Source organism: Alternaria dauci, chromosome 5 (genome assembly GCF_042100115.1).
Source record: "Alternaria dauci strain A2016 chromosome 5, whole genome shotgun sequence".
Lineage (NCBI taxonomy): Eukaryota > Fungi > Ascomycota > Dothideomycetes > Pleosporales > Pleosporaceae > Alternaria > Alternaria dauci.
The window spans coordinates 2,521,094-2,574,866 of record NC_091276.1 but is presented as its reverse complement, the minus strand read 5'-3'; the positions used below and the strand labels follow the sequence as shown (position 1 = coordinate 2,574,866).

General features: G+C 52.2%; 16 protein-coding genes across 16 annotated transcripts; 9 read left to right on the top strand and 7 right to left on the bottom strand.

Moving 5' to 3' along the window:
* Positions 1-2,448: 2,448 nt before the first annotated feature.
* Positions 2,449-3,931, top strand: ACET3X_006286 (uncharacterized protein; the record flags this gene model as incomplete). Its single annotated transcript, XM_069452481.1, has 2 exons — positions 2,449-2,678; positions 2,818-3,931. 2 exons carry the CDS (start codon positions 2,449-2,451, stop codon positions 3,929-3,931), a joined length of 1,344 nt encoding a protein of 447 aa, XP_069306646.1.
* Positions 3,932-4,971: 1,040 nt separating this feature from the next.
* ACET3X_006285 (uncharacterized protein) lies at positions 4,972-9,058 on the bottom strand. The gene is made up of 3 exons (XM_069452480.1): positions 8,924-9,058; positions 5,252-8,860; positions 4,972-5,192 (listed from the first exon to the last, which is right to left on the bottom strand). The coding sequence occupies exons 1-2, from the start codon at positions 9,027-9,029 to the stop codon at positions 7,164-7,166; spliced, it is 1,803 nt and encodes a 600-aa protein (XP_069306645.1). The 5' UTR covers positions 9,030-9,058; the 3' UTR covers positions 4,972-5,192; positions 5,252-7,163.
* Positions 9,059-12,262: 3,204 nt separating this feature from the next.
* ACET3X_006284 (uncharacterized protein) lies at positions 12,263-13,562 on the bottom strand (the record flags this gene model as incomplete). The annotated part of the gene is made up of 3 exons (XM_069452479.1): positions 12,263-12,291; positions 12,337-13,155; positions 13,319-13,562. 3 exons carry the CDS (start codon positions 13,560-13,562, stop codon positions 12,263-12,265), a joined length of 1,092 nt encoding a protein of 363 aa, XP_069306644.1.
* An 806-nt stretch (positions 13,563-14,368) lies between these two features.
* Positions 14,369-15,065, bottom strand: ACET3X_006283 (uncharacterized protein). The gene is made up of 2 exons (XM_069452477.1): positions 14,602-15,065; positions 14,369-14,530 (listed from the first exon to the last, which is right to left on the bottom strand). Exons 1-2 carry the CDS (start codon positions 14,982-14,984, stop codon positions 14,425-14,427), a joined length of 489 nt encoding a protein of 162 aa, XP_069306643.1. The 5' UTR covers positions 14,985-15,065; the 3' UTR covers positions 14,369-14,424.
* A 2,238-nt stretch (positions 15,066-17,303) lies between these two features.
* ACET3X_006282 (uncharacterized protein) lies at positions 17,304-17,919 on the top strand (the record flags this gene model as incomplete). Its single annotated transcript, XM_069452476.1, has 2 exons — positions 17,304-17,489; positions 17,539-17,919. 2 exons carry the CDS (start codon positions 17,304-17,306, stop codon positions 17,917-17,919), a joined length of 567 nt encoding a protein of 188 aa, XP_069306642.1.
* A 3,692-nt stretch (positions 17,920-21,611) lies between these two features.
* Positions 21,612-22,248, top strand: ACET3X_006281 (uncharacterized protein; the record flags this gene model as incomplete). The annotated part of the gene is made up of 2 exons (XM_069452475.1): positions 21,612-21,787; positions 21,840-22,248. The coding sequence occupies 2 exons, from the start codon at positions 21,612-21,614 to the stop codon at positions 22,246-22,248; spliced, it is 585 nt and encodes a 194-aa protein (XP_069306641.1).
* Positions 22,249-22,541: 293 nt separating this feature from the next.
* On the bottom strand, positions 22,542-25,536 carry ACET3X_006280 (uncharacterized protein; the record flags this gene model as incomplete). The annotated part of the gene is made up of 2 exons (XM_069452474.1): positions 22,542-24,437; positions 24,808-25,536. 2 exons carry the CDS (start codon positions 25,534-25,536, stop codon positions 22,542-22,544), a joined length of 2,625 nt encoding a protein of 874 aa, XP_069306640.1.
* A 1,604-nt stretch (positions 25,537-27,140) lies between these two features.
* ACET3X_006279 (uncharacterized protein) lies at positions 27,141-28,335 on the top strand (the record flags this gene model as incomplete). Its single annotated transcript, XM_069452473.1, has 2 exons — positions 27,141-27,881; positions 27,934-28,335. 2 exons carry the CDS (start codon positions 27,141-27,143, stop codon positions 28,333-28,335), a joined length of 1,143 nt encoding a protein of 380 aa, XP_069306639.1.
* Positions 28,336-30,060: 1,725 nt separating this feature from the next.
* Positions 30,061-30,642, top strand: ACET3X_006278 (uncharacterized protein; the record flags this gene model as incomplete). Its single annotated transcript, XM_069452472.1, has 2 exons — positions 30,061-30,189; positions 30,241-30,642. 2 exons carry the CDS (start codon positions 30,061-30,063, stop codon positions 30,640-30,642), a joined length of 531 nt encoding a protein of 176 aa, XP_069306638.1.
* A 356-nt stretch (positions 30,643-30,998) lies between these two features.
* ACET3X_006277 (uncharacterized protein) lies at positions 30,999-32,527 on the bottom strand (the record flags this gene model as incomplete). Its single annotated transcript, XM_069452471.1, has 2 exons — positions 30,999-32,313; positions 32,361-32,527. 2 exons carry the CDS (start codon positions 32,525-32,527, stop codon positions 30,999-31,001), a joined length of 1,482 nt encoding a protein of 493 aa, XP_069306637.1.
* A 1,298-nt stretch (positions 32,528-33,825) lies between these two features.
* ACET3X_006276 (uncharacterized protein) lies at positions 33,826-35,169 on the top strand (the record flags this gene model as incomplete). The annotated part of the gene is made up of 2 exons (XM_069452470.1): positions 33,826-33,845; positions 33,900-35,169. The coding sequence occupies 2 exons, from the start codon at positions 33,826-33,828 to the stop codon at positions 35,167-35,169; spliced, it is 1,290 nt and encodes a 429-aa protein (XP_069306636.1).
* Positions 35,170-35,552: 383 nt separating this feature from the next.
* ACET3X_006275 (uncharacterized protein) lies at positions 35,553-36,710 on the top strand (the record flags this gene model as incomplete). Its single annotated transcript, XM_069452469.1, has 4 exons — positions 35,553-35,695; positions 35,745-35,917; positions 35,981-36,541; positions 36,592-36,710. The coding sequence occupies 4 exons, from the start codon at positions 35,553-35,555 to the stop codon at positions 36,708-36,710; spliced, it is 996 nt and encodes a 331-aa protein (XP_069306635.1).
* A 657-nt stretch (positions 36,711-37,367) lies between these two features.
* ACET3X_006274 (uncharacterized protein) lies at positions 37,368-38,169 on the top strand (the record flags this gene model as incomplete). Its single annotated transcript, XM_069452467.1, has 3 exons — positions 37,368-37,407; positions 37,539-38,091; positions 38,151-38,169. The coding sequence occupies 3 exons, from the start codon at positions 37,368-37,370 to the stop codon at positions 38,167-38,169; spliced, it is 612 nt and encodes a 203-aa protein (XP_069306634.1).
* Positions 38,170-38,849: 680 nt separating this feature from the next.
* ACET3X_006273 (uncharacterized protein) lies at positions 38,850-39,569 on the bottom strand (the record flags this gene model as incomplete). The annotated part of the gene is made up of 1 exon (XM_069452466.1): positions 38,850-39,569. One exon carries the CDS (start codon positions 39,567-39,569, stop codon positions 38,850-38,852), a length of 720 nt encoding a protein of 239 aa, XP_069306633.1.
* A 521-nt stretch (positions 39,570-40,090) lies between these two features.
* Positions 40,091-45,253, bottom strand: ACET3X_006272 (uncharacterized protein; the record flags this gene model as incomplete). The annotated part of the gene is made up of 1 exon (XM_069452465.1): positions 40,091-45,253. The coding sequence occupies one exon, from the start codon at positions 45,251-45,253 to the stop codon at positions 40,091-40,093; it is 5,163 nt and encodes a 1,720-aa protein (XP_069306632.1).
* A 513-nt stretch (positions 45,254-45,766) lies between these two features.
* ACET3X_006271 (uncharacterized protein) lies at positions 45,767-50,521 on the top strand. Its single transcript, XM_069452464.1, has 3 exons — positions 45,767-46,036; positions 46,095-47,176; positions 47,230-50,521. The coding sequence occupies exons 1-3, from the start codon at positions 45,871-45,873 to the stop codon at positions 50,500-50,502; spliced, it is 4,521 nt and encodes a 1,506-aa protein (XP_069306631.1). The 5' UTR covers positions 45,767-45,870; the 3' UTR covers positions 50,503-50,521.
* Positions 50,522-53,773: the final 3,252 nt, after the last annotated feature.

The following is a 53,773-nucleotide window of genomic DNA, read 5'->3' as shown; positions in this document are numbered from 1 at the left end:
GTCCCAGTGGAGAAGGTTGCACACTTGTGACCGTTGTACAGCGCTGCCTCTGGAGAACAGATGTAGTCGGAGGTGTAAGCTCAGCAATGTGTAGGAAGGGCGAATAGATGTGCTGCGGTTAGGTTCCATGCCGCATGTTGCAGCTGTACACGTTGCGTGCGGGCCGCGAATGAGGACGCCCAACGGTATCCTTGCGCATGTCATTCGCCAAACGTATTGCCATGAACTCTGGCCTCATCTCCTCACCACGTTGCCAGTCTACGCAAAGGTTCAGAACGTCGGACTCATCCCCGCGCTCGATACAGTGACATTCAATAGCGCGCCAAGAAAGCATCTACTTGAGACTTATCCCAACAGATGGAAGTAATTGCTCATTCCCAACCGCAGGGTGATAGCACGCGTGCTAGCGTGCTGCCACGGCTAGAGGTAATACGATCACTTCCCGAAATAGACTCGGGCGATCCTTTTCTTGATTGGACGGTGGAAGGAAAACCGCGGTATCCCGGTCGCTCGGTTGGATGCAAGAGCGTGTTAAGCCCCACCGGTTCCGTATTGGAGAAGCGATGGTGTGATTACCGCTTCTGGATGGACTGCCTGAGATTATCCTGGAGAGCGTGTCGAGTCGGTACCTGATCGTCTCTGTGTTGACTGGGATGTGGAAGAATTGAAAACGGCCGACGGCTGAGCGGAGACGGCAGAGACGGGCGAGACGGGCAGTAGCGAAGGTGATGAGAAGGAGTGGTGGAGTGTCAAGGCTGAAATGAGTGAGTGCAATGCGCTTGGTTGTAAGTGCAATACCCTGCCGTTAGCTTCAGGGTTTCCATGTGATTGAGATGACTCTAGAGTCTACCAAAACAAGTTGGTAGATGGCATTGATGCGGCTCAAGACAAAGAGATGATGGATGTGGTAGGAGATGGGGTAGTCGCCGAAGAAAAGCGACGGAGGGGTGCTAGCCGAAGCATAATGCTCGTGGTATGAGGCAGTCGCGCTGGCATTGGTGCAATCGCGGAACTATGGCTGCAGAATCGACCATGGTGTCAGGGTCTATTAGATACACGGCATTGAATGGATTCTGCGCAACGGTCGGAAAATATTTTGTAGGATGTGAGTCGGAGATGCCGGCTGCGGTGGTGGACAGGCAGGCGTGTGTGTTTCAAGAGGAGGTGGGCCGCGGCTCTTTGTTAGAGGTGAGTGAGTCACGCAGGAAGGGGCGGGCGAGACGACACGAGTGATGAGGAAGGCGCAGTGTGGCGAGGAAGGCGCCATGTGACAGGCAAGGGAGGAGCAGTATCCCAGGACCGGGCGAACGTTGCCGGCCACGTGTGAAAGATGCCGACAAAGGACCCTGGCTCAGCGTCGAATGACTAAGGCCGAGTCGACTAGGGCTGGGGGGGGAGCAAACATTGGCTAGCGGTATTGGAGCGTCGGCCTTGGTGAAACACGACGGCCATGAACGATGTTCCTGGCCAATTAATCCGCTTCCGCTCCGTGTCCATGGCCGTCTGCTTTGAGCGTCGTCAAACCGCTGATGCGCCGGCGTGAAACAAGTCGAGGGCTCGTCTAGGGCCGGCCGGGCAGGCATGTGCTGGCGGGCCTGTGATTGGACGGCGCCCGAGTATTGGCAATGGGCCTGCAACGCCTTGCCATGCACCACGACGGCCAGTCATGGTGAGGATGGTGCTGCTCACAGCTGGACCGACACACAGCTGGAATGGACGGCGGGGCTGAGGATGGCGAATGGTGGTGAGTGAGTGACTGCGAGCGTCTTGGAACAACGGCGGGGACATTAGACCGTGGCAGATTTTAATGTCATCCCCATCGCTCGCACCATGGATGCCCGCCCGCGGATGCGAAACAGTGGGTGGTCGAGTGGCGCCTGTGTGGTGCAGAGAGCTCCCGCAGAGGGCGCGCCCATCTGCTCGCCCTAGGCATCCCCAACTCAGACTGCGCATGGAGGGCCTGGCTCACATGCTCGCTATAGGGCCGCCCATGCCAACCGCAACCCCCCCGGCCTGTCCTGGCGCGTCTGGAGGCACGTCGTCTACTGCATGCCAGCCGCTGTATCGCTCGACCCAGTCCCTGCCCGCCCTGTGCAAACACAAGTCTGTGCGAGCCATTTTTATCCCCTCCACACCCGCGCCCCCAAAAAGACACGACGTGTGCTGTCTCTCTCTCCGCCGCCTGCCAGCGCTGCTTCTTGTCTGTCGCATTGCAAATTCCTTTCCCCCCCCTCCATCTCTCCGCCCGCGTGCATATCCTCACGCACAACTCGACGCCCAGACGTGCGCACCCCGGCTTAGTGTTGCACCAGCCTCTGACCCGCCCAGGCGAGCCCACTTCCCTCGACACTTCGTGTAGCGGAACTTCCTACAAGGCCCTGCCACACTTCACTCCTACAATCTATCTGCCCCTCCCACCGCGCACCACACGGACGCCCACACGCGACCATGACCACCGTTGTCGCCAATCCCCCGGCCCCTGCCCAGCATGCGGCACCAGCGCCCGCAGACGGCGTAGGCTCGTCGAGGACATATGCTCCCATTGCGCCCTCGACTCTCTCTCCCCACCAAGTGACGCCCAACTCTCGCTCCAAGCTGCCACCTCGAGAAGATGCTTCACCTACCTCCTCCAGTCCCGGTGCACAGCACAGAGCAGAGACAAAGCCCTCACCTCTTTCGTACGTCGTTTAGTCTTTCTTCCCGATCTTCTTCCTCGTCATGCCGTCCTCCTTCGGCCTCCTCTCCCACCTGCACCTCCATGTCTCCTCCGCACAGAGATATCATGTCCCTCATGTCTAACCGTCCCTCGTCTCGCAGGTCTCGCGGCCCGGTCCCCAAGGTCGTAGTCAAGAAGGAGCCCACGTCGCCAGACATGCCCACCACCACCAGGCATCGGCCACAGCGCCTCAACCTCGCCAACCACAACATTGTCCACTCCTCGGGCGCCCTCACTGCACGGCCCTCGGGCCAAGGCAGTGCCAACCTCCACGACGTTGGCCTCGCCTGTCTCTCGCCCGGCTTCCACACCCAGGACCCCGGCATGCGCGAGCAGCTGCAAAGAAGCTTGGATGTAAGGGAACGTCAAAGGCAAATCATCGAGGCGCGCCAGAAGGGCGGCAAGAGCGGACCACCCGAGGCCGAAGAGTCACGGGGCACAGAGATTGGTGCTTTTGGACGAACAATCAAGACACCGCAAACTTCTCGCCGGAAGGGCCCACCACCCGGTCTCTCCATTGCGCCTCCTTCACACTCGTCCTTTTCCAACGACCGTGTAATCCAGTCAGCGCCCATCAACCAGACTTTTACCGGTCTGCGCGGCAATGCACCACCCTCGCGGCAGCTGGCCAACGGCCCGTCAAACCTGTCGCAATCATCACACATCCACCATGTACCCGCACAGCAGACCAACAACCGGTTACCCCCCATCTCAGACGTCTTCCCAGAGCCTCTGGGAACTTCGCGGAATCCCTACCACCAGAATAGCCCAGGACACTCATCGCATTCCAACGTCCAGCCCCCAATGCCATCACCAAGCTTCCCGCCCCCACAATTCACACAGCCGCCCCCTACATCAAGGCCCCGAGAGTACAAGTCCGCTGAGGAGGCCGTCCAACAACTATCCGGGGGCCGCGAGGACCTCCTGCCCCGTCTGGTTCACTACGGTGGTCATCAACCCCCAACACCCCCGTCGCCAATGCCCAAGAACGGATCGTCAGCATACGCATCGAGGCCTGACCTGCACCGCAGTGGCAGTTCTCGGAGACGCGGCCGCGACGAATACGAACAAGACAACGGTACCCCGCCGCTAGGTCGTCAACAACCGCGCCTCGGTCCCTTTGGCGCCGGCCGTGACTCGCCAGAAACTCAACTGAAAAAGAAGGAAGAATTCATTGGACTGTGTGCAAGAGCTTGGGATCTGTTTCACTCATGATGATACCTGGCTTCGGCTTTGACTCGATAATTACTATTCAGCGACAACTTGATCTTTTCTCTCTTCTACGGCGCATCGTCACTATCGCTTCTATTATTTCGCTTCGATTTCTCAGCAGGTCGTTTGAACACTGCAACTTATTACCCCTTCGTATTCGCGCATTGTTCATTTTCGATACGTTTTTGTAAAATCGCCAGCAGAAGCAGCCTCGTACCGGGGGCATGCAGGGTTATACCCAGACATACGCACCCACCACATTTCCATATGTTGTTCTTTTTTACCACCATTCTGAAACTTTTTAGTTTCGAGTTTATTTTGGGAGAATCTCTCATCACGGTCATATGAGCACAAGGGACGAGGGCATTTATTCGACAGGCAATGTTTTGCTATACGTGGCTGAGGCCGTCTTGAAACAAACCATGTCTCATGATCATTCTCACTTTCTACTTCCTTTTTTCGCTCTCCTGTTCGACTGAATTGCCGACCTGTTTAGGCGGCGGATCTTTTACTGGGTGCGACATGCGATGTGGAGGAGATACCTTTTTCGACTTTGTTGGGGTGTTAATCTTGGTTCGAGCAAACGCAATGTCTAGTGGATCGGCAGAAGGGCAGGACAAGTTGAGAAGGTAGCGCTCACGCACAGTGACGCACTTTACCCTAGCTGCCGTAACAATAAAAATGTTCATTTTCAACCGATGATGGCTGTTGAGCCTGGACCCTGACGACGTGTTCGCCTGCATGCATGAACAGCACTTTGCTTGGTAGTGTTGCGTCACTAGACGCATTGCGCAAGTTGATTGGATGACAGGAGCTTGTATTTTCGCCTGCGTAGTCGGTCTGCTTCGGAGCTCAATTGACAACGCGCAACAAAAACAATGCATCGAGTATAGTTTACAGCACATCACAGCCTATTGGGAGAGTAGTCCGTACACGAACTCCAACAGACTCTGTCTGCAGTGCATGTCAATCCTGTCTTCTCCACGCAAGAGCACCAATAGCAGCAATGACGCACGCACGAGTAAGCACGCCCAAAACACCGACCGCGTCATTACCAACTACCGTGATTGCGATAATCATCGTTCGCATCCTCCTGTCCATCTCCATCTGCACCACCCTTTTTCCCATATCCGCCAATTCCAGTAAAAAATCATCCACAACAATGCTATACCTTCCTTCCACGGTAATCACCCCCGCCCACCAAAACGGCTGATCAAACGAGTTGATCCGTTTCCCATTTGCTCCTGACCATCTCCTTGGTTTACTGTGTTATCTATCAGGAACAACAACGACGGGAACAGAGTATCCGAGAGGCCAACCGACCGCCGATCAGCGTTCCGTGACGGTTTTCGCCAATCGCGAAATCTTGAACAAGATCGCGGACATGCAGCCCTATGTGACAGACTAATTGGATGCGAATTGACTAGCAAGTAAGACCGAGTAGACGGTGTATACTGTATGATGCGCGGGTCGCGTTCAGCCCTATTGTAACAGATTGAGCAAATGATCTTCGAATAAAGGGCGGGATCGAAGGTCACACGACCAAACTTGAATGGTTAACAATTACAGAGTACGGTGTGATGTGATGAGACAAGCCGGGACGACTTCGGGCGAGTAAGAGAGAGCAAAGAACAGCACATAGCACAGCAACCCGGCTGGGCTCAACTGACGATCCGGTCTTGGTGTGTTCGGTATATTGACGATCACAAGGCAAGTTAAAGTCGGCTATATGCACGACCACGACCAAGAACCTCCAATCTCGTATGCTAGCAACAAATGCCGATCTCCGTTCAAACTGAACAATTTCATCTCGCCAATATTCCTAAATCAATAGTCTGGTATCCATCAACCTTCTTATTCCAGACCATGATTTCCAACAACCTGGTCCAAATTGCAGAGCGACATCAAAGGGATCGCGTGCGCAGGATCGCGGGATTGAGAGATGCCCATGTGCAATTTTCCCACATGATCTCCACCAGGATGGTAGCTGGGGGTTGGGGGGGGTTATGGGCTCCGTCTCGAATTTATCCTAGCACACACACAAAGATGCACCTAGCCTACGCACGGTGCATCTTTTCCCACCATCACCAACTTTCTCTCGCTCGCTCGCTCGTTAGACCTAGTCAGTTGTGCCCATACCCTAGTCGGTTTCGAAACAAACGTCGTCGACTTGGCACGCTTCTTCTTAGCTGACGCAGGGACCGGAGATGCTGCGCTGGCAAGGGTGTCGCGAGAAAAAAAAATATGAAACAGCCGCTTCTTAGCCTCGGAGGCGCGAGAGCGAGAGCGAGAGGATATGAGATGAATTGAGGCGTTGGAAGGATGGAAGGAGGAGTAGGATCAAGGGAAGATGCGAGATGAGGGAGGATTCGCGTGGGCTACGGCGACGCCACGAACATGCCGCGTGTGTGCATGTGTGTGTGCCGTGACGAAGAGGCGTTGATGGAGATGCCGCGTGTATGCCGTCGTGGCTAGGAAGAAAGGTACGCGGCAGATGTGACGATGATGGTGATGGATGGCGTGGCGGCGCAGTCGTCGAACATCCATCTCGCTCCACATCGTGAAAATGCGCGAGATGCGCGCGCCGCGCGATAGAAACACGTTTATTCAGACATGGTACGCATGGTCACTTGGCAGGGTGTGGTGCAAAAGCACTCGAAGCTTTTTTAGGCAAAGGGATACGTCGTGTTGTCACCGCCGCATCGGGCCTCGTGACCACTGCACGTTGTTTTGAAAAAAATCTAACTGGGACAAGGTGAATTTCAAACTGGGTTTGGACAGGCATGTTCCCCACTTGCTGCCACATTCTAGCTCTTCTAGCTGACTGGGTTGACACGCGGTGCATTCCGCATCGGTTCCTTGCTCGGAGCACTGTCGGTGCTTCACCTGTCAGATCTGACGATGGAGATGCGCGCCCTGTGCGTGCATACTCATGCCACGGACCGCTCAGCACTGTGGGCTTTCAATAGTCTGCAAAGACGGAATTTTGCGTGCTGAACGTTGTTGTGATGCGCAATGCAAGGACTCCTTTGCGCAAAGCTTTCAATGTAATTGTTGAATCGTGCGTTGTTCGCTGAAAGTTCGGTGACCGATGTAGGTCCTTTATGTGTCGGAACTTCCCTGCGTACAGCGTATAGCACGTGCGTTTCGCTTGTCCGGTTGACAACCGTTGCGTGAGACGGCGCGAGAAACGCAGATCCAGCTTCGAATGACTAGTACGTGCTTCGACGTGACTTCAGTTGTCGTTGTTGTGTGCTTCCAGCAAGGCAATGACTTCTGATCTACTCGTGTCTGCATTACTGCTCATTCGAAGGCGTCTTCCCCCGTATGTACCATATGGAAATTGGAACTTGCGAGCGGGTCGTACGTTGACAAACTCAACCATACCCTTGTCGGGAAACAAAGCAGGAGATTCCAAGAGTTTTGCCCTGCGGATATTATGTTCCGTAACCACGGCGCCTAGTTCGAGCAGGAGCTTGACCATTGATACCAGCAACTCATCGATAGCTGCATTCAAGGCGCCGTCACTGACACAGGTTCCATGTTCAACCAGATATCGACACAGGCCCTCGTTCTCTGTCCGTACGGCATGCATCATCAGTGTACACCTCCAGTGCAGCTCACGACACGTCGACGGCCTCCACCCGACACGTGCACCGTACTCGACTAATATGTGGACTATGTCCAGACGCCCTTGCTTTGCGGCCTCTTCATAGCAGCAAGACGTCTGAAAAGCGCTAAGATTCGGTCCACGATCCAAGAGTAGACGAACAATTTTCTCGTTACCGCCTTTGACGGCTCGTTCGAGCGGAGGCCAAAACACGCTTTGGGTGCTTATCATGAATGTTTTCTCCCCATCTGCTGTCAGCGAGGCGGAAGCTCCGTGATTGAGAAGCCATTCTGCAACGTCGGCTCTCTGCGGGCTACCCAATGCGATGATGCGAAGCATGTGGTCATGCTCAAGATAATTCCTTCTGACACGACTAAGGTGCGTGTCCCGTTCGTTCTTGACGAGACCATTATCTTTTTTCAATCGGAATGCCAGCAGTTCGGAGAGCTGAGAGTAGAAGTTGACCGATCGGCTTTTCAATACTCCAGAGCGCACTGCATCCTCAGTCGATTGGTACCTAGTGCTGAAATCTGATGAGTGCCTACGTTTATCCATGATGAATCTTATGGCATCCAACCGCCCCTTTTCTACCGCAGCCTCAAAGACCTGTCGTCCAAGTTCGTTGTGCCTCTGCTGAAAAGTCGGATTTGAGAAGATCTTTCCAAGTAACACCAGGTTACCACACTCGGCGGCTGTCGTGATAATGTAGTGATGACATAAAGGCGCAGAACCACGCTCGATGTCATGCGACAACACGTCGTCTATAGCTGGGTCGTCGAGTGCAAGCTTGATCCCTTCTTCACAGTCGTTCACCAGGGCCATCTCTAGGAAGTGCAGTGGATCACTGAAGGGACACGTCTTGTATCGCCTGAATTTAAGACGTACGCTCTTCAACATGCGCTGCGGATGCCGACAAAAAGCATAGATATACTGCTTCAGAACCTTGTGCGATATCTCTTTGCTCTTTTCGCCAGGATGATTCACCTGGAAAAGACGCTCGGCTGCGCGGTATGTGCGTTCATAAAGATCAATCTCAAACAATTTCCCATTGCTCTTTCGCTCAGACTGGCTTATCTGGCGAAAGACACGCCGGCGAGCATCAGGAGGCATATCTGGCCTAAGGCTTTCGGTAGCACGGTATACGCGTCCATCTAAATCGGTATTGTCCCAGTTCCTCCGCATGATCTTGTAGGTAAGGTAGGACTGCCAAAACGCATCGAACTCGTGCTGCAAATCTGATTTGGTATACAACCATCTCTCCTGGTAATCCTCCAATACGTAGGATTGGTAGAGTGCATTCTTTACTTCTTGCGAGAATTCCTCTGTCAAGGTTTAGCATATTGCATTGCCGTAATCACAATTGCAGGACGCTTGGGCATGCGTACTGTTCACGAGCCTCAATCTTAGCCCGCGCCTGAGACCGCGGACGTTGACGGCGTGGATAAGAATTTCGCGCCGTGTCTCCGCTGGCAGATTGGAGAGATTCGTCATGCTAGAAAGAATGACGGTTGTGGGTGAGAATGACCAAGCAGAGGTGGTGGGCGAAACCTAGGGATGCGCCTTCCCAGTTGCATGGCGCTAGGCTGTTTCTGTTCCAGGCAACAGGCAACAGGCAAGGCCGCCTGCAGCCACAACATCGAAGACAGACACAAACTCTGCATTTGCGCGACAGTGGTATGAAGTGCGCTCTCTTGATTCCGAAGGCGTGATGCCTTCCGAGAGAATGACCTTCTGGGGTTTCGGGTCGATGTTATTTAGGCTTGGACATTACTGTTTAACGACGGATATGCAATTGCTATTTCGACATAGTGTTTATTGCTATGTTCATAGGCGCCTGGATCGTAGGCGCTCGCAACCTTCGACGTCACCCGTGGTGTGGGTGCTTTCAGGAGAAGGCGACAATAAGCGCCAGTGACGCAAGGCGGTTGGGCGGTTGTGTGTAATGTGGTGTCACGGTGAGAGCGGCGTTGTGATTTTACGGTCCCTGCAAGGAGGCGCAGAGCGACAGCATAACGTTGACTACTCTCACAGCGTCGCATCTCGCTGCATCGGTGTGCCTTCCTTAATCAGGTATGTGGATAGAAGGCAAAAAAGATATCGGATATGAGGCTGTCCGACTGAGGTTGGGTACTGGACCGAAATGGCAAAAAGGAAATCATGAAATCTCTCCAACTGGGAATTGAACCCAGGTCTCCCGCGAATTTGTCAAGAGCCAGAGGCTGGAATGACAAGCGGAAATACTGACCACTATACTATTGAAGATTGCTGATTTGATGAAGGAAGAAGCATTTATTTGTAATATAGACACGAAATGTCGTGAGCAGCAAGTCAAATCTCCATCGTGTGGAATCTATGCGCCACGGCCTTAGTGGGGCTATTATCCTCTTCCGCCAAATGCCTACGCAGATAAACAGCTATGTGAGTGATCATGCACCTTGTGCTGACTGCATGTAGCAGCATTTACGTGAGCATCTCAATGTAATGCAGTGCAGATCGCCATTCGGTGGTCTAGTGGATGGTCTTCCGGTTCATAAGGTTCGCCTCGCCACAACGTACGAGTGCTTTGGATCAACGACACAAGACGAGACGTGATTCACAACATGCGGGTAAGTATCCATGCATACCGTTCTTGGTATAGGCGTGGAAGTCACCCCTACTGTGTGCTCGCTCTTATTTGCGATGGCTGTGACAATGATGCGCGGGTGTTTGCCAGGAGAAAGGTGTTCGGATTGTGGGCGTTCCACGTTCTGCGATAGAGTCCTACGTCATCCATATAGTCCTCGCCGCATCTTACTCTATGAGGCATCGAGGGTTGAAGAAACTCCAAGCAATCGTCTGAAGAGTTCGTGTCCCATGTTTCACGAGTGCGGCAGCGGTCTTTCCGAAGGGATCTTACGTACTCGAATTGACCTAGTATCCTCGGGTAACTCGCACCCCAGCGGCGACATGTCTAGCGATCCACCTCCCATGGCTCATACGGCCATCGCGTGCTGCACGAAATTTCTGTTCACTGTCTTCCATGGCGTGCAAGAGCTCCGATGATCCCGCCAGGGTTCGTCACATTGCCTGCGGGCTGGCCGAGAAGATCGAGCATCCAGGCATTCATAGGTACGGGCGCGATGATCACGTCACCTATCTGACAACAGAGAAGAAGCCTGGCGGCGTTGTGGCTTCAAGGGAAGTGTGTGGAGGTACCTCGGTATATACTAATGGAGAGCTACCGTATCCGTGCACTCAATGCCCGCCGTCGGTCAATGCCCACGTTTTACTAGTAAAAGTAGAAACTTCTAAAGGCTATAACTTCTTTAATATTTAATATTTTTAGAAGATTTCTTAATATTTAGAATCTAGAAGCTTAGCTCTATAAATATATAATAAAAATATTATATAATATAGCTTACTTCTAGAGATAATAGATTACTATATAAAAGTTAGCTTTTAAAATAAGATATATTAAATTATAATTTTATTATATATTTATAGAGCTAAGCTTCTAGATTCTAAATATAAAATTATATTCTAAAAATATTAAGTATTAAAAAAGTTATTAGCTATAAAAGTATTTTTACGCTAAATTTTAGCGTGAAAAATAGATTTTCTAGTATAGCTCTTTATCTACTTTATATTTCTTAGTTACTATTTAAAGTTTAATATATAATATAGTATATAAAGGTTTTTATCTATTTAAATTTTTAAAATAGCTTTTAATTAAAAAGTTTATTTTATATAGTACTTTTATATCTAGCTAACTAAGCTACTTAGTACCTAAATAATATAGTAAAGCTATAGAGCTAGCTTTTTAGATTATAAATATTAAGAAATCTTCTAAAAATATTAAATATTAAAGAAGTTATAGCCTTTAGAAGTTTCTACTTTTACTAGTAAAACGCGGGCATTGACTGACGGCGGGCATTAAGTGCACGGATACGGTAAGTGGCCTCGCAGCAAACCACGAAAGCCTCGATCTGCACGCGGTCTGGCTGCCCCTTGATTGCGAACACCTCCTTTCGTCTCACAACCCGCGATACGTACGAAAGCGAGCGAAGACGCAAATGCATGCCTCGGGATAGTCACGTATGGATCTTTGGTTTCTGCCGCGCTACGCGAGTTGAAACAGCTCGGAGTTCATATCGGCTTCGGTGATCATACATACCAAAACAGTGCAAACATGATTAGAAAAGCTTAGAACTTCGCGATTCGTTTGTTGAAGGCGACGGAGTAAAATTAAGGGAGACGCCTTCTCTCAATATTTTGCTCGACTGCAAAGCTTGTCGTGGATCACCTACTGATGTTACAATGCAGCAGCTTCAGTTCTCGCACTCCAGACCACTGTACCTCGATTTGCCTATATATCCCTGCGAACAAGGCATTTTACTACGTAGAGTTCGCTTGCCTACAACCGCTCTCACTGTACGACTGTAGCAACGTCGGACCATTTCTGACAGCACTCGCAACACACATATCGCCGGGCCCCAATCTGACCGAAATCGATATATTCATAGAACACGCGTGAGGAGCTGGACAGGTACTAGAGAAGGCACCAAGCGGAATTGAGTTCTAACGGAGAAAGTTTCTTCTTACTTGTTGACAGTAATCAACCAAGGCTTATAACTTGAGGAATAATAACTCGATGCTTTTACAGCCTCTGCTACCTAGGTAGTATACAGCCTTCCACACTCACATACGTAATCTCAATTCCTTCTTGAAAGCCTCCCATGTCTTCCTTAGTACGCCACGCAGCCTAGGTACACAACTGCAGAATAGTTAGCATAGACTACGCGATGAGGCGTGAACTTACAGTGTGCGAACAGCGCATATGAATCTGCATTTTCCAGTGCCCGATCGGTCGAAAGCTGAACCGTCGTATCGAATCCGTATGTATGGTCCTCCGTGCCTGGGCTGAAAACGTTCTGAGCATGCTTCATTTCATCCAAAACCGTGGTTCCTTGATCGAGTCGTTTGCAGTCTCTTGAAGCAGCGGGAGATCCTGTAAGGAATAATTCACAGTACGTGATGTAGCTCGACCCCGCCCAATTGTAAGCGTACATAGATATGTTGCCCAGCGAGCAGATTTCATCTGTCCGGCCTCCATAAGATGACATCGTTCTCGATGACCAGGTATTGCATTCCTTTGCAACTGCCCTCATCCGAGTAGAGACCTGATCTCTGACCCTTTTCGATGATGATTTGAAGAACGTGATTAGCCTGCTGTCTCCGGCTTCGGCTGCTGTCGCGGCACCGGACGCCAGCTCTTTGCAATTCCGCAGGGCTATCCGAATTGCCTCGTGACATGTTGTATCGCATATACGCCGGGGAACATAAGAGCGTTTCACTGGTGACTCGTGGACTGCGGCTGCCCTTTTACCATCGACGGAGATGCTGAGTCTGTTCGAGTCGTATCTCAAGACGCCCACAAGCTCGGTGGAGTTCTCGTTGGCGTATGGTAACATGCCGTTGGCGAATACGTCGAAACTTCCACCACTGCTCAGGTTGTGTAATGCAGCAGCGTCGATAGCAAACTCTTTCCTGCTTCCGGATTCCAGGATGAAGAAATTATCGACAGATAAGACGCTTGTGTCAAGCTGAATTGCGATACCCTCAAATGGTACCCTCTTAGCTAAGTTTTCGTCAGCGACAACTCACTTCCAAGACTGGCTAGTATGATAATGTCGGTGTAGCCTGGTCTTGAAGGACCATGGCTTCCATAGAGGCGTCGGTGAGCCAAGTATTGCTTGTGATTGCTCTTGATCAGGGAGTTGGGAAATGACTTTGCCACTTACAACTACTGTTCGAGTACAACGTAATCCGCTTGACGGGCAGTGTTTCGTCGAGAAGAGTTCCGGTGCTGAGAAGGTTCAAAGTGGTGTCGCCGATGTTGGTAATGGTCATCTTAACCACGGTGTCCCCGGAAGCGGCCAGCTGAACGTTGAGAGGACCTTCTGTTTGCAACATATTGACAGAAGCGGCAATCGTGTATGAAAGGAAGGCCAAGACGGCGATTAGTTTGTTAGTAAACAACTTCATGGTAGGGGTAAATCGAGCAAGAGTCCTAGATGAACTGATACGGGGAGGTGCTTTAGAATCCTGCCCAGGTGTGTTGACGCAGCACGACAAGTTTTTAGTCGTTGAAAGATTTGGGAGTAGGAGCCGACGCAAGCCCACTGATCTTTTCCTTCTCCAAGGTTAGGCGACGTAGTTTCTCCTCTATGAGCCCCTACAGCGGTCGGCCCAGGGGCTTGCCTCCTCCAGTGACGAACACAACCGGAGAAAATGACAACGTTGCAAAAGGTCTGGGGAGAACAGATGCTTTAGTAATATTCTTCCACGACGCGGGATGTCTACTGCAACCTCGAAAATTTTGTGGTCGTTTGAACTTCTTAAAAACGCAATGGAATTGCATACTACTGTAAGAAAAAGACTCGATATTGGAGCCACACCTGGCGGATTCAGCACATACAGTGGATGTATGATCTTTGACTTGACGATAAAGGGGCCAGTTCATACGTACATTTGATGTTCCGTTCCCCGCCTACCAAATCGTTCAACCCAGATGTCGCAGTCTCTATCAATGCACTCCGGATTCACAAAGGTGGTTAGCTTCAGTGTCACACTCTTCATATACTTCTCGTACGCCTGTTTCGCGACTCTAGTCCTCTCAGAGTTATATATCAACATCAAGTCTACACGATGCTCATCGGGCAAGGGAAGAGATGAACAATCTGGCACGCAGCTTGTTTGCTCTTGCAGCAGGATGATGTTTCCCGCCTTCTACGAGCACCAGGAACCAGTATGAAACATGTATAAAATATAAGAAAGTTGGACGTATGGATCGAAATGGTAAATTTCAGGAAGATTAAACAATTAGACTAGATGGATAACGATTTCTTTACAAGACCACAGTCACCGTAGTGGGCGTGACGTCAAATTCCTGCGCTGGTGCGTTGAACTGATTGTAGATCGCCTTGTGAGAACCGGTGTAGTTGTATCCAGGCCTGCAAGTCCATTCGTTAGTCACATGTTCATGTTTCCTGGAGAATACTAGGAATATACAAGGGAGACTTACGCGTTCAAGGGTTCGTAGGGAAGCTTCTCAAAGCTCAACAAGATCTCTTCTGGGGAGCCACTGGTGTCGCTAGTCCTCTCACTGAACTTGGCAGAGATACCAGTGTTGACACCCTCCAAGATGCGGCATGGTGCGTACCAGTTGCCCTTGCGGTACCAGCCGTTCTCATAACCGGAGCAGTATGCCTTGGCACCGAGAGCGAAGCCCTCGATGGTGGGTACCGAGACGTTGAAGTCGTAGTAGCAGCCGCTGCGTGCGCAGCCGGCCGACCATCCCTCAACGTGCCATGTCCAGTTTGATGGGATCGCCGGTGGCTGAGTTGTGACAGGAGTGGCGTGGACAGCGCCAGCAGCGAACGCGAGCAGAGTTGTGAAGGAGACCATGTTGATGGTTCTGTGTTGTGAGTCGGCGGGCTGGGTGTATGGGAGATAAATTTGTTGTGGTAGGTTTTCGTTAGGTTGAAGTTTGCTTGTGTATCGAATGTATTACCGTGGGCCATCTGCCTTTTATATTGCGCATCTTGCGGCATTCGTTTCCATGAACGTTATATTCAAGATCCGAGCGTACCGACTCCTATTCTCCGTCGGATATTTCGCCGCGTGAGGTGTCACTGGTGTCTCCAAGCGCGCCGCCGAAAAGGCCCGCAGGCTGCCGATCTCAGTTGAGGATCACCACTTGGTGGCCAAGTTGCGCTGTTGAGCCCTACAAAACGTCATCCTATATACCAGTAGTGGCGCAAATACGAGGCTGGTGCCCGGCCAGGAGAGCTTGAAGTCGGGGTATTGTCTTGGTGTGCTATTTTTGGAGTTGGTGCCCATTTTACGAAGGAGCTAGTTCCCGGACCGTAGCCGGACCTTCTGCGCCCACGTCATCCGTCGTACATCGACATCATGGCGCTTGCTAGAACCATCTCCGTATCTTCTTACACCACATCGTTTTGTCCATTATTGAACCACGAGATACACTCTAAAGGGAATCGCGAGATGCCCTTTCCACCCTCAAAGATCGTTGTGCGATATTTCATGGTTGGGAAGGGTAGCACCTTATTTCGTCTACAACTGGAAGCGGCTCCGAAGATGAGTGCATTTGGACAACCCGTCCTTTAGATTCTATGATACTCCAGGAAATAGCATGCTGAAGTACGACACAGGTTCAAGCCTGTGGCTAGTAAAAGATTCATGTTGATGCAACCTTGAGTGAGTATGTGCAAGATGCCACTTATCATCCTAAGTAGGCTTTAGAGAGTCCTCGAACCGTCACTAGCACTGCTTCATTCGGCCATTCACTGCACATAATACTATGGTCATGAGCAGATTTGCAATAATTGTTGAGCTTTTATCAATTCCTCGAATTGCACCTGAAATGTGCAAGTGCAGCGCTCTGCTTCATCCCCGTGTTTCACGTTATTGGCATATCATCCAAAACACCACAATTACCTTTAGGGCACTATATCTGCCTTCACTGAAGGTGACTGACGAGAAAAGTGCGCTAACCAGCATACGCACGGCCCGCCCAGTCAAAAAGAGCAAACTGACCCTCCCAGAAGTGCCAACAATACACCACACTCTGCTCTCCAGACCACGTCAGGCGTTCTTCCGCATCTCCAACAACCAGCGCCACTATCCACTGCGATGGCTGAACCCAGTATCGCCCCGACGTTCTCCGCCCTCCCCACTGAGATGAAGGTGGCAGTCTTTCGTCATCTCCTCCAAAGCAACCACAGAAAATCGGCTTGCCTTGTGAGTCGCGTTTGGAGAGATCTAATGGCGCCTATCCTCTGGGAAAAACTTACACTGAGAATCGCAACCACCTTACCAGGAGAGCTGGCTTGTTTGCTGAAACCAGATAACGGAGTCCTTGCCCATGTGCGTATTGTCAACGTCTCCACCGAACTGGACAACAACATGGAGTTTGTTATGGCTTCCGAATTTGGGATTGCTTTCAAGCTCATCATTGGCGCTCTCCCTAGAAACTGTCTTTCAAAGATCAGATTCGACACTGCTATCAGTGTGCCGACGTTGCTGAGCATTCTACAATCCCAGCAAACACTCCAAACACTTCAGCTTCGGCATGTGGCTTTGAACACCAGCTCATATTTCAGCCCCAATCTCGCCATCCATGGCTCATGGGTCACGCCTATGTTACGAAACATTCGAAAGCTTCAAATTCCCATCATCTACAGGAACGATACCGTGTACGAGAACAACGCCTATCTTTTCAAGAATACACCAAAGCTCAAGGCCCTGAGTTTGAAGGGCTACTTTCACGAGTTCTCCTTCCGTGACTCGCATGGACATGATGCATTTGGAGCACCAGGAGCAGCCGGTCAGAATCTGCAGCTGAACTGCCTTCAGTTATTTCAGCTGAATCTCAAGACGCATCCTGCTTCGCTATTCACTGTCATTGATTTATCAACTCTACGCGAACTTTCTGTCGTTCAATGTCGCAGCGTTGGAGCCTTTCTTACTGCTCTCGCTCCAGGCGCTTCGCGAGTACCTGCCCTGAGAAAGCTAAAGATAATACTCGATCCCTGGGCGACTCCCTCGGACGCGGCCGTACAAGCGATCGAAACTCTGCTGAGATCCACTTCGTCACTAAAAAGGCTTTGGCTAGATACTGGTAAAGGGCGTTTGATCGACGTAGCATGCCTGGCTGGACACGGAAATTCATTGAAACGTCTTGCTCTAGCAGCTTCATCTGGGATGCAAGATCGGCACCACACCGGCTTTGAGCTTGATCAGCTCCTGGCACAGGCGCCAAACCTTGTCCACTTGGCAATCAACTTCTGCCCGATCAACCTTGGTCACGCTCGACATCTTGGTGCAAAGCTCAAGCTGTTCAAGCAATATGACGGTGACTATGTTCTGAATGAAGTGGAGTCTCTACTGGTACGTGAGAAACTCACACGCATAAGCCAGTCATTAATAAGCGGACCAGATTCCTATCGCGAAGCACCAAAATCTCGAGACACTACGGATTTTCACAGCACCCAGCATCGATTACGGGATGAATCCAAACCCGAATAGCCTGCAGTGGGTCAGCCTTCCAGAGAAGCACATATATACCTCACAAGCAATCATGCAGGCATTCGCTACAGAAGTCTTTCGTCTACTCGCTGGGCATGGGTCCAACATCAGAGCTCTAGCCATGGCGCCGGAACATGTGAACATTGCTGAACGACCTGTTTCCGATGAAAATGGGCATCAATGGCCTCGGTACTACTACAAGTATGGCGTGACCCGTACCATGAACGGTCAAGAAGACATCGTTGCTGTTCCGATACTTCCAGCTGAGTTTCCAATCCTTGTCCCGACTTGAGACACGCAGCTATGAAAGACCTCTCGGCTACTTGCGAGTGGTGAAGAAGTGGGCAGCACGGGTACGACGAGACTGCAAAGGGCGTCCAGGAAAGACAGGTGCGAAACAACGTAAGGAGTTGTGCAACATATTTAGATAGTATCATTATCTGAGCGCGGATTCTGGGATTCTAATAGCACCCCGGGCTCTTGTAAAGACATCGAACAAGTACAAGGACAATGGTTTCTTCCTAGAGTGCTGCGACATCAGGCCAAATTGAACTTATCAGCCCCCATCTAAGACTGCCTCCTGCCTCTCCTCGTCCATGTTACGTATACCATCTTTTTGCTTCACATTCCTTCCACATGATGAGTTTATTGTCTTTGTCTATTCCCTCCGCTTTCTGCTTCCCCACTATCACTTCTCCCTTCTCGCTCTGTCTGTCGTCGTTAAAGAGCTTTCCGTGCCTCCAACTTTAACTGCTTGAGTACCAACAACATCCACAGACTGACCGTCTCTTGTGCAATTACATGCTACAGCCAGCTACCCAAGAGCTCCCGTAATTCCTTTCCTCGTATCCCCGTCTCTAGCGTGGTGTTTGGTTTCAAACAGCAGAAAACTAACATCCTGATCGATCGAACACAGTACGCATCCCGCTAATGCAAGCTCTTTGTATCGCTGCGAACTGCAAGGCACACGTTAACGCTCTTCCACTCTGGCCAGACTTGGGGCCCTGTAGCAGAAGGGAGCTTCAACAGCAGCCAGTAGCTCTTGACAAGGAAAACAAAACCTCCCTGTACAAGCAGTACCGTAGCAGCCATAAAACTTCACCTCCCTCACATTCATTCACAACAGAACCAAGCCAAACCAAACAAAGATGTAGATCAAGTCTTCATAATCTTCATTCATCATCATAGCACGTATGCCTATTGCCTTTGACTTCAGTCAGGCCTTCCCTGTACCATCCTCCTAAATAATCTCCCACCCCAAGTGTTCCGGACTTTTACCTCCCCTCCAGATCTACAAATACAATGACGGCCACTAGACACGCCGCCAGAAAAAAAAGAACATTCAAAGTCGTAGCCACGCCCATGGAGCTGTGGATGGGGTGGGGTGGATGATGACAGAACAAGACACACAAAAGACACGCTCGCAGTGCTGAAACTGAAAACAAAACACAGAATGAGATCGCTGGAAGAGCAGCTGCGCGAAGCCATTCAAGGCAACGCCGCTTTGGAGGTTTGGATTCACTGGGCCCTCAACCGCCTATTAAGCGGCAGGCTGAGCACCAAACTCCGCGCCGCCACGACCCCGGGGCGCACCACCACGACCACGGTATCCGCCGCCAAAGCCGCGGCCGCGTCCACGGCCACGTCCACGTCCTCGACCTCCACGGAACCCGTCAACGCTGCCCTGACCAAAGGTCTCCATGTTCTTCTGGCGCTCCTGGCTCCTGAATTCCTGGCCACGCATGGCAGCCTCTTCCCTATCCTTGAGTTCGCTCGAGATGTTGTCGAAGAAAGAGCTCTTGTCGTACATGGATCCGCCAGGGATGACGACCTCCTCCTTTTGTGCGGATGCAGCCTCGACAGCTGGAACAGCTGGCGCATCGCCCATGGGAGAGCCAGAGGCAATGGCTTCCTTGATCAAGTCCTGCTTGTTGAACTTTGCATTTGCCGACTCAAAGTCGAAATCGGTTGTGGGCACCTCCATCTTGGGATGTTGAGGATGAGCGCCACCCCGTCCTCCCCTTCCGCCTCGACCGCGGAATTCGCCTGTTCCTCGCTGACGGGGTGGGTGCTGACGGCTCTGCTGGTCGCGCATGCCTTGCACCTGTTGTGCCAGATTGTTCATGGGATCCGAGACAGGAGGCTGACTTGGTGGTTGACCTTGCGCCTGACCCTTGTTCTGGAGGTTGAGCTTGGCCATGGCCTCGGCGACAGCTGCAGTTGCTAGCTGAGTAGCATTCTGCTGCTGAGCGGCGCTGGGCATCTGTACGGGAGCGGTAGAAGCAGCAGGCCCTTCTTGGGTATGAGGTGCCGTCTTTGCTGCTCTCGGGCTTGGGATCGGCACAGCGGGGATGATTCGTCCACCTTTGGGCCCACCCTTGGACGGCGGCTGAGTCGTCTTGGGGTGAGGTGGTGCCAATGCAGCCGCAACATCAGGCTTTGAGTCGACCGGTGGCGGAGGAGCCTGCTTGCCTGCAGCAGCCGATGTTGGTGTGGAGCCAGATGCCTTTGCGCCGTTCTTTTGTTGTGGCTTGACTGACGCACCATCCGCCTCGGCGACCTTTGGTTGCTGTGGCTGACCTGGCTTCTCGTCCTTGCCTGTTTGGGGACCTGACGGGCCTCGTGGGCCTTGTGGAGGTTGGTTCTGGTTCAAGCCGGGAGGGCCAATAGGCATGTTCGGTGAGAACGGACCAGGAGGCTGGTGGAAGCCTTGGCCTGGGGGGAACCAGCCTGGAGGAGCTCCAAATGGAGGCGGCGGCATGCCAAACGCGCCTGGTGGGCCTCCAGGACCTGGGAAAGGACCTGGACCGCCAGGGAAACCACCCGGAGGACCGAATCGGTTGCCGTATGCACCACCAGGGCCACCGGGTCCACCGAACGGAGGATATCCACCAGGCGGGAATTGACCTGGTTGAGGAAAATTCGGCGGCGGTTGTTGGCGACCGGCAATGTCTTGTGGACTACCCTCTTGCCGCGACTGGGCTTGTTGTACCTGTGGCGCATGCGTCGCGTCAGCTTTGCTTCCAACAAAATGTGACAAGAACAGATTGTAGGTAAGGATCTCAGAAGGAAGGCAACGGAAAATATCCACACGGTTTTGCGCTCTCGGTGGTTTAATGATTTACATCCGAAAATTTTACATCATCGAAAAAAGAAAAAAGCAGGGTGTTGTCATAGACTTACTCCGATGATGGCTGGGTCCTGGGGCATTGCAGGCTGGGCCTTTTCCTTGACAGGCTCCTCGATGCGCAGATCCTTCACGTCGCTGCCTCGGAAGACAATCTGCTCGTATACGACGTCTGATGGCGGGTATTCGTCTTTGCCGCCTTTGCGACCCTCTGTGCCAAAGGAGCGCACATTGTCTAATGAGACTGTGGAGGCTTCTGAGTTGATCTCAACGAGCGTGCCGACATAGCTGCGGGATGTTAGTCGCGTCGCACAATGAAGCAACGCCGTGTCAAACTAACCGGATGTCGCTCTTTGAGATGAGAGAAATGCGAGATCTACGCGTCCGACGTCAGCTAGAGCTCCAGCTCGAATTGGAGAGCTGCGACTAACCCGATGAACTCGGACATGGCTGGGTAACGTGGGTATCAAAACGGGTATCGAAAGGAATAGAAGCTCAATGGACAAGGAAAGAAGGCGGGAAAGTGGGTGTGAAGGGGCAGAGTGGTTGATGGAGGAGTGAGGGGTGAGAGAAGGTTGGAGAGCTCCGTGGTCGTGGGCTGAAGCTGAGAAACTTGGCGCGCGTTTAGCGAGGCGTAGTCTGGAAGCTTGAGCCTCCTTCATCACCTCGGGCTACCTTTACCCCACAGTGCCACCAGCAGTGTTTACAAGCCCGATAGGCTGCATCCATGCTCCGCCATAGCAGATGAACCTGCGTATCCTTGGCCCTTGAGGTCGTGATTTATTTGCTCTCCTAGGGTATTCTATAGTTGGACCGGGCTTGTTTTGGTTGGGCATCAGATCGCCCTCTTCCTCGCCATGAGCGTCACCAGTACCGAGGATGGTCTAAACGACATCTACGAGGCCCTAGATCGCTACAACTGGGACGACGACATTGAATTCCAAGCCGGTCTGCAAGCCATCGTTGGCAGCAACAGCACCCCAGAACAGGCGACGGAGCTAGCATTGCGCGCGCGATGCTTTTACTATGCGAGGTACGACACCATGTCACCTGTACAATCGAACAGCGTGCTAATAACCCTCCAGAAAGTACAACAAGAACATAGACTTTGACGCCTACAAAGCCTACCGCAACGCGCGTAACCGGCCTGCCCCAACCCCGCCAACACCCCACAATGTCCTCGCCTCCTCGGTCGTCGACGAGATGCTCCCACCCGGCACTGCTACACCCAATGCGTCCACAACCAGCCTGCCGATAAGCACAACTAGCGAGCTACCTCCAAGCACCGAGGCAAGCGGTATCATGCCACCGCCGACAACCACAAGCGAACCACCGGCGCCGTACCCAACGTCCTTTGCGCACATCGTCGAGTTGATTACGAGCGGGAAGCCGGTACCGGGAATCAAAGAGATTCCACCTACCGTGTTAGAGGGACAGGGCACGCAGCCGAGTAAGCCGCAGAGGAAGAAGCCGTGGGAGAAGCAGGAGGCTTGATATGTTTGGAGCCATGTTAGAACTGGTTGGAAGACATATCACATGATTGGATATCCAAGATTATAACAATACGATGCACAAATTCCACAACAGCCTACACACGCTATGCTATCTACAGACATCCATTCCGACATACAAGATTTTCCTGTTCATCCCGAACCCAATCCCAAAACAGCAACGGGGGTATATAGCAGAACCAACCTCCCAACCATACGCCCAATATACACAAGAAATCCCTCCTAGAAACGCAGCGCCTCCCATCTCTGTGCTGCTCAACGAAACGAAGCATAGCACTACAAAACAGCCTCAAGAATCTTATCCTTGAGACTCTTAACCTCCTCTTCCTTCTCCCACAACCTGCGCTGTGCATCCAGGAACTTTGTCTTCCACGCCGCCGGCGTCTCATTCCTCTCCCCCTCCTCTCTCCCCCTCGCCCCTTCTCCACCCAGCTCACCCATCATCTCCTCACTCGACCCACCCACCTCCAGGCCCTTGACAACCCACTCCCCGACCAGTCCCCCAAAATTCACCCCAAAAAAGACATCAAAAGTCTCTTTAATCCTCGTCCCGTCACGCGGACTCTCACTCTCTTCATCTTCATCATCAACAGGTGACTCGTACCCGTCTCCGCCAACACGGAACCGTATACATTCTACACGCCGCACGCCTCCCGTCGGCCCACCGATGCCGACGCCAACCGCAGATGTAAGACCTAGACAACTCGCTATCGCTACACCGAGCGCAGAGTCGGACATGACTTTGCTGTTTGCAGGCGAAGTTGAAGAAGAAAGACCAGATGCAGGTTTCGAGTAGAGCGGCTGTAGGATGGCTGTAGCCAGTGTTTTTGCTTCGTTGCCCCTCAGTCGTTTGCGGCGGTTTGTGAGCGGGGCGCGGATCAGTTCTGCGGCGAGAGCGCGGTTGATTGTCTCCGGCGCGATGGCTGGCAGTGAGGATGTGGCTGTTGAAATGTCTGCTGGAGACGTTTGCGAGCGCGGCGGTGGTGGCGGTCTTGTTTGCGCTGGCGTTTCAGAGGGCGTAAGTGCGCCGTGGTATGTTTGATGGGTCGGTCTATCAGGTTGTTTTTGATACATGCTCTGTTGCTCATACGGGTGGTGACCTGGTGGGACTTGTGTTGAAGCGGGGGAAGGGCCTAGATTCGTGCCTGGAGAGGAGTTTTCCTCGCCGTTTACGAGGACGGTTGGCGTAACGAGGCGGACAACGGGATTTCCGACGTTTTGAGGGACTTGCAGACTTAGCCGTTGCTTTTGAGGCATGCCGCCTGTGAACTGGCCTTCCATTTTGGAGGGCGAAATGGCGGATGCGGGGGTTGGAGGGAAGCGGAAGGAGTTCTCGGGAGCTGGGGGGTCGGAGTGCGCGCGCTCGACAATGGGGGTTAGATTGCCTGGCGTTCGGTCGATGGGTGGTCCTTCTTTGGTCTTCGGGTTGGCCGGGAAGGTAGTGTATGGTCCGTCTCGTATTGAACGGTTCTGCGGAGGCCGGCCACGCAACTTGCCAGTGGATGAGGTGTTGCTGGCTGACCATGCCGACGATACAGCGGGACCGTGACGCCGACGAGAGCGCGATCTCGCACTGGATGGTGTGACAGCAGACTGGGGCTCATCGAAGAATGGGTATGCCGACTGTGGGGTTACTGCTGACAGTGGGTGAGGGGTCTGAGGGGTGTCCTGCGTGTTCAGTCGCCACCGGATATGCTGTCCAGACATTGGAGAATCTGAATACGGAGTTAGGTTACTTTGGCCTAGGCGACTTGGTGCTGAAGCTGCTGTCAAAGCTGAAGAAGGCGTGACGGCAGAGACTGAAGTCCATGGATCTTGTGGTGTAAGAAAGCCGCCGTGGATATTGTTGGGATGGGCGCTTGTAGGATACGCTGATTGGGGCTGCAGGACGTTGCCAAACGGTATTGACGTGTCCAACTGTGGGCGCTTACGAGCCGGTGTGCTTTCATCGAAGTCAATGTCATCATCTCCATCGTCAGCTTTCCGTCGTCCGCGCTTAGGTTTGAATTTGGAATCGAGGGCCCGGATAGCCAGATCTTCCTCCAGAGGAACCCCATCGCGTCCTTCACTCGGGAATGGGTTGTGGGGGTGGGGTATCTGCAGGAAGTAGGGATGTTGCTTGCCCAGCAGATACTCGAAGAAGGCATCAATGTGCATGGCGCGCATCCATCGCTGTTTGTAATTAGCAGAGCTCAGAAGGATTGCTATGGCACGTAGCATCGTAGATCTCCAGCGCCATGTGAAAAAAATTCTGCGCCCCCGCTGCCTTGCTGAAGCCATAATCGCGGCCCAGCCGCGAAGTACAGTTCATCTCAGGTACGTCGGTCCTGTCAGTGGCTCGGTTCGCATACTGCGCCGGATACCAACTACATGGTCCCGATCACAATGAGGCGTTGGAGGCTTATATCGACTGCGCCGCATGACCCGGATGACATGCATGAACACAGGGTTGGAACCAATGACGCCAGAAGATGAGAAGACTGATGAACCAGTGTATTGGTATGAAATGACTCGGAATACAAGTGAATTGAAGAGCTCTTACCTTTAGTCTGACGGAGTATTGCTGCACCTTTTGCGTGCTTTGGCCCTCGTCCGTGTTTGGCGGCTTGACGCCCAGGTCGAGCGCCAATTGTGTCCATGTCTTGATTTCTTTTGCATCAAACTTGCGTATCAGCTCAAAGAGCGTCCATGTGCTGAAGGCGTTGCCGTCGCTCTTGGGCGGCGTCCGGAACAGCTTGACGAGTTCGGTCGTGTCGATGGTGGTGGGGAAGTTTGGGTTGCAGTAGAGGATGAAGGCGGCGTAGGCGTCGTCGATGGTGTCGTCGGACACGTCGCGCGAGGGCGTGTCGCGGTCGGCGGGCTCGTAGTGCGAGGCGTGCGATGTGACCTGGCGCGGCTGGCTGGTGGGGGAGATGTGGGCAAACCGCGGCGAGGCATTCGCAGACGCTGGGGGGGTCTGGGAGCTGCGCATGTCGCCATAGAAGCCGTGTGCGAGGTGGGCGGCATTGTCAGGCTGAAGTAGGTGACTGGACTGGGCCTGATGGGGGACGGCCGACATGGGCGTGTGCACATTGCGGCTGGCAGCACCTGTGCTCTGCTCCAGTCCCGGGTCGATTGCTGGCACACGGCCGTCGCCGCCTGGATGCCGGAAAGGCGAGTGCGAGTAGGCGGGCGCGCTGCCCGGCCCGGCGTGTTCGTAGTGTTGGTGGGCGTTGGCTGTGAGGTGCAGACTGTGCTCCGTCTCTCCCTCGTCGCCAAAGTCGACCTGCATGGTTCTCCACGGCGTGTCGCGCTCTGCTGCTTCCTCGGCCCGTCAGCGTGCCATGAGAGCCTGGGGATGAATCGCGACCGCGCTAACACCAATAGCAGGCCATGGATATAGCCCGCAGTGCCCGTAGAGAGTGATGGCCAGCCTGTCCGAGCCACGCCCCGAGGTTTGCTTCTTTCCGGCCACAGAGGGGTGAGGGATGGGACGTCTCTGGCAGCGGCTGCTGTCGCAACGGGGCCTGCGAGTCCAGCGCGAAGCGGTCCAACGATAGGATGCGATGCGCCCAGCGCCGTCGCTCAGTGTTTCTCGTCGCGGGATGCCGACTGCCTTGTTTGCGATGGCAGCGCGCGGTGAGGTCGCGTCGTCGAGGGTCCAGCGCGTGGTAATTTGCGGTCCTTCAGGTGCTATGGCGGGTCGTGCCTGCCTGCTTCGGGGCATTTTGGTCAGTTATGGCAGCTGAGCGGGTACCCCAGCATCGTCGCTTCTATTTTTGGATCGCCCAAAACCCACCACACCTCTCACCACATCCCATGTCGCTGCACCACAACCACCCCTGCGACCCGTCTTCTGCACGCTGACTGGCTGCCTATTTACACTCCGCCATGAACATGCGACAAATGTGCATTCAGTGGCAACCACCCCAACCCTCTCTAGGACTACCCGTCTCCCGAACCGGCATTCGCCGGCCAAACCTCGCTCTGGGCATATTGCCACTACGTACCACTACAACGTTATCTGGGGCCGGTATTCGTATTGAGGCCATGTAAAGTCCAAAACAGCACCATGGTGCGAGCACGAGCCAAGGTACAGGAAATGCAGAACGCTTTCGTCCTACCCGGACGATTCGGGAAAAAGAGTAACGCCACTTTTCTGCTATGCATCTACTACAGAATGAGATCTGAACATTAGGTACTGTTGTTCGATGACCTGCTTGGTCTTTGCGGTGCGCAGACGGGCACAAACGGGGACAAACACCACACAATCAGAAGACAGTCTCCTTTATAACGACCTGCGACATCCAATACAGTGTCATTCAATAGCGGTGTGCTTGCGTCTTATCCCCGGCACGTTCATCTTGTTAACAACGACCTCCGACGTCTTCTCGATCAACTCGACATTCAAAAGCCATGGCCGTCTTTGCTGATCTACCTGTGGAGATGGTCAGCAACGTATTCGCCTTTGTACGACAGAGACCCGATCAATGCGCCGTCTGCCTCGTTAGTCACTCATGGAACGACATCATGGCACCTATTATGTGGGAAAAGGCTGAAATATGCTTGGGAAATTCTGGTGGCCGATCTTTGGCAACGTTGTTGAATGCGAATTCCGGTATCTTGTCACACGTACGAGAACTAGAGATATGGGTATGCGGGCAATTGGTGCTCGGCTTGCAAGATCGTCTCAGGTTGCTCATAACAGCGCTTCCACGCGACCAACTTCGCACGATAAGCTGTAAATTCAGGGTCGAAAACTCAAACTTCCGACGCTTGTTGAAGTCGCAACGCAAACTCGAGGGGATCGATATCGATACTGCAATTATGAATCTTGGCCCGACAAATGACTCGCACCTTCTGTCTCGTGACTATCGCGCATGGTCAGCCTCAATCATGTCCGGAGTGAAGCAGGCAACATTTTCTCTTACGCTAAAGGAGGGACATGCCGAGGAGACTTTAGAGAACTTGCGCAAAGCGTTGGACGCGTATCCGATACTAGAAGACCTCAACTTGATCGCCGCAGGGGTCTACCCAGGTTCACTACAGGATATACTCTTATGCGCAGCTGAAGGCCAACTATTTTCTCGGCTCACATCTGTAAGTCTGGATTCATTGGATCTCGTGCCAGATGGCTCACGGCCATTCTGTCACAACTTCGACGTCACAAAGTTGCAGCAATTGAGACTCAAGAATTGCTTCAGTCTGGTTTTCTTTCTCGACAGCTTAACCGAGTCTTACTCTGAGATGTCTGGAGTGCTGAAGATGCTGTCAATCGAGTCGCTAAGAACTAACGATAGGCCAGTGGAGACCATAAGCTCTATTGAGAGATTTCTCAAAGCTTGTCCCAAACTTGAGGACATCTTTCTAGCGCTCGCCAAATTCGGCTGTGTAGGCAAAGACTGTCTCTTACCTCACGCCGATACACTCCGTTCGCTTGTCGTTGGCAACGACATGGCTGAAAAGCTGGGTCACTTCTCAAAACATGATCTAGGAAGCATTATGAAGGCTTGCAAAAAGCTTGAAAGGCTCGCGATCAATTTTCCACCAGTCAAACTGGGATCGATCTCCAAGCTAGGACGAGACTTTTACCTCAACGGAACTGAACAGGGCAGCGCAGAGCTTGAGGGCGTTCTGGTGGGTAATCCGAGGTTGAATGTGTCTTGATTCCTGCTAATGGGTACAATAGGCTGAACTTGCCCAATGCTCCACACTCCACACTCTCGGTATGCTCAGTAGGCCTGAGCTCGCATCTTCCGATATTGTGGACGAGAACGGTGATCGCTTGCCTGAGGACGTTGTGACCCCCCAGTTGTACGAAGTAACCATGCAGAACTTTGCCAACCAGGTCCTTCGTTACATGGCAAAGCAAGGTCTACCACCAAATGTCTTCCATATCGAAAATATGCATTCCTACGGACTGGCATCGTGCCCGATCGACAGATTGAATGGCCATGACCTCCGGCATTATACCTACACCAGCGGAAGTATTCAGGATAGTTTGGGTTTCAATATGGTAGTCGCAGTGCCATTGAGAAGCGCATACAGAGAGTATCCTGATAACTTCATCATACAGAGAGCTACGACCTAGAGGAGCATCAAATCGCTCGGATCGGGTATCTAACAGTGTGGAATTCCCGCGCCCAATGATCCTCCCAAGGACTGTGATAGGCTACTAGTGTCATAGCGAAGAGTGTTGCTCGATGTGTATACAAACGTCAAAAGTTGAGATGTGCACTAACTATACTGACCTTGTCCTCCATGAACATATATACTCTCCGATTTCACTCTTACTTAGGTACGGACCAGAGGCAGCTCTGCATTGGCCCGTGGTGAAAGACACTAAAGCCGCGTTAGATGCTTTCCAAAGTCACCCCGAACGAAGAAGGTATATCCCATATCACAAGTCTGCAAAGCGATTCACGTTACAAATCACTAGTCGTTGTTGTCTACGGATACGCAAGCAGCCTAGCGCGGTGAAGGACCCTTTGCGTGTCTACGAGTCTTGGCGGAGCGTAAACACTGCACGAGCCGAGTTCTTTCATTATTACCGTCACCTCGCTTGGTATAAGAATCCTGGGATTTTCTCTTCTTTTCTACTGACAGCATCACCTCTACGACAGACAGCATCAACTCTACGACTGACTCCGCATCTGCCCACATCCTCGCTCATCCATGGCACCTAAGAGTTTCTCCGATCTGCCACCTGAGATGGCCGGCAATGTCTTCGCTTTCGTGAGTCTGATCATACAACGGCTTTTGATGTGTCAGCTATGCTAACATAATCATTTAGGTGCGACAGAAGGTTGACCAAGGATCAATCTGCCTTGTCAGTCGCGCATGGAGAGATTTCATGGCACCCATGATGTGGGAGAAACTCGAGACGAACTTGAGCACTGCGTCTCCTCGCTCCATGGCGACCTTACTACATCCACACTCAGGCATTCTGAGTCACGTCCGGGACTTGGATATCCATGGAAAAGATGGGAAACAAGACCGCTTCAAATTGCTCATTACAGCAATTCCTCGAGACAGAATTCGAAGCCTCAGGGCCTCCTTCTTTCTGAACGCCCTCACATGGGGCCTCGTAATATCGTGTCAGCGCAAGATAGAAGTCCTGGGTAGTTCCAGTTGGCTCACTACTCCTGGCTCCTCAGAAGTATTCGATCTCGATTCTGCAGAAAATCGCGAGTGGACAGGCCCATTATTGTCTGAAGTCTCAGCGATAGAGTTGGCGATAGTACCATACGGGACACGGCATCAGCATATAGCCAACGATATCAAGTTCATCTCTCGGCACTGTCCGAAAGTCGTGGATCTTTTTTTACTCGATGGCTGCGATGAAATAGCTGGAGAATCCTCGATGTCTTTGTCCGCGCTGCTCAGTCACGCAAGAGACGGTCCACTGTTCCCGAACCTTACAACCCTGCGACTCTATTACCTGGATGTTGCAAAGGCAGGAGATCTACAACCATGCAAGAACTTCAATCTATCGAGGTTGCTTACTCTTCGTTTACACGGGTGCAACTCCCTCGTTCCTTTCCTGGACGGATTATCTTCGTTCTATACCGACAATACCGGCGAATTACATGAGCTCGTAATCTCCCTTGAAGACTTCTTGCACGAGCCGGCAAGAACTATTCAAGCTATAGAAAGATTGCTCAAGATTTGCCCTAAACTCCAGATACTTCAGATGGACCTCTCGGGGCATGGGCTCGTTGCCAAAGATTGTGTTTTAGCTCACTGCCAGACGCTTACCTCACTCTGGATTAATACTTCAACGTGGGGACCTAATCCTTTTTTCTCTGCTGAGGACATGGCATCTGTCCTGGGAGCTTGCACCAAATTGGAAAAGTTGGCGATCGACATGCCATTCTTGGATGTGGATCACCTCCCACAACTCGAGGATGGATTTCGCCGAGATGTGAATTTTGCGGCTATACTAGTAAGATAACCATTTGCGATCTTGAACCTTCCGTTACTGACAGAATCCCAGACTGTTATCTCTGCAATACCCACTTTACGCGCTCTTCGAATCTTGAACATTGTCGAGGTCGACCTTGATGACGACGATTTCGAGAAGAGGTTTCCCTCAAGTCTACACTTAGCCTTGCGTAAGATTCCGATGCAGAAGCTCGCCAACCATATCCTGCGTTTCATGACTAGGCAAGGATCCGACCTGAAGGTTCTTAGCTTCAAGCATAGTTACCTGGATATGAAATGGGAAATCGAAGAAAAGTTCAGGGACGGAAAGGGTCGTCAATGGCCCGAGTATCATTACTGCCGTGGCCGCACGACCGACATTACAGGCACAAACGATGTCATGATTGCGCATCGCTCGAAGGATATAGTACTGGAATACCCGGATCTTACGAGGTTCTTCGGTCACGTCTTCTAAGGCACACAGCAGTATGCAACTTGGAGTCGTGTGAACACGCTAGTTTTTCAATAAAACCCCCTGAATGTAATTGTATTGAGCGGCCTCTTGAATCAGACCTTTGTGATGGCCTTTGAGTTTACGAAACTTCGGGTAGTTTTCCAGATTCATACTGTCTGACAGCCATTGCGCATCCAGAACTCTTTCAGCAATTTCACGTATGAGTCTCTTAACACATCAAGAATCAATCAAAGAATTGGTGAAATAGCATTGAAACGCTGCGAAACCATGTGACGCTATGCTAAACTAACAAAGGGGTATAGTGCTTTTATGCAACCAAACGGCCGTTACTCATTACCTCTTCAAATCCTCCCCAATCAAGCCTTTTCAGACTCGATTTCCTTTGCTTCCCGCTTCTTCCGCCACACCGGCCCCATCCTGATCTCCAGGAACATGAGCGGCAACAACAAACAACAGATACCACCCCAAAACGTATACGTCCAGCCATCGCCCCAGGCTGCTGCTTGGCGATCGATAATCGCCACCAAGATGGCAGCCAGCGAGCAGCGCACCAGATTCGTACACGCCGTAGCGCCCGAGCTGCGCGACTGCAGGATATCGATGTTCAGCGTCATAGTCGTATTGAGGATCCCAATCGACGTCCAACCAAGCATGACGCCGAGAACCAGCGGCACGGCGATATGAGCATTAGCCTGGATCGTCCAGCCCCAACTTATGACGCAGACGATGAAGAGGCTCAGGTAGAACGGCATGATGCGCAGTCTCGCATGTTCAATCGTAAACTTGTCACCACACCGCTCCTTCATACTCGCGTACTGCCAATCGAGCATCTTGCCCGTCATGGTAGAACCCAGAATCATGCCCGCCCCGACAGGCAGATAGCAAAGCCCCAGCACCGTCTCCGATAAGTCCGGGTAGATCTTTGCAAAGGCCGAGGAGATGGTGGCGGTAATAGTGTAGTTGACAGCGTACACGAGGCCGGTAAAAGTAAGCAGGACAATGACATCAGGGTAGCTGAAGAGCACGAATGGATTGACGCTGTGCTTTGGCTTAGCGCGCGAATCCGGGTCAAAAGCTTCTTTCGTTGCTTTTTGGCCTACAATGGGCAGGATAGCGCGTTGAAAGCGGGGCACAGGGATACTCCCATTTCCGGCAATGGAGCGCAGGGTTTCGGGCAAGAAAAGGGCGATGCAGAGCAGGCAGACTGCGACCATGATGACAATGGACCAGAAGATGGAACGCCAGCCCAGCCCCTGGGACAGCGCGCCGCCAATGGCCGGAGCGATGCAAGGCGCGAGCATGGGACCGAGGTTGAACATGCCAAAGTATCCTCCTCTTTCTCGGGATGTCGAAATGTCGCCAATGACGCCTGCGCCCAAGGCGATGGTCGACGCGCTACCGCCGGACTGGAAACACCGCAGGAAGAGGAGCAGCCAGAAGTGGTTCGTGGGACAGAGGGCTAGCCCGATGCTCGATGCGACGAGGATGCCGAGACACACCAGGTAGACGAGGCGGCGGCCGTAGCGGTCACTGATGGGTCCCCATAGCATAGGGCTGATTCCTTGGAAGACCAGGTACACGGTAACGGTTTGGTTGATGTCTTCTATTGATTTCCCAAAGGCGCGGGCGAGTGTTGGTATGGCTGGGAAGTAGATGTTTGCTGGGAGAGGGCTATGGTTATGTTAGATATGACCTCATATGAGTAGGAAGAAACGTACCTATAGAACCCCGCCAACGCCACCATAGCTACAATGAGCCATTTCTCTTTACTCGTATAGATACTGTATGGTACCTCGACTTCACCTTCTACCGGTAGCTCAGGTGCTATAGCAGCCTCATCTACCGGTATAGGTTCCTGCTTGTCATCCATAGCAGCAGCAGCCATGACCAGAGCCTTGGATTCCAAATAGACAATTGACGCGATGGAAGAGAGCGAAGAGCGACAGCCTCATGCAAGGCTACGCCGCAGCGCCCAAGGTCCATGATAAACAAGTCTGCTCTTCCCGAAGCCGCTACAATGACCGTCGGAGTATCAAGCACCGCACGCTGTGTGGTTGGCCGCTGCCCACCCATTCCGGGCAACATGATGGAGATGCACCGGTGCAGACCGGCGAGAAGTCGGCAAGCGCGTCTACAATCATCAGGCCACTGCGCAGCGAGCATGCAGCCGAGAAAACCAGGTATGGCCACACCACACACACACACGCCCACATCCGTCATGTCGGAGTCTGGTCCTGGGGGCACTGTGGGACAACGCTACCGGTGTCAGTCGCGGTTATTTTGACGGCTAACAAGACGGCTGTCGGCTTAGCTGGCGGCGAGGTGGGCGAGATCGTCCTGAGCCGCCCCGTCAGTTTTACGTTTGGTGCCGACTGACGGGTGCGCGCCTAAGCCCAGCGCGGGCAACCTACGCCGGTTACCACACAACCAAAGGGTTTAGGAAAGAAAAAAAAAGAGGGTTCAAAAATTTCTCACGATAACACAATCCAAACGCCACTTGTGATGGAGTCATAACTACGATGCTGTGGGTGGAGCAAATGATTCAGGTTATATAGAATCGGATTTTCTTCAGTTCCAGGAAAAGACGCCGCACACCGGGGAACTAGATTCGTTATCACATACACGCCCGCTCAGCTTGGACAAACGCCGTTCCAAAATTATTTTTTCGCACTGCAAGCCATACCTGGACGTAGCTGGATCAGCTCGGTGGGGCATCACAACGGCCCTGTACCATTATCTCGGGAAGTTGTGTCGATAGTTGGTTGCGAAAAAGGGCTTGTGACGAAACCTTACAGTACGCGCGCACAATATCTCGGGGTGGAGCGGCGAAAACGTTCACGAGCCAAGGAACCCAACCCAGCCCACGGAAAAGAGATGGCAGACATGCCCGACGACGCAAGGGGCGCAAGTAGCAGCAGGGTTGCTCCGCAGGAAGACATTAAGCGGCCCAATCTCTCGGTCGGGGAAGTGGGAACGGTAGCAGCAGCAGGAGGAGGAAGAGTGGAGACCCCGAGCTGCGACGATATCACGGTGGTGGGCAAGCAAGACAGAGTGCGAGGGTGGAGAGGGGTGCTGAGTTTTCTGGAAAAGAAAGGAGATGTTGAGCTACGAGGGTGTACGCCTGTGCCGTACGAGGAACGTCTAGAGACGCAGTATTCAAAGATCTTCACGCTTTGGTTCTGCATGAGTTGCAATCCCCTGCCGTGAGTGGTCGGCTCGAGATGCTGTTCCGGACATGTCAGCTAACGGGTATGCAGTGTGACTTTTGGTATGGTGGGCACCATGTCGTTTGCTTTGAGTCTCCGGGATGCGGCCCTGGTTATTCTTTTCTTCACGCTTGCAAGTACTGTGCCGGTGGCATACATGTGTACGTGGGGACCAAAGACGGGTATGCGACAGCTGGTTCAGGCGAGGTTTTCCTTTGGGAAGTACTTTGTTTCTTTACTGATACTGCTCAATCTTGCTACTCTGACGGGATTCTGCGTTGTCGATAGTGTCATTGGTGGTATGGCACTGTCGGCTGTGCAAGATGGAACGACCATCAACGCAACGGTTGGTATCGTCATCATCGCCCTCTTGTCGCTGGTCATATCCTTTTGCGGTTTCGGAGTCCTGCATCACTACGAACGGTGGGCGTGGATCCCAGCATTGGCGGCACTCGTTATTGCTGCAGGATGTGGGGGTATGAGTCTAGGCCACCAGGTCCCGGCCCCTGCTGCTACAGCATCGCAGGTTCTCTCATTCGGTGGTCTAGTGGCAAGCTTCATGCTCCCATGGGCTGCACTTGCGAGTGATTTTTCGACATACATGCATCCCAAAGCTCCTCCGCTCCGGATCGCACTCTACACCTACACCGGGCTCGCTCTCCCAACCATCCTCTTGATGACACTGGGTGCAGCCATGGGCGGCGCCACACCAAACATGGCGTCATGGCAGGCTGGCTACGATGTCAACGCAGCGAGCGGTGTCCTAGCAGCCATGCTTCACCCTGCCGGCGGATTTGGTCGCTTCGTCGCCGTCGTGCTGGCGTTCAGCATGTTGGGCAACCTGTCGGCCACAATGTACAGCGTAACACTGAACCTGCAGATGCTGCTTCCCTGGCTCTTCCGCATCCCGCGCATCTTCTTCAGCATCGTCATCACCGGCATCGTGATTGGCGTGGCTGTCGAGGCATCGAAGAGCTTCTTCCTCAACCTGGAGAACTTTATCGGCGTGATAGGGTACTGGAGTGCTGCGTTCATCGGCATCGCGTTGACTGAACACGTGCTGTTCCGGGGGAGCAGCCTTGTGGCTTATACCGAGGATGACGAGGCGTGGGACGAGCCGAGTAAGCTTCCGCCCGGCGTCGCGGCAATGGGCGCGTTTCTGCTTTCCTTTGCCCTCGTCATCCCGTGTATGGGACAGATCTGGTGGACAGGGCCCATTGCGGAAACTACGGGCGACATCGGGTTGGAGGTAGCAGTGGTGCTGTCGGCGGCACTCTACGTGCCATTCCGAGTCGTAGAGAGGAGGATATGTGGGCGATGAATATCAAAGTAGCAAGGTCCAATCAGAAGCATTGTGCGTTGTCACGTTTGTTGTATACCACATGAAGTTTAGAGATTGCACATGCTGGAGTCTGGTGAGGATTTCCGGATGCGGCTAGCTCAGGGAAGTTGTTGCCTCGGTTGTACCCCGGAAACGCTTGGTCAGCCGGAGCCGCAGCTCAAATGCGGAGACATATGGCATCACAGGCGCCGTGGAAGACGCTTCCCTTTTGATAGTAATCTTTGCACCGTCCGTTCGATCCTTTCCCGTCCACTCCTTTTCCACTACTACCGGCTCCACGGCTGCTGCTGCCTCTGATCACGACGTTCCGCCTCTGATAGCGACGGCTCCTGCCTCTACTAGCGACGTTCACTATATTCACCATGTCCCAAACACAGGAAAAGGCACAGGAAAGGCTCATCGAGTCGACTTCGTCGGTGCCCCAGAGCACGGCGGCTCAGCAGAGCGACAATGTTGCGCATGCGCTGGCGGGCGCTGGCGGAGGACTGCTATCCATGGCCCTGACGTATGCGCCATGACGACGATTGAATGCGGGCTGCTAACACACTCCCCAGCTACCCGCTCATCACCCTCTCTACCCGCGCCCAGGTCGAATCCAAGCGCGCGCAGTTGTCGACGCTCAATGCTGCGCGCCGCATCGTCAAGCGCGAGGGCGTCGCCGGCCTCTACGCCGGCCTCGACTCGGCCCTCTTCGGCATCAGCGTCACAAACTTTGTCTACTACTACTGTACGACTCCCACACTCGGTACACGGCACACGGCACAGTACAATGGGCACTGACAGCAGCCAGGGTACGAATGGACCCGCTCCTTCTTCGAAAAGGCCGCGCTCAAGGCCGGCCGCGCCTCGTCGAAGCTCACCACCGTCGAGTCCATGATGGCGGGCGCCCTCGCTGGCAGCGCCACGGTCCTCATGACCAACCCCATCTGGGTGGTAAACACGCGCATGACGACGCGCAAGTCGGACGCTTGGGACGAGTCGCTCCCGGGCGCGCCTGCCCCGCAGAAGGCCCCCTCGACGCTCGGCACACTCTTCGCTCTTGTGCGTGATGAGGGCTTCTCACGCCTGTTCGCCGGTGTCATGCCTGCCTTGGTCTTGGTCATCAACCCCATCCTCCAATATACCGTCTTCGAGCAGCTCAAGCAGATGCTAGAGAAGAGGAGGCGCGTTACACCAACGGATGCCTTTTACCTGGGCGCGCTGGGCAAGCTGTTGGCCACGAGCATCACATACCCGTACATTACTGTCAAGAGCCGGATGCACGTTGCCGGTAGGGACGGACCCAGGGAGGACATGTTGACCACCTTCAGGCGCATCATCAGGGAGGAGGGCTACACTGGCTTGTATGGAGGTATGGCAGCATTTTCTGCGTTGGAGAAGGCATGTGCTAACTGCTGATAGGTATCGGACCAAAGGTCACCCAGAGTGTCATTACCGCCGCCTTCCTCTTCGCCTTCAAGGATGCGCTGTACGCCTACACCGTCCAGGCGCGCAAGAAGCTTGCCATGCGCCGTGCCTAGACGCCATCTCCAGAATGGTAGCAACCAGGCTAGTGGTGCGTCTTGGGTTGCTTCGCGACCCGTAAAAGAAGGGCGATACCATGTAGGAGGACAAGCGTCGTATTAAGCTATAGGCTTACATACGAGCACTGTGTTTGCGGTTCGTGGAGCAGAAAAACGATTCTCTGGAGGGGCTTCATGCGGGATTGCCATGTTTGTTACACGCGAGCATTTGGTGAGGTGCACAAGATGCCTTTTTGTGCATGAGACTCGGCGGGTGAAATCTCTTCTGAGCAGCGATAATGTATATACCCCAAATTCACCCGTCGTTTAACTTGGGCCGGGATTACCTTGCACGCGATCGCGATCATGTACAGCGAAGCAATCCCTTTGAGGTCGAAGGATGGGGCGGATAGGATCCCGTCTCTCCGCTAGTCGCGTCGTCAGGCCTACCTCACGTCTACCCAGCCGAGGCGGGGTACGACAATCGAGAGGATGTGACATCTCCACCACTGATGTTCTAGATGTTCCTGCAGCATCAACATAAGCCAGGGCGTCGTAGACATGGAGTGGGCTCGGCTTGTCGTTGAAGCGATTATGATATGAATACAGCTCGTCTCTTCCCATCCGTCTTTCTTTCTTATTTCAACGTCCTTCCATAACATACTTTGTGTCAAGATGAGCTCTGAACCGTTTACCTTAAGGTGGGGTATCTTGGGTACGCAATGCCATCCCAACGTCAGAAACAAACATGCTAATTCCAACAACTAGGCTGCGGAGGCATAGCAACAAGTACACTTCCCCCTTTCCTGCCCACATAACCCATATCTCTTTAACACCCACACCCAGCATTCACAAAAGACCTCCTCATCGACCCCCAAACCCGCAATGCACACGACATCCGCCACACCGTCGTCGCAGCCGCGACTTCCTCTTCCGCACAACGCGCCCACGACTTTTGTTCAGACGTCGGTGTGCCGCCCAACACGGCGAAAGCGTATGGCTCCTACAAGGACCTCGTACAGGACCCGGATGTGGATATTGTTTACGTGGCTACACCGCACTCGCACCATTACCAACACGCGCGCCTGGTTCTGGAAGCGGGCAAACATGTTTTGATAGAAAAGCCCATCACTGTTAATGCAGAGCAATGTAAGGAGCTGCGGCGACTAGCAAAGGAAAAGAAGAGGTTCATGATGGAAGCGGTGTGGACGAGATTCTTTCCTTTGAGCAGGGAGGTGTGCTCCATTATCCAGTCTGGTCGGCTCGGCACAATCACTCGTGTCTATGCCGATTTTAGCTTCTGGAACGATGTGGAAAACGAGTTTGGTAAAGAGCATCGCATGATCAATCCAGAGCTCGCGGGCGGCGCGTTGTTGGATCTGGGGATATATAGTCTGACGTGGGTATTCATGGCTTGTTACTATTGCCAGCTGCAACACATCGACAAAGAGAAACCAGTCGTAGTATCCGCGGTTAGCAAAGGGGATACGGGTGTCGACGAGACAACAACAGTGTTATTGCATTGGAAAGGGACGGGTGCGCATGCCGTAGCAGGAACGAGTATCAGGGTCGCTACGACGCCGAATGCGGCACATAGCAGTGGCGACGCGATCAGAATCCAGGGGACGCTGGGCGATTTGACGGTCGATTATGCGCCGAGGCCGAGGGCGTATACGCTTATTCCCGCGGCCAACGAGAAGAGAGGGAAGCCGGCGGAGTTTGAGTATGGCGTTGTGGAGAGGTTTAGAGAGATACCGGGGGGTGGGCATGGTATGTTTTGGGAGGCGGATGAGTGTGCGAGGTGTGTGAGGGATGGGAAGATGGAGAGTGAGGTTTGTGGGCTGCAGGAGACGGAGGTGCTTATGGAGGTTATGGATCAGGTGAGGAGGAGTGGGGGTGTGGTGTATCCGGAGAGGATTGGCAGTTTGGAGTATCCGCTTAAGGGGTTTGGGATCTGAGATACGTGAGAGGAAGTGTGGGGTGCGATTAACGAAAAGGGATGGCCATGGGAAGAATCATTTTGTCTTAAGTGTCGAGTGACTATCAATCCAGCCCAACCCCAAGGCATTGCCTTCCCAAGCCTCTACATACTGCCATATCATCACTTTTGAGCAGGTACAGACACCTTCGTGTCTCTCACCTCAATACCAAAGCAATCTAAGCCCTCAGCGTAAGAAGCGTACTATGTACAGCCTCCGCCACAGCAGTAGCCTCAGCCTCCCTCTTCACACCCCTCTGACTCCTTCCACCAAGGTCCTGGGTAACACCCCGTCCAAACATCATATCGCACTCATGGCCCCACCGACAACCAGGACCACACTTGCCCCCTGGACAGCCAAAGTGAGAAGTAGTCGCAGTAGGAACCGGACTAGGAGGAGGATTGTAAGACTCAACAGGAGCTGGCGTGATAGCCACATCAGCCGGAGGCCAAGGTGACGGTGGGCAGCCAGGCTCGTTCCTGCCGGGGATACACATGTGGCAGTCGGGACCGATGCGACCTGGAAAACAGGATGTAGACATGTCCTCGCGTGCCTCGACAGCGTTGGCGGGCGGATGGATGATGGGGAAACATCCGGGGCCGAACATGCCGGGCTCGCAACGGGGGGCTATGGCGGCGGGGGTAGGTTCAGCCTGGCGTGCGTGGATAGCGTTGCCTGGCGGATGGGTGATGATTGGAAAGCAGCCCGGACCGAACTTTCCAGGCTCGCAGCGAGGAGCTACGACGGTGGGGGTAGCGGCGCCGATGGACTGGACGTATGTGCGGGTGCTGCAGTACTTTGGGTTGATGCAGTAGACGGAAGTGATTGTGGTGACGAACTGGCCGACGGTGAGGCTGGCGAGGCCGAGGGCGATCGTGGAGAAAGTGGTGAGCTTCATTTTGCTGTGTGCAAGTCAGCGTCAGATCGTTGGGGCAAGTGGGTGTTTTGCGGGTTACCTGTGGTCGCAACTTTCGAGTTTATGTTGAAAAGCAAGGAGGAAAGGTGAGTAGAGTGTAGAGGGTGGAAGAAGAAGAGAGTCAGTAGGGGAGTGGTTTATATGTCCCACTACGCTGCGGTGAAGGTACGCTAACGGTGTGGAGACGTACTCACCTGCGTTTGTGAGGCGTTATAACTGAAAGCAAGGTTTGGGTAAGAGAGTGAGATTGAGCGGTCTACATTAAGAGAGTGGAGCCTAAGCCGTCGAGATCGAAGCATCCGCTTGCAGTGAGATTCGAGTAAACGCAAATATCAAATTTGAGGCGTGGCGATGTAATGAACGTAGAAGATAAACAGAGACACGATTTGACATACAGCCAGATGACAATGAATAGAACATATACTCTACGGATAATGATAATAAAACGCTGCTAAGATGTCCATGTCTATCAGTCTACCCATATGACAACCTAAAAAACCCGTCTATATCAAAAGACCCTGTGTAAAGTTCGGCAATGCAGCGCGATACTGCTGACTGTACTCGATGATGATCTGCTGTTGGTACCAACTATGGCGCGCATTGTGGTCGGCCACGAGATTATGTGCGAGCTCGTGGCAGTACGTGCAAAACCAACTGTCCAACGCCCGCAGCTTCCCTTCCTTGGTCTGACATCCATCGCTATGTAAAGCGATGAACCAAGCCAGATTGAAAAACAGACTGCCATTCATATTGAAGGCCACTGTATTCGACTTCTTGTCGAGGAATATGTTCACCGCAGCCGGGTTGACGCTAAAGATCGAGGTGAGGCCGAAGATGAGCGGCAGGAATGCTTGCAGGTGAGACTGCAAATCGGTGAGCGGCGCAGTCTCCTCGCGACCGTAGTAGATATCGACATGTCGACCTGAGAAGGGCACAGAAAAGGCCTTGTGCAGGTTCTCCCATTGTTCGCCATTACAGTACCCTCCTCGGTCAAGCTCCGTCGGGTCTTGGTGGTGCTTCGTGTTGATGTTCTCCATACCAGCAGGTCGGCATTCCTTGATAGCATTCTGGATGTTCGATTTCGTAGCTTGGATGTCGCGGCTGATCTGAGGGCCATCTGTGCCACGCGTGCCTTCACGTGGTGCGCTTGGAGTATTCTTGAATCCAAGCTTCTTCGCCCAGTTGTTGATGAGACCCTGATCCTCCTCCGGTTGACGGCCGCGGTTGGCAATCTCCATGCCAGTATCTGGACTACCAAACGCACCAGGCATGTCTTTGGCCTTCTCTGGCGTCTCGGGTGGCACGTTCTCTCTATCCTCGGACTTTACATGACCAGCCTTGGCTTGTTCGGCGGCTCGCTGCTGCTCTTCTTCTTCGCGTTCTTGTTCGGCCTGTTTGGCGATGCGTGCCTCGTGCTCTTTCCTCCGTAGGATACGCTCTACATTGATGCCCTTTTGCTGCAGTCGGCGCAGAGGCTCGGTCAAGATACGCTCGAGCGCGATCGCGTCGTTGCGCTTCGGCCGCGACACCAGCAGCCTGACTAGTTCGCTGGACACCTCGTAGAGATCGTATTTCGGTGTGATACTCAGCACATATCCCGTACCACGTACCTTAATGATCACAGCGGATTTGCGTGAAGATGTCGCGACGTTGCGTTCTGCCAGTGAGTAGCGAATAGAGATATCCGACACACATTGGACTGTCAGATTGGAACCCAGCCACTTAGCGTCATGTCTAATAGCCTTTGATGAAGCATCGCGCTCGTACTCGTGGAGGAACAGGCGCACGCGCTCCAGGATGTCTCTTCGAAGATCCTGGGCAGGCGACTGGTCGCGTGCCACTGTGCCGATGCGCTGGTCGGTCTTGACTAGCTCCGAGACCTTCTGAACGCCGAAGCGAGCGTAGAATTCCTCGAGGAGTTCTTCTTGCGGGGCTGCAATGATAAAGTCGCGGAATCTCGTCATGTAATTGACGTTATCGATGATCACGATCTCGCCGGCTTTGTTGAGAGACCATTCACGATGGACATTGTCCTCGTCAAGGTCGTCCATCTCTTCATCACCAGCATCGGCGACCTTCTTGGTGTCTTCTTTGATGTCACGGTAGCCAAGAAGTAGCCTTGAAGCCACAAGGGCTTTGACCAGATCCTTGTCCTTCCACAGATTTGCCGCATGTTCGGCCAGCTTTCTAAGCAGATCGAGATACTTCTCCTGACCAATGGTATTGAGGAAGCGAGCAGGGTTCTTGGCGAGGAGATATGCAAGATCATGTGTGGTAGGCTCGTGCTTCGCGCCAACCTTGAGTAGGAAGACTGTGGCTTCAGCACCATAGTGAACATAATCAAGGATACCACGATACTCTTGATCACGGCCAACAAAGACATGCTCGGGGGGATCGTAATGATGAATGCGCATCTCGGTTTTGCCAGTTTGATTCTTCGATCTATCCTCAAAACCACTGCAGGAAGGATCCAGATAGTACTTCCTGAAAATTGGTACGATGTTGGAAGTCGCAAGGTTTTGTATGAGCCCTTTATACTGATCGAGCTCAGATCCACGAGAAGCAAGGTAAGCAAACTGCATTTCCGCATCCAGCTTGGTCTTGGGCGGTGTCTTCATGAGATACTGAACACATGGGCCTATGCTCGGATCGCGCTGGACCGCCAGCTTCTCGGCATGACTGCGAAGGTCGCTTCGTAAGATCGGAAATCCTAGGCAGGCTGCATGCTCATTAGTGTAGCATTGGAACGGGCCTACTAATGCTGGAAAAGGAGCTTGTTCGGTTGGCAAGATCGGAAGAGTCAGGGCGGCAAACTTCTGGTGCTCTGCGGCGTAGTTGTTCTTGTAGTAATTTGTCAAGAAGTATTCCATCGCACGCGTATAGAGCTGGAGATCTTTGGCTTGACCGGCGCGATGGAGGACGTTTGCGATAGTGATGGAATCTGGCCATTGTCGTAGTCCAAGACGCAAAAGTAGTACACCTTCCCGGGTAGTAGGCTTGAACTCGAAGGGCAGGTTGATCTGTGTAAGACCCAAAGCTACAATAGCCGGGTCTGGTGCATAAAGATCCGAAGCTTTAAACTGCTCGCCTGGCTTTACCAAAGCACCGTTCCCTGGCAAAAATGCTGTTTGTTGTAGTCGGTTGAGATCTTTCGCAGGAATTTCGTTAATGACGGATGCGAAGTAGCGGATAAGGTCAACGTGATTCCAGGTCGGCTTCTCAGACTTCTCAGCCTGCTGCGCGTCACGACTGCGCATTCTGTCAAACACCATCGGGAGATCGATGGTCTTTCGTACCCCTAGCGCTAGGAGGAACTTCTCCTTGGAGCCTGGGAATGGCGTCACAGTCGGCAGATCGTCGAAAAGCTTGACAGTAGGAAAGTATGACTCAGCTGGTCGCCGCATGCCCATCTTCGTAGGCAAGATCGTGTGGGGAGTCAAGATCTTAACAACTGTCTCCTTGGAAGTCCCATCGAGTTGCTCCCAGCACTTGGACGTCAAAGTCAGTACGGAAAGCGCTAAATTCTCGTCTTTGGTGAAGTCATCCAACTGTGGGCGTGTCGTCATATGCCGAAGCCAACGAACCATCGACAACTCCACCCAACCAAAAAGTTGCAGTTGTTTCATCGACATGCCTCTTGTGAAAGTGAAAGGTATCGTGTCTGGTGGGAGCGGCAAATGCGCACCGATGCGTGCTGGGTTCACAAACGTGCTTATGTCGCCCAAGGCAAGAATCCTACCAGAATTCTTCTCTGGCTGAACATCGATGTTGGCGACAGTGTTTTCGAACAAACTACGAGAGCCGGGGACGTCAATTTCGCCGCTTTCCAGCTTAGCTCCGCACCACTTAAGGAATTCGGAAAGCTCGTCCTCGTTCAGTGCCCGTGACTCCAGGCCCTGGCGGATGTCCTGCATCGTGAGCTCAGTGATAAAACCGCGGTTATGTAGGTTGAGCATGAAGTCGACCGCGCCATTTGCCAGCTCCTGGGGAACCATAGGAACCTCATTTAGAAAGCTCAAAGTTTCTGCTGGCATACGCACGCGCTTACTCGGCAAGAATCCCTTGGTCGAAAGGATGTCAATCGATTGATCCTTGGAACAATTCCAGAACGCCTCGTCGATCTTATCCCCGAGAGCCGTGGATGGATGTGATGATTTAGATGTGTATTGTTTGAACACATAAGCAGTCTTCGCGATCAAAGTCTCCATAGATTCTTTGCCAAACTGAGTTTGTAACGCTGCCAACTCTGCTGCGTAGGTAATGCGACACGCCAGCCCTGCAACGCGTAGAAGCTCGATGTTCCAGGTAGAAATGTAACGGGCATTCATATCCACATTCTCTCGCTCCACTGTCGGAATAAGCGATGGTGCCGAGATGTGTGCAAGATAGCCCGTTGTCTGAGCGGTAGGAAACCCGATAAAGATTCGTCCAGATTTCGTTGGGAGGACTTCTGCGAAGATCTTATCTGCAAGCGCGGCCGAACTTCCCGAGCCTGTTGCCAGAGTGGTTGATGGGTCCTGATACGGACATGTCAGAAGTGCGATTTTAATCGTCTTGGGTGGTGATTTCTTGGTTGCCCGCTCGATTTCCCTTGTAAAAGTTTGCGAGACTTTTGTAGCCGCAACCACAGTGCATACTTTTAGAAAGATTGTGCCTGTTGAGTCACCTGCTATTTCTTCACTGGAAATCGTCTTCTCTGGCACAGGCTTGACACTCTTCGTGGGAGGAGGAGGTGCCGATGCAAACTTTGAGAAAAAGCTTCGGAGCGAAGTGCCAGCGTTGCGTACTTCTTGCTGTACGAGATCTGCTGCTTTCTTTGGGGGCAACTGAGCGGTGGCGATGACGTTCATCCAGGCCGCATCGATCTGAGAGTGCTGTTGCGTAACATCAGTCACTCGCATTAAACCCCCTTCGGTCTCTGTCTTGAGTCCGTTGGGCACGCGGATGGCCTCCGGAGGTGATATTTTCTTGTTGAATGACGCAACAACGTAATCATCAACGTGAAGCTCGATGCTTTGTAACCCAACAAACGTGAGACTCGTTGCCAAAAACTGACACAGGGTGGGCAAGTTCGGTAGCTTCGATGGATTGTACGACGGGGATGCAGGGTTTGCTTGTCGATATTCGAGCATAAATATAGTGTCTCTTGTATCGTGTTCGGGTGGTACAGGGGCGGCCTTTGTCGAAAGCATATTACCCTTCCAGTAGAACGCCATGGTCCGGTCTCCTGAAACTACAAACGGCTCATCGCAGTCGGCAAAGACGCTGTAGAACCCGACGCCGAAAGCGCCAATTTTCGTTTCGTCTGGATTGCCGTCCGCGATACTTTTTAGACGACTCCAGTCTGCGGTTGTGAATGGCTGACCGTTATTGCTTACAACGAGTCGCTTGAGTGTGTGATGTTGGATAATATGCTTCAGTAGAACGGGATCCTCGGCGGCCTGTGGTGTGGGAACAGTCAGAGATGGATCCGTCTCGAACTTAATGATGACTTGGTCTGCTTTCGCATCTGCCGCGTTCTGTATCAACTCTCGCAATGTCGTATGTTCGCTGGAGTAACGTGCAAGGACCTTGTCGATCAAGGCCCGAGTGTTGACCGTGACCTCGCTATCGAAACCATCGGCCATGGTTTGGTTGCGCAGCCGCGCAAAATCAATCGCAGCCATCTTGCAAAGATTATCAGAAGATGCCTAACAGAGTGGCGTTGATGTTTGAAGCCAGAGTGGCAGATCTCGAAGTGGAGCGCAGCAACACTGTATGCAAAAGAAGTGTGAGAGCTTCAAATGCGGAAAATCGTTCTTAGTCTACCCCGCTGGTGCCCCGCGAGATAGGTCCGGATTGTGGTTGAAGTTGTAATGTGAACGCGCTGGTTGTACTAAATGTGCTGGTAAGACGTGGGAGGCGGTGGCAAAGCCGTGAGGACGAGCCAGACCGTCGAATATTCCTGCGCAGCAAAAACAACACTCCTGAATATGCTCACGCTATGCAGAACGTAGGAAACATATCAAAGACAGCAGCGCAGCCTGGTGGAAGGCGAAGGGTTGTCGGTGAGACGTCGTGTTTCGAGTGGCACTTGATGTTGCAGGCACCGGCGCAGGGGCCAGCGCCGGAAGTGGTTAGATCATTTCGGGCCTTGCCACGAGGGCCGAAGCTTTGAGGATCACCAACCGTTTCACCGTCCGCCGTATTCCACGCATCATGCAGGCACCCGCCAACACGACGCTATCCTCCTGATCCAGTTTATTGTTTTTGGCCGTCAGGTCTCCAGTCTCCAGATGTTGCGATGGCAGTCGACCCTCTGTCCCCGATCGCGCCTGCGCGCATTAGGGCCTTGCTTCTTCCCGTGAGTCGCATCAAGCGTTCGCGCTTCATAGCCTTTGTCGACCTCCTGCAACAAGAGTCACTGGTTCGACTGGGTGACATCAGCCCTGATCCGCGACCTGACCGGAGTACGACCCCTCGTGATCCAGCTTAGCTCTGATGTTTACTGATCTTGGCGACGCATAGATATGTTTTCTCCTTTAGCGTGGCCTGACGGAACTCTACTTTATGACTTGTCAACTTCCATGCCATCGGCTTCTCATCTATCTCTTTCGCCGTTTGAGCAGTTCAGAGAGCCCCTGCTTGTCATTGGAATCGGGGACGCGTCCGAGTATGTCTGGCTACAGCCGTCACGTGCGACTGATGGCACATCAAGTACGACATTTGAAGACCCCCCAGTCAACGATGATGAAGCAAACGCTATCCAGTTCGGTGTCGATGATCTCAGAGAACAGTTCCCCAGGGCGTATCTCCACAGCATCATGATGTTTGATTCAGCAACCCAGTCTCGACATCCGCGCTTGCCTCAAGAAACGCTCTTGATCCCACCAAAGTCGCATCTAAAGACTACTACGATGAAGACCTTCATGTGCGATCTTACTGCAACCCTACTAGCAGAGATGACAACCTTGGCGAAATCTATACAAGCTCTCCCCACACTGGTCTCGCCAGCTTCTCAGAATGGTGCAATGGAGGTCACACCCAGCTGGGCCGCAGCTGACTCGACTTCGCAATTCGCGCGACGCAACTCGCAAACCCCTACTGCCAGTAGGCCAGAGTCGCCCGTGAATAACGCACTGAAGGATGGCCACAGAATGTCAATGCCTGTGTTGTCATCAAATTCAGGGGGACCATTATCCACAGAGGATCCAAGAACTGCTTCTTCGAGTGCGCAAGGTACACGTACACCACCAACAACGTTTGATGAGATATCAGGTGTCAACTCAGCCAATACACTGCATCAAACGAATAGTGATTCTAGCAGACCTAGCACTGCAACCAAGAAGACTGCCGCAGACCGCGTGTCAATCCACGGCTTTGGTTCTGGTGGAGTCGGCGAGAGGGCTAGGAACAAGGGACGTGGTCGTATTGGAATTGTGATTGGTACATTATACATGTGCGCGGGCCAGTGGGTTGAGGCAGTACGAGAGCTCACAGAGGGCGCAACTAGAGCCCGAGCCTTGAGCGATCATCTATGGCATGCCAAAGCTCTTGAGCATATCATGGTGTGCATGCTTCTCTTTGCTTGGTCAGGCATGGAGTTTCAGGTTTGTTCTCCTTTCGTATGAACAATATTGCAGTTGCTCATCAACCTTTACAGATACCTGAAGTTTGCTATCCAGTTGGCGGAGGCATCACACCAACGCATACGCCATCGAACAGTGCTTCCGATGTCTCAACTCCAGCGAAACCGCAAAAGCACGACAACTCGTTAGATGCTCTCAACTCGCTGCTGCCAGACTTGGTCAACATGATACTGAACTTGTATACACGTGCGGCCAACTTCGCTGGAGAATCGTTGCCGCCTCTTGCCTTCTCGGAATGTGTAATACGGTTTTCCAAGTTATTGGCTGCAATCAATCTATCCGCGGGATTCCTCGACGAAGATGCGCTACGACACCTTGTACAGAACGTACCGTACAAGCAGAAAGCACGGCTTTCAGTGCCGAGGCTTAATGTACATCCTACGCGCAATGACATCGCTTCCATGCTATTTCGCGCATTACCTGGACCCGTAGAAAGCTCTGGAATGAATCCTACGGACCGCGTCGTAGTACTAGCTGGTGTTGCTTCGATTTTGTCGTCATTGGGATTACAACGTAAGAAGGCCATCGTCATGAAGGAGTTCATCACATCCCTAGTTCCTGGCTTGATTCAAGCCCGTAAAGTGGGAGCAGCTGAGATGGGAGTTCACCCGGCTGCCGGTCTTGCCGCTTTGAACATCGCAAGTGGTGGCACTTCCGGAACCGGTGCCCTCAACTTGGGCGAAGGCGAAGTCGAGCAAGGTATCGAAGAATTTCTGGGTCTACTGGGTCGAATATACGGGATACCAAATTCGAAGGGGAACATGCCCGACATCACCGTACCCAGTCAAAGAAACGAGAACGCGGAGAGTGCTTCAGACAGCATTGCTAGTCAACGAGTGGTCGACGCTATTCTGGCAATTTCTTCCTTGCGAACTTTTGGCAGTCTTAGCCTCAAGCTGGAAATACTGCGAACATGTCTCAGTTTCTGCGAAGCGTTACCGGATTTCAACGGCGTTCTCCATTTCACTGCCCTTTTACTGCGGGTCGCAGGCCCGGGTACAGCGCCCAGGCCTAACAGCACCGACGTGTTCGTGTCTCTTGCACGGGATGAGCAGATCCGGCTTTACTCGAACATCTCGAGAACAGTCACAGCTGCGAAGAAGCTTGGGCTACAACACGTTGAGACAGAATATTGGGACGACTTTCTTGTCCGCGGGTTGTTTATACTTGAGGAACTGGAACCTCTACGATTAACTCAGAGGCAGGGGACGGAACTAAAGTCCGATAGCCAAGGAAAAGAAGGCCCATTCCTCCATAATGCGTGGTTGAAGAAGCCGCAGACGAATGCTGCACAAACAGTTCTGGTTGCTAATGAGCACTATCGCTTCGTCATCGCCATGCAGAACCCATATGAGTTCGAGCTTGGGGTAGAGTCGTTGAAGATAGCGGCTGAAGGTGTGGAATTTTTTGCACTAGAGGAGCACTTCCTGCTTGGTCCTTACAGAACCCAAAAGTTCCAGATTACAGGAACAGCGCGAACATCGGGATCCTTGAAGATCATTGGTTGCTATGTCAAGCTCATTGGATGTCGAGAACGGCTCTTCCCTATATTTCCTGAACCATGGAAGCCAAAGAGAGAAGCCAAGATGAAGCGCATGGGTCTCAAAGCATGTCTAGGCGCTCCAGCATCACGGCCCTCTTCGGCTATTGCGCCATCGATCGACCATAGGGCCACCTTTCAGCCGAAGCCAGAGTCACTGACGTTCTCTGTAATACCAGATCAGCCTGTCATTGTCATCACCAAAGTGTCTTTACCACAATCAGCGGTCATGGTGCTTGAAGGCGAGAGAAAACGTTTCACCGTTACTGTCAAGAACACCTCAGCTGTAACAGCTGTCGACTTTGTTCACATCTCTTTTCAGGATACCGCAACTGCCGCAATACAAGCGGCGACGTCCAACAAAGACTTACCCGCAGCTGAGTTGCACGAACTAGAGGTCCAGCTCGCTCATCATCCATCCTTGCGTTGGTGTAAGAACGAGGCCGAGGAATCACCGAGTATCAAGCCGGGCGCCGAAGCCGAATTTACTATTGAGGTTATCGGCCGCACAAGACTGACGGATGCTACCATCCAGATCGATTACGCCAACCTTGGGAAGCGAAGATCGGAAGTTGAGGAACACTTCTTCACCCGCCAGGTGTCGGCGCCCATCTCCATCACTGTGAATGCAAGTGTGCAGCTTCAGCGCCCAGACATAGTACCCCTTTCCGGCGACATCGGCTGGTTCGATACCGTATCGTCGGGTTCACAAGCTAAGGCTGACCACGAGTCATCACCTCCACCGGCATCCGGGAAAGCTGCCAGCCATCTCCGGTCCTTCCTAAACCAGAAGCAAAGCCTCGAGAACGACGAAGAGCACTGCATGCTCCTTCTAGATCTGAGAAACTCGTGGCCGAACCCATTGTCGATATCGCTCCAAGCTCGAGAGCCTATGCTCAACGGCAAGTACAGCGACGAATCTTGGAACGAAGCACATGGTGTCAATGAAGTCATACAGCCAGGGCATGTCAGTAGGATCGCCATGATCCTTCCAAAGGTCTATCTACAAGACCCTCACGCCGCTGTTCCATCCTTGAACCCTGCTAATCAACGTCAATTCGTCGTTAGCACGAGCAAAATCTCTCCCGAAACCGAACGTGCGAGCAGGGAAGCTTTCTGGTATCGCGAAGAGCTACTCAAACTTGTGCGAGGAACGTGGACAGAAGACGGGAATGGACGTCATGGTGAACTGGAACTGCGCGGCATCCGCTTCACGCCGCGGATGGTTGAGGCCATCAGACTTGAGGATCTTGCCATCACTACAACCATCATCTCGGACTACCCCGCAGCAGATGGCGAAGATACCGTGCGGCAATTTGGCCGCGCAAAGTTCAAGGTACCAGTAGATGAGTTTCTTACACTGAAGACGTCCGTCCGTAACCGAAGTCCGCGTCCCATCTCGCCGATATTAAGGCTACAGCCACATGTCGCTGGCCTCCCGCACAACATTGCGTTGGACCTCGACAAGCGCTTCTCGTGGACTGGAGTACTACAACGCAAGCTACCGGTCATACAACCTGGAGAAACTGTAGAGTCTGAGCTTGGTATCGTTGCGCTATGCAGCGGTACCTACGAGATCGGTGCAACGGTCGACGAGGCAGAGTTCATCAAGGTCGGAGGTGGAGATGAGCATCAAAAGGCGGATATAGACACTCATACTTTGCTGCAGGGTGGTAATGTCTTGGGCGAACCGAAACTGCGGACTTGGTACATGAGAGAGCCTTGCACGATTGTTGCCAGGATATGATAAGAAAAGAAGTAACGTAGCTGACGATATAGATCTTATCATGGGTTCTTCAGGTGCTATTGACTGAGTGACGGCACATATGTGCTTGGTGGGTCATCTGTGACGTTTTGGGCCCGATGATACAAGGGACATGAGCAGGTGACATTGATCAGGAAAACGCTAACCAGAATACATCTGGACGACAACTTACAAATACGATCTATCGGGACTGTGGATCGCATATCGGAGGTTGGTGGTGTGGACGCGACGGTTTTCGACATTTTGCCACATGGACCTTGGCAGTGACAATTTTGAGAGTAAAGCAGAAGCCCACACGGGCGCAGCATGCACTATTGGCGGGGGGGGGTTTTGCTACAGTCATGACGCCATCTGCTGCTATTTCGAGTGATGAAATACCATGTTGTTTAACGAGTTCCGAGATGTAAGAAGATTGTGACGGCTGTATATCAGCTGTATCCCCTATTCCGGGCAGAGAAGACGTAAGGAATATTCTTATCTCTTTGTTCCAGCATGTTTCTAAGAAAGAATATTCTTCCTGTCTCATCAGTATAGTCGCCTTGTCTTTATGGTCCGTGTGGACCAGCAACGCGAACACTCATCGTATTCTTTGTCTGCGGTTTTCGAGAACGAGCCGGAAAAGCCACATGAAAGCAACATCCGTATTCTTGATAATGCCAGTTATGGCGTTAATTTTTGACGAAGAAGAATGATAATGTAGTGGGAGTTTTTATATACGCAACCTCGACTCTACCCAACCATGATCGCCACAATACGATGTCGTAACATGATGTTTTTACGATACAGCAACCTGCTGGACATGAAACAGATCTGCATAGTCTTTGTACCGTACGATCAGTGGTCATGGATTTCTTCAGTGGAATTCTTCGAGAGCATACAACAGCTCCTTCTCACATTCAACCAAAGCATTGAGACAACGAGTGAGAGTCTCCAATCGGCAGACCGAGGCATCCGGGTCATTTTGTATGAATTTGGGTAATACTGCGAAGTGTGTTGTTGCAGAAGAGATGACGCAGATGACGCGGCAAGTGTTTCCCACTTTGTCCACTGATTCAACTATTGAGAATTGCCATTTGTATTTCCCATAGCCATTCTGCGTGCTCAAGTGAACCATAGTGTGTTTTTGAGATCAACCCCGCTCCTTGTCTGATGATAGCGGCGGTATAGTCGTTTGCGGAAGGCAAGAAGGAAGACATAGCGTCTTCTGTCGCCAATTTTTGGGAAGCGTATGCATAAGTACTCATGGGTATTGCCTCATGATATGTTGAGCAGGTATGAAATTTTAAGAATATATGCCACGATGGGTGTACTAGGCAACTGGATGGCAGAATCCCAGAAGACGCTTTTATTAACGAGTTCCCACGGACACCTATGCAGTTCTGTGCCCGCGTAAGCATGGCTCGTTGTCGATCACTTTGAGAAGGAATCATTGCACGTCGAGCTGACTCTTGTATTTTGAGAAAACAAGCCCGGAGCACATCATGCGTTACCAACACCACTTTTGGGATCCAGCAAAAAGACCGTACTTTAGAAAGGAAGAAAAGAGGCCAGTAGGGGCTGGATTTATAGCTGCTCTTCGGTTGTGCGAGCACATCAAACATTATGACACAAGCTTTTCTTGTGACATGCTGTCCATCGTATGCGCCACTTCCCATTCTTGTTTCTTTCCGCGAAAGAGTTACATGGAAATAATGCCATACGGTTTTTGGAAATCGAAGAGCGGAAACACAGCATACCTGCTCATGTAGGAAGTTTTTAGAGCAAACAACAGCCATCCCTGGATGCTGCTATTCTTTTGGAGTCGATTAGGAGAAGAGAGTCGATGGCGAAGAAGCAGCCAACGCAGAATGAAGGATGCTTTATAGTCGCTCATGCCCTGAATCCAGCTCTTTAGCCCGCAAGACTAAGGTTGTCGTTCTTCGGTTTTCGACCAGAGAGGTTTTTTCGGAATTTTATATGAGCAGGCCGACTCTCCGACGTAATAAGTGTGATATGGCCATCTTGAATAGAAGACAGTGGACGCCAGCGAGCCACAGACATCATTGTGTATACATGACGTTTTGGAAAAAGAAACTCGGAGAGCCACTTGATATAGAGCTCCAGCCGTTTTGATCGGATACTTTGGCAGTGTTGTGTAGTAGAGAGAGAGAAACAGAGACAGACGACGAGCTTTTATAATCCAGTTCCGGCCCTGCTTTCCTGATCGCCATGAAATCTTCGGTTGTGTCTGTCCGGAAGCAACACAGGACAATCATATGTACACCACTCGGTGATTTTGAAAAGCGCAGCAGCTCGACGTAAGTCTTAGCGTGTGAGTTTTGCTGAAGAAAAGTATAGCGTGAAAAAAAGCTGAGCAACACCACATTCGAGATAGGCCTGTTCAGTTTTGAGTAATAGAGGGCAGCTGGTATCAGCCATCAACCGTGAGTGACCTGTTTCTGGAGACGCAACACAGCACATGTTCGAGTTTTGCGTATATTTCGTAGGAAGAAAGAGCGGACACTCCATACTCGACGGGTTTCCATCTTTTTTGAGAGAGAGATATGGTGTATGTGTAGTAAAGAAGGAGACATAGCCAGACGCAGGAGAGAAGCTTTTATATGCGCGTCCCGGCATTGCCGATGTCCATGACATTGTCGTACACGGATATTTGTGTGTAAAGTGCAACACAGAAGAATGTTTCCATGAGGCTCTTAGATTCTGCCTTTGAGTGTAATTCAAGATCCAGTTAACAGACTCCAGTTCGAGTTGCGTTCGAGATAGTAGAGGGAATAGCGACGGAAGCTCATCGCTCGTAGAATGTAGTTTTTTTATTTAGGAAGGAAGAGCAGCAGTCCATGTGCTTCTGTCCTTTTCATTTTCATTTTTGCTGAGGTTGGAAGCAGGGTCGTGTCAAAAGAAGGGAGACAGGAGCCTGAGGGGAGGTGTTTATGTCCTCGTTTCCGTTTTCCAGTCCCCGTAACGTGTTTTCCAGATCGGTTTTTGTGCAGCCGAACAAATCTTCCCGCTCATTGGTGTTTTCCACTATGGTTTTTTGGTTCCAGACAGAGCAATCGTTCACATATCGTTTTTCGAATGTCATTTTGCAAAGTAGCCGGGAAGAAAGCTCACACATATGGATCTCGTGTATATGTATGTTTTCGAGAAAAGGGAAGCTGGCGCACACACGTACAACCGTGTCGTGCTTGTTTTGGTAAAACTTGAGCGAAGGCGTGAGGTACTCGGATAGACACCAGCGAGCGACAGAGCTGCT

What these genes read in the sequence shown, in the direction of transcription:
- ACET3X_006283 (XM_069452477.1), bottom strand. Translation starts at nt 14,984, where the DNA reads ATGGTCTCCTTCACAACTCTGCTCGCGTTCGCTGCTGGCGCTGTCCAC. An exon ending in CCCTACGAACCCTTGAACGC is followed by an intron (nt 14,531 to 14,601) that starts GTAAGTCTCCCT and finishes ATGGACTTGCAG; the next exon opens with GCCTGGATACAACTACACCG.
- ACET3X_006285 (XM_069452480.1), bottom strand. Translation starts at nt 9,029, where the DNA reads ATGACGAATCTCTCCAATCTGCCAGCGGAGACACGGCGCGAAATTCTT. An exon ending in AAGATTGAGGCTCGTGAACA is followed by an intron (nt 8,861 to 8,923) that starts GTACGCATGCCC and finishes AAACCTTGACAG; the next exon opens with AGGAATTCTCGCAAGAAGTA.
- ACET3X_006271 (XM_069452464.1), top strand. Translation starts at nt 45,871, where the DNA reads ATGGCAGTCGACCCTCTGTCCCCGATCGCGCCTGCGCGCATTAGGGCC. An exon ending in TGATCCGCGACCTGACCGGA is followed by an intron (nt 46,037 to 46,094) that starts GTACGACCCCTC and finishes GGCGACGCATAG; the next exon opens with ATATGTTTTCTCCTTTAGCG. An exon ending in GGTCAGGCATGGAGTTTCAG is followed by an intron (nt 47,177 to 47,229) that starts GTTTGTTCTCCT and finishes CAACCTTTACAG; the next exon opens with ATACCTGAAGTTTGCTATCC.